Raw genomic sequence first — 72,089 nt, 5'->3', positions numbered from 1 at the left:
TCGGTTGCAAATGCTTTATATTGAAAAATGCAAAAGATCGAGTTGGTAAGTTTGAAGAAAGATCAGATGAAGGCATCTTCCTTGGATATTCTACATCAAGCAAAGCCTTCAGAGTCTATAACAAGAAGAGCCGATGCCCGTGGAGGAGTCGGTGAATGTCAAATTTCAAGACTCTACGCAAGATGAATCCGATCGAGACTCATCATGAAGAGTCCGAACCTCGCTCCTGCACCTCTAAAGCTTACAACTCAAGAAACATCTCGACTCACGGAAGACCAGCATCAAGCTGTTCGTGAAGATTCAAATAAAGAAAGAGATCATCAACAGACAAATCAACAAGTAACTGGAAGCATAAGTCCGGTCATCCTAAAGATCTCATTATCGGCGAAATTAATGAAGGAATTCGCACAGATTCAAAAGGCGAGAAGAGTCTAGTCTTTGTGGCTCTCGTTTCGAAATTGAACCAAAGAGCATAGAAGAAGCTTTATCTGTTGAAAGTTGGATTGAAGCTATGCAAGAAGAGCTCGGACAGTTCAACATTAATGATGTCGGGAATTGACATCCAAACCAAAAGGTAAAACATTATTGGAGCTAAATGGGTGTTCGAAACAAGATGAATGAGAAAGGAAGAGTCGTACGAAACAAAGCAAGACTCGTGGCCAAGGGATATACGCAAAAGAAGGAATAGACTATGATGAGACTTACGCACCGGTAGCAAGGTTAGAAGCTATTCGACTATTACTTGCGTTTGCTTGTTATAAAAATTTCAGGTTATTCCAAATGGACGTCAAAAGCGCCTTCCTAAATGGATTTATCCATGAGGAAGTTTATGTGGAACAACCACCAGGGTTTGAAGACCCAAAGAAGCCGGACTCAATCTTGACCGAAAAAGGCTTTGTATGGTTTAAAGCAAGCATCTCGAGCTTGGTACGACAGACTAAGAAGTTCTTAATACATAATGGTTTTGTCAAAGGTAAAGTAGATACGACTTTATTTATCAAAAAGGAAAACAAAAGTTTCTTACTTGTTCAAATATATGTGGATGATATTATTTTTGGATCCTCTAATGAAAGTCTCGTAAGAAATTTTCTAAGTCTATGCAGGATGAGTTTGAAATGAGTATGATGGGAGAGTTAACATTCTTTCTTGGTCTTCAAGTAAAACAATTGAAGGAAGGAACTTTTTATTTATCAAGAAAAATATGCTAATGATCTTGTCAAAAGGTTTGGACTGGAAAAGTGCAAAAAGACCGACATACCAATGTCAAGTTCTTTGAAGATAGACAAAGATGAAGAAGGGAAGAAAGTTGATCAAAAGCTGTACAGAGCATCATTGGTTCACTTCTTTATCTTACGCCTCTAGACCTAACATTTTGTTGAGTGTTTGCATCTGTGCTAGGTTTCAATCAGATCCTAGAGAATCCCATCTCAGTGCTGCAAAACGTATTATTAAATATGTTGCTTCATCTTCAAGCATCGGTCTTTGGTATCCTAAGAAGGGAGACTTTAATCTTCAAGGATATTCAGATGCGAGATCTGGCCGGTTCTTTGAGTTGATAGAAAAAGCACTTCGGGAACTTGCCGTTGCTTGGAAGCATGAGTGTCTTGGTTTTCAAGGAAACAAAGCACGTGGCTCTTTCAACAACGAAGCAGAGTATGTAGCCCTTGGAAGTTGCTGTTCGCAAATTCTGTGGATAAAACAACAGCTACAAGACTTTGGAATTGAAGACTCATGCACAGAGATTAGATGTGACAACACCAGCGCAATCAATCTCACTAAAAATCCAATTCTTCACTCAAGAGCAAAGCATATAGAGATTCGCCATCACTTCATTAGAGATCATGTTCAAAATGGAGAAATCTCAATTCAATTTGTTGATTCAAAAAATCAACTAGCGGATATATTCATAAAGCCTTTGGAGAAAAATCAATTCAATTTCATCCGTTCCAGACTCAACATTTTGAAGCTTGAGGAAGTTAAAGTCTAGAGACTCTCCAACCCTCAGACTCAGACATTCATGGCTATAGACTGTAAGTTGTTATTATATTCAATCTCGAAAAGGTACGATCATTAGTTCAGTTAATTTATAATTTCCGTGAAAACTGAATCTTGTCTTTTCAAAAGATTAACTTCTATTTGGCAGTTATTGACTTTAAAAGAGGCGTCGTTCGTTTTCCTTTGTGCCGATTGGTTTTTCCTTTTAAACTGAGTTATATATATACAGATTTTCCTCGCTCAATCTTCAAAACCCTAAAAAGCATTCTCTTCCCAATCCTGTTTCGTGTTTATCTTCGAGAAAGTTGTCATCTTTTCTTGGGAAAGCGAGTAAAGGAATCTTTCATCGACAAGAAAGGATGTCTTCCTCGAGAAAGTCTTCAAGAATCGCGAACAGGGGACCATAGAGAATGAAGGAGGGACCTACCCATTTCGATCTCACCGAAGAGGAAGATTTACCGAGTCGGCAAATGAGCCCGATTCACTCTCCACCACGTCACTCTTCATCATCTACCCCACAAGATGTGAGTCATCAACCGGAGGAAGATATAATTGAGGACGCTTGAGACTCGTAAGAGTACAAAAACCCTCTTTTATTTACAAGCTCTATCGTGCGTTGAAGAGCATTGGGACTCCGCTGAACTATATAGATGATTTCCTTAAAGATAAGAATTATGGGAATGAGTATATATTTTTGCGACGAATGGAGGATTTAGGAATTGCTCCCAAAGGAAAGGCTGAGGAAGCACTTGCGAATATTCCAAGTGACCCTCGTGTATCGGGACTGAATCCGACTGACGGGAACGATGATGATAAAATGTTCAGTGAATTTCAACCTAGAATGGGTGTTGCTGCGAAGGTGAAGGGAAAAAGGATGGATTTATTTAAATCGAAGGAATAGGAGAATCTGTTCTTCAGACTGTTGAAACGAGGGGTGATAAACCCTAGGAGTGTTGATTTCGATTTCTTGGATGCCATTAATGTGAACTTAAGGGAGAAGTTAAATCTGCTTCAACTTGAGCAATTCTGCTCCAATACCACAGACGGTTATGCGCAATTAACAGCATACTTCTATTCGAATCTTAGCTTTTTGGATGCGAATAGAATATCATTCAATGTTCGAGACCAAGTCTATGAGGTGGATGTGGACGTGTTGGCAGACATAATTGGAGTCGAAAGAGGACGATATAAACCGATCAAGGTTTCAATCGCTCGTACCACTTTGGAACTTGTCAAAGACAGGAGTACAGAAGGAAGAGTTACATATTCAAGAATGCATGCCATCAATATCTTGCTTCACAAAATTGTGATCAACTGCATTAGGCCAAAGTCTACATCAAAGACTGACGTGTCTAATTCCGAGGCAAAATTAATGTATGCGATCAATTCAAGGAAAAAATTCTCTCTCCCTCACACCATTCTCTTTCACATGTACAGAGCAATGGTGAAGGACAAGGGCCAATTGCCATATTCTGGTCTTGTGACCAAGATCTTTAGACACTTGAACATTGAACCTCCACATACTCTTTGTGTTCGACCATGCGACAAAATGGTGGTGGGTTTGAAAATGCTGACTAAAATGCGTCTGAAAGAGCTTAGTAAGGCAATGGAGAAGTTCAAAGTGAACACTCCAGTATCTTCTACATCAAAGAGAAAAGGGAAGGAGCCCATGGGTGCTCCATCCAAAAAGAGAAGAACTCTTATCTTGGAGGATGAAGATGAGGAGGAAGATTTCACTATCTCTGCATTGAAAAGAACCAGACGTTATGTACCTGAATCAACAGAACATCAGAAGAAAGGAAAAGAAGCAGAAGAAAAAGAACACAGAGAAGCAGAGGAGCAACAAGAGAAAGAAAAAGAAGATGAAGAAAAAGAAGCTGAAGCAGAAGAAGAAGCAGAAAAAGAAAAGTCTGCAGATGAAGCTGCAGAGGAAGGGAATCAAGGTGCAGATGAGCATGACCATCACTCTTCCCCAATTGAGGTCTTAGAGACAGAGGGAGATGGCGAGCAAGGAAGAACCGGTATCGGTGAAGGTGTGAGTCGCTCACCAGCAAATCCGAGAAGATTTTCAAGCTTCTCAAATGCCCGAGGAAGGACATGATACGTCAACACCAAATCTGCTCAATTCCACGAAGTTCCATCGTCCGCCTTCACTCCATTCGAAAGAGCAAATGCGAGCACACGGGACGGACAATACCGCAGATTTTCGTCATATCCTTGATGTTCTTCCGGAAATGCGGGGTCAAATCTATGCTCTGGAATGTGAACTTCAAGTCATGAAGAATGCTGGAAAAGCATCTTCTATTACCCTGGCAGATCAAATGAGAGACCTCGCTCTTCAAATTCAAGCCAATGCCAAAGGAGAAGAGGTGGCTCATCTACGGGAAGACTTGAAGAGGCTGGAAGGCATCGTCCAGTCGATGGGAGATTTCCAGATTGTGCGCGTTCCCAAGCAGACTTGACTCTTCTCTCACCTTTTTAATGATGACAAAAAGGGGGAGAATTGCAATTTGAACTTTTAAACTCTTTAAACTCTTTAAACTTTGACGTGTTTGAATATTTGAGTATGACTTGGGTGTGAACTTGAATTTGACTGACTTGTGTGGATTTTGATGTTTGACTGTTTGCATTTATATCAAGTGTTGTTATATGGTCTTACTCATGAAAAGCTAACCGATTTTCCGTGGATGCGAGTCCGGTTGATTTATTAATCTTTATGAGATAGCCATATTGCTTGAGTAATGTTTTGCAGGTCAAAGTTGTTCAAATCTACAGGAAAGTTTTGTCACCATAAAAAAGGGAGAGATTGTTGGAGAAATCTTTCCAGAATATTTTGAAGCTGACAAAACATTTCTATCATCTAGTACGGATAAGTACAGATCTTCTATTTTGAGTCCGAAGACTTTCGGATCACCGACTCAAGACTCAAGACTCAAGACTATTCTCATTGACAGTTTTTCTAATCCAAAGTGACGAAGGCAATCCAGAGTCGAAGTATTTGGTTGAGGATTTAGTCCTATCCCTGGAGAAGATCTCTTGGCTGGATAAATATAACGGATTCTTTTATTCGTAATCAAGATCGTTTGAAGATCCGATGATCGACGAAATATTCTTGGAAGGTTCTATTCTTGGAAACCAAGATCCTAATTGTATGGGCGAACAGGATTGATGGGCTATCGTCAGGTTCCTTTAATAGCTCGAATGATCTTCTTAATTGATTCCGTCCAACGGGTAGATTGGAGGAATTCCTTTGGTAAGTGCCAACGGGTATGATGGCATAAAGGAGTATAAAAGGAAGACGTTCTAGTTACTTTAGTGCATGATCGATAGAGAAATTCAGTCGAAGCACCTTGATTATCGGTCGATACATTTTGAGCAAAATTGTACTCACAAAGAGTGTTCATACTTAGTGATACCTTGAGCGAGTGTGGTAGATCATCTACACCGTGAAAGCAAGGGAGAACAACACGTAACATCTCTTTGTTCATAGTGGAATCCAGCCAATAGGCTGTCGCGTAAGAGTGGACGTAGGCTTGACATAAGCCGAACCACTATAAACCGCGTGTTCAATTTTCTCTTCTCTCAGTCTTACTTTGATTATCGTTTGTCTCAAATCTATCAACTGTCTAGTATTATGCAATTATCGAGAAAAATCCTTTATATACCTATTCACCCCCCTCTAGGTACTTATACTAGCTATATCAGAGAACAGCCCATTGTTTGAGTTCTTTAAGCCCAATTCAACTGCAACAGCTCGCGAAGGCCAGTCCATCTAAAGTCAAGCCCACCAAGAATCGGTCGCGCCCGTCGGGCCGTAAATTGCCACATGATATAGGTCGCGCCCATGGGGCTGTATATTGCCACCAAATAGAAATCGCGCTCGTTGGGCCGTAAATTTGCCACCTGATATAGGTCACGCCTAATAAGGCTGTAATCTGCCACCTATTAAAGGCTGCGCCCATTGGGCCGTAATTTGCCACCTAAAGACAGGTCATGTCCTTTGGACCGTAATTTGTAGCCAAGAAGTTTGATAGACTATGCTCGTTGAGCTGTGAGAAGATTTGAGACTGAATAAGTGAGACGACCGGAGAATGGTTAGATTGGCATGTAATCGACTAGGTCGATTGATTATTGCTTGATCTAATGTTGGGAATTGATTGATTGAATGGAAATGATCGGTGAATGGTTTGATGGAGATCTAATCGACTAGGTTGATTTGATCGATGCTTCGATCTGTGATGTGATTGCTTGGGTGCCTATTTGATCTTTGCTAATATGCAGGTGGAATTTGAGGCCAAGGTAAGTCCTCTGACTCGTGTTGTGCATAGGTAGCCCTAAGGTGTATTGGTTTACTAATCGGGTCTTAAGGGGTAAAACTTGTTGAGACGTAGTCTCATTGGTTATTGAATAACCATTTGAGGTCCCTAGATGTAGCAGACTTGGATTTTGAAGATCTCGCAAGTCCAGTGCAGTTTGCTGAAGGCTCCAGTTTGAGTGTGGAGGATGATGAAGAAGAGGACGAGGAGCTGTAGTTTGTGGAACCCCACCCCTACTTGTAGACCTTGTTTTTAAACCGGCTTGAGTTGAATTTGAATTAATAGTTCACCTTGTATATACGTGCACTGGTTTGCAATGTATATAAGTGTGGATGTTTTTAAAGGTTTGAAATTTAGTACTACTGTCCTATCCCAATGTTTTATTGTATGGGGATTTAATATATGCTTCCGCTTGCGCATTAAAAAGAAAGGGCCGGCGATACGTAGTCCTGGGATATCGCATTTAAAATCGACCAGGTGAGGGATGGGCGCGTGCCCAAGGATCGGGGCGTGACATAACCACCTAATCCATCTTAGCCTAAATTAATCAACCCTTAAGCATAATTAACCTACTAAGCGAGGATTAGTGAGTTAAACTCACTTGTTTTGCGATCCGATCCATTCAAATCGACGGGGATGCAATGGGGGACAATCTTCTCCAAAGCAAGCCTCGCTTTTGAGGTTGGGAAGCGGACCAAAATGGGCCTAAACAGTGCTGAAATACCCACTCTTCCTGCTCTCTGTCCGTTGCTAGTCTTGGGCTAGCAAGGTGGATTGGTAGTTGCCACTTGCTCAAAATTGGTGAGGGAAGGCCGGGGGGGACAACAACGGTCTTGGACGGGGGAGACGGCGGCTCACAATGGTAGCAGGAGCTCCGGCGGTGGTCCAGGGGCTTCGAAGGACGGTAAGCAGGGCTGAACAAAACGTATGGGGCGACAGAGGAGGGTGCAGCTCGCGCGGGCTTACGTGTGACTCTGGCGGGCTGCGACGGCATCGCTGGGCTTTTGGTTGGCCAGACGGGGCTGCAGCTCGATGGTTCTCTAGTTCAGTTGGACTACAAGCGTGAAAAAGAAGAATGAGGAGGGCTTGCTCGACGGAAACAGGGGAGAGGGAGAAGGAAGGGCCGGTTTTCTCCCTTGGGGGACCACCTATGACCTCATCTCTATCTTCTTGTCCCCCTTGGAGGTCCCCACCAATCCCAGCTGGATTCCACTTCAATTCTAGTCATAAAACCCTTCTAGGAGCTAATTGAAATAGTCCATAAGTGTGGGCAAAGGGGGCACACGAATTTCACTTAAATTCCCTTCAATTGGACACCAATTGGCTCTTGGATCAATTCAATTTGGCTTCTATAAATTCCAATATCGAGTCAATAATCAAATTGGTATTTTTCCTCACCAATTGATCCTTCTTGCATCCCAATTGTGCAATCAATAACGGTCCCCGACTTTTTTCTGGACAAAAACAACCCTACGACGACTCTTTCCCAAAAAGTCTCGATTTGCGAGAAAAATCTTCAAGGCCGAGTTGATGTTCCTAAACGGTCCTTGACTTTTTCTGGACAAAAACAGCCCTATGACGACTCTTTCCCAAAAAGTCTCGGTTTGTAGAAAAATCTTCAAAGGCTGAGTCGATGTTCCTAAAATGACTTGTGACATGATAGAACTTCCAATTTCTGAAATTGGATTCAAATTCATGGTTAATTTCAATCCGGCGCAATGTTAGCATGACCTAGGCTACCCAGTAGCTTTCAGACTTTTTTAGTGCAAATGAACCGTGGTCGATTTTCTTCGAGCCATAATGAACCCCTTCGACACATTGGCGACTCTCGATTGTTGTGAAAATCTCAAGGATTCAATTACGGACACAGGGTACCAAAATGATAGAAAAATCAAACTAGTGTCTATCGATGAGAGTTTTGCAATTTTGTGGGATCACCCATGTTTAACCACGCATTTCAGTCGAACCGACCTATCTCTAATCTTTAATCGATTTATATCGGTGCCGTAATGATCTTTGCAGATGAGCACTGTCAAGCAATCGATTCATGGTCAAATCCTCAAGTCTATTTGCCTTAAAATCTCTTAATAACTTCCTCAGATGGTTTAGTTATCTCACAAGTGATCAGCTCTAAGAATAGCATTATAGGCGCATTGATGAAAGGCCCGATTTAATTTAATAGAAAAAAGCATAAAAAAATTCGGGATGTCATACCAGCTCCATGGGGTCCCAATCAGCGTCCTTAGGGCCCCTACTGGGCAGCCTGTCAAAACCTCGCAGAGGATTGATAAGCATATCTTCCTCCCGGATGAACCACGCTAGGAACCGATGAGGTATCCATTGCCCCGGTCCCTCATCCACCCAGATGGTGGAGAGATACTTCTCATAAAGATGCGCCCGACCTAGGAAGTGGTGGCACGTCACGACGGTCTCCCAATCCTTGGGGATCCCGAATCTCACTAGCGGAGAGATTAAAATCTCCGCGAGTCCTCTCTCTAATCCCCCGGTTAGGACACCAACTCAACTCGAGGTATCTCTCCAGAACCACCCCACAAACAAAACCACGACTAACAACCAACAACTAACAAATAAGACAACCAGGGCCAACTAACAATCAATTAGTCGGTTCGCATACAACCTTACCTAGTATGCCATACCTTGCACGTTATAACTCAGCACGATACACGCAATGCACATGGCAATAAATGATGCAATTCATCAATCACATACGAGTCACGTCACAAAAGATCTCACCTGGCCATTGCCACATCCTGCACGTTATTGATTCATGTGTGCCTACCATAAACAATGTGATCAACTCATGCATAACCGGAATCGATGATGCCATAATTCTCATACGCTCTTGCACATTAGTGCGCCACATATCCCATATCAATCAATCACACGGGTCCCGATTATAAGGTAAAATCGTTATGACACATCCCATACCGTGTCATACAATTTTACCCCATAATAAAGCGCAACGATCTCAACACTCATGTGTGTTCCAGTTATTAATGACCCACCGGCCATGGCCAACTTCCCAATCGGCGTTCATCCGAACTCCCGCCGGGCATCCAATAAAAACCGGGCATCGTCCATAAACTCCTACTGAGCACGGCAACGTCTAGAACTCCCGCCTAGACGATATCCCAAAGAGGGACATCGGTCTGGCCTCTACTGCGACCGGCTTCCGAACTCCTGCCGAGCATCGCCCCCAAACTCCCGTTGGGTGATGGTTCAACTTAGTAATCATGCAAACATACCACCTAAAATCATTTTCTCATAAAAGCGGTCAATTTCCAATGTCCCTCGGACAAATCATTTTCCCCTTTTTGTAGAAACCATACAATTCATGTGGATGTCCATACATTATACATCCAAATCACCCTCATAAGATCATAACACATGAAATTAGACGATTTTTCGCTTATGGATGAACAGTGCACGTGAACAGTACTCTGTAAACAGTACTGCGTGAACAGTGCATGTGAATAGTATTTTGTGAACAGTGAATTTTCATAATTAAATAAGTAATAAATTAAATTCAGAATTCAATAAAACAATAATTAAATTAAAGAAACAATCAATTAAGACTAAACAATCTTAAATAAACACATAAGCCACATTAAACTACATTAAGCAAGATAAAAGCAAGATTAAGCTAAAATAACCTTAACCATCCATCTAACCACCTATCTTAGGGCTTATACAACTTAATTAAATCTCCTAAACTAGAATTGACCCTAAGTAAACCAACCCTAAGCAAGTTTAGGCAGTAATTGACAAATTATGAGCTAAACTCACCCGTTAAGCGGCCTGGAGACACGAACGCGGTGGCGACGATGGTGGCTACACACGGGGACCTTGACCATAGTGATCCAAGGCGGTCCCAAGGATGAAACAGTAGCCACAAACTCTACCTCTCATTACAAGTCCTGGAGACCAAACTGCAGAGGCGCAAAAGGAGTTGGCCAGGCTGATCGAAGCACCGGCAAGGGGCTGGCCGGCAATCGGCAGCACCTAGGGGTCAAGGGGGACCTACTGGTGGCTGGGCTAGGCAGAGGCTAGGTCGGAATTGGAGGAAAATGGATGAAATGGCAAAACTGTGCAGGCGGGCAAACGGATAGGCGGACATGCGAGTGGCGGCTTCTGGCTGGCTGGTGGGTTAGCCGGCAGTTCCGATCGGCGAATGGCCGCCTCAGACCATACGGATTGGACCTTCTAAGACACGATGGTGGGTGGCACAGGCGCTGATTCTCATGGGAAGGCAACAATTAAATCAAGTTTTTAGAGGAAGGTCTGTTAGAGAAGAAGAAGGAAGAAGAGGGAACAAGGGGAGAGAGAGGTCCGGTCGAAATGGGGCTGAAGGAGGGGAGAAAGAGTGATGGGAGAGCTGGTGTTGTCACGCCCCGATCCTCGGGTACGCACACATCCTTCTACTTGGTCGATTTTATGCGATATCCCAGGACTAAGTATCGCCGACCCTTTCGTTTATTAAGCACATGCGGAAGCAGTTATAAATCCAAAGACAATAACACAATGGGATAGAAAAGCAAGACCATATTTTTCATATTGAAATCCACAACCAAACCTTTATACATGGCATAACTCAAAGTCTATTCACAAGACTATTCATAACATTCTAGTTTCACACTATTTACATTTAGACAAGATTCACAAAAGAGGATGGGATCTCAATCCTCATCCGGGTTGTACTCAGGATCATCTTGATCCTCTTCTGACTCTTCTTCACTAAGCTCACATCCTTCAAGCTCTTCATCTTTTACCCGCTCATCGTCCTCTTCTGGTTCCTTCTTCACAGGCTCATCTATGGGCCTGAAATGTTGTCCCACAACCGGGATGAGACTACGTCTCAACAAGTTCTGCCCCACTAAGACTCGATTAGGAAACCAATACGCTAACCGGGCTGCCTATACACGCACGGGTCAGAGGACTTACCTTGGCCTCAGATTCCACCTGCATATTAGTACAGTTCAATAGGTACCTTAGCAATCACATCACAGATCGATATCTCGATCAATCGACCTAGTCGATTACATGTCAATCGGATCATTCAAAGTCACTTCCACTCAATCAGTCAATTCATGACAACGGATCAAATCATTGATCAATCGACCTAGTCGATTACATGTCAGTCGGACCATTTCTAAGTCAAATCACTTCTCAATATAAAACCTCCCATTTTCACTCTCAGTCACAGAGCTACAGTAATGCTCTTGGGCGTCGTTTTCGCCAAGGTGACATATGTACTGGACAGCACTCATGCGTTCTTTAAGGCGCTGTTTTCACCAGTGATATTCTTAATCACCGAACCACGTATGTCCGTAATGAGGCATGCAGTAGACAGCAATTGTGCGTTCTTTAAGGCGCCGTTTTCACCAGTGATTTCCTTATCACCGAACCACGTATGTCTATATTGATGCAGGTAATAGATAGCACTCGTGCATTCTTTAAGGTGCCGTTTTCACCAGTGATTTCCTTATCACCGAACCGCGTATGTCTATACCTTGTACCTGATCGGTCTCAACCAAGAGTATTCCTAGTTCAATCTCCCGATTCCTTCCGATTTACAACTCATCAAAGCATTATAAATGCTAAATAACCATACTCGGCTATCTACCGATCAATCATTCAATTTCACTCAATTTCAATCAATTTAGGAATAATTCCTCAAATTGCACAATTAATTCAATTCAGCACAACATAAAGCTCAAATAAATAAAGGATTGCGCCACGACAATCGCACGAAATTTCAGTCGTCGGCTATCCTTGTCTTATTTCCGAAAAATAAATAATTAAATAAATAATTTCGAAAATTAATAAATAAATACTAAAAATCCAATTTAGGCCCGTAATGCCTAGTTGAAGCCCGATAAGGGTGGGAAAAACCGAGATGCATTCAATAAATAGTATAGGCAATTCTCTAGCTAAGTACACTAACCACTTAACTAATATGCAATGCAATTAACTAATGATCACTAATCCATGCTAATCTAACCACCTAATTGCACTTAATTAAATCTAATCAACCCTTAAGAATCATTAGTCTACTAAGCAAGGATTAGTGAGATTACTCACTTGATTAAAAGCGAGGACCGGGACACCGCGACGACGACGCGACGGCGCGACGGCGGCCGAAATCCGAATTTTCGTCAACGTCAACGATCACTCGGGCCGGGCCCAAAGGACTTGCAAGCCCACAGCAAATTACCGGGCTTGGGCCGAACTTGGGCCGAACTTGGGCCGACTTGCTTCATGGGCCCAAGATGGGCTGAACTTCAAGACTGAAAATTGGCTACAACTTAAATGGACCAAGCTAAAGCGGGCCTCAAATACTGGGCTGCTGGACTGAACTTCACTGAAATGGGCTTGCTGAAGTTGCTGGAGATGGGCCCAACTACTGGGCTAAAAATTCACGTGAGCTGGAGGATGAAGACTCGCTAGATTGCAGGCCATGTGGGGATGGACGAACGACAGCAGCCTCGGCGGATCGTTGGACGAAGACGTTGGATTGCTCGACTGCTTCAGTTGAGGAAAATTGAAGAAATCGAGGCAGCTTCGGTTTTCGTGGACAGCTAGAGGAGACGTGGGCTTCGTTGGCTTCTTGATGAACAAACGGGCAGCTGCAGGGTCAACCAAAGAGCTGGGAGACGCGCGGCTTCACTGAATTTGAGGCGTGCAGTCAATGATGGGGGCTGCTTCGGTGGGTTGTTGACCCATGCGTGAGACGAGCTGCACAAACGGTGGAGCTGCGGACTAGGAAGCAGCAACTACTTCGGTTGCTGGGCTGAAGTCTGAAGAGGTGCGGGCTTCGCTGGCCGAACAACAAAGCACCCAGGAGCTGCTGGCGTTGGGGCTTCGTGGGTGGAGGCTGGCACGCAGCAGCTTGGGGAATTGCTTCGGTGCTGCTGGATGAAGAAGGCGGTGCAAGGTCAACAAAGCGGTGGAGCCGTGGACTGAAGAAGCTGAAGACGGCCACGTAAACTGGAGCGGCTTCAGGTAACCTGCTGGCGTGAGATGAGGGTCTTCGGTGGAGCTTCGGAGGTCAACAAATTGGCTTCACTTGGAGAATTCTGCTGGAGTTGACCGAGGGGAAACCAAAAAATGGTGGAGCAGCTGGCGTGAGATGAGTGCTGGAGTTCGAATGGTGGAGAAGAAGGGCAGCAAGAGAGAGAGAGGAGCTGTGGCGTCCAGAGAGAAAGGAAAATGAAAACAAAAGCTGCAGACGGTCTTCGAAGGAAAGAAAAGAGAGAGAGAGAGAGAACGAACGGATAAGGGAGAGGGACGCGTGAGGCTTGCTCGAGAAGCCGTGGGTGAGGGGGAAGAAGGATCAAGATATTTATCCAAAATCATCATAGCTTGGCCCACAAGTCCACATAATTATCTCCCACCTGTAATTAAATCTTGTAAATTAATCCACAAAAATTCCAATTTGATGACAAATGTTGCACCCCCATGCCTAGCTCCGAATTTCACTTTCTTGGCCTCAATTTATTCACAAATTCTCCAAATCGAAGTCCAATTTCGATGAAGTAAAATCTCATTCCATTTTCTGCAAGTCCCTGACACTCAAAGCTCGGCTTAGAAGTCCAAATTTCACTTCCAATCGGCCCGTCCGAATTTCTGTTATTTTTCCACAACATCCGAATCGGTTTTCCGTAAAATCTCAAACTCAACAAAATTACTCCGAAAGACAAGACGACATCCTATAAATGAATTGTGACATACTCAAACATCCGATTCCCCAAACCGAACTCAATTTCGTGGTTAAAATCGATCGAACGCGATTATAGTCCGATCCGACCTATCGGGTAGCTTTTAGGAATTTTACTACGGTTATATCCTTTAACGGCTTCACCCAACAGATTGGTTAACTCGTGAGTGATCAGCTCAAAGAAAAATGACCATAGGTACGTCGGCGAAATGCACATTTCATATATTCGAACGAGGTTGAAATTCGGGATGTCATAGGTGTCACACCTCTATTAAGGCCAATAAAGCTTGCCCCAAGTCCCCAAGCAAAGTGACCTCATCTACTCTCTCTTCCTTTGACTTATCCACATAGCAACTAGGGGCAAAATGGTCATTTTCATTTTGCACATTTCCCAATTTGCCCTTAGGCTGAAAATGAAGGGCGGGCCTAAGAAATGGGCTAGGAAATGAATAGGAATGGGCTCGAAATGACTCAAGGCTAGACAATGGGCTCGGAAGGGAAAATGGTTGGTTGGGCCCAATGGGCTCACTTGCTTGCCTTGGGCCTAAGGCCCACACTGGCCTTGCCCGACCCACGTCCTCCTAGGCTCATTTCCTCGGTTCGTAAATCCATTTTCCCCATACTCGGCTTAATTGGCGTTGTCGACTATTAAAGTAGCATCATCCAAAGTCCGTCCCGGACGTTCTTGATAATTCGAAGTCCAATCTTGGATTCTCATGCCATGTCAATTTCACCTGTATGCCATTTTGGTACAACTCAGACTGACAGATAACTTTGAGGATTCATGCGTAACCAACTCGTGCCAAACCACATTCAAGACATCTCGACACATGGACGTCATTGACTACATGAAATTACGAATGATAGATTCTTATTTCAAAGTACACAATTACCGAGGATCGACCTAGGGTTGTTCGCGGGCTCGATAACAGTAAATGAAATCAGCCATTGTTTCATTATGTTCTATCCGCAAATCGACTTCTAATTGTCCCTGAAATCGGCCTGCCTATTGACAGGATCATCCTCACGCAAGTCTCACAGTCAAGTCGTTTTCCCAGGTCAAGTTCTTTAGTCGCACAAGTTCAGTCCTCATTAGCTTTTCCCCACAAGGTTAGTATCTCAAGAGTGATCAATTCCAAGTGAGATCCACCAACAATGCATTGATGAAATTCATATTCATTCATCCCTCAGAGGGCTCGAATTTCAGGATGTCACTTCTAGTGGATTGATTCCCCATTGGTGAAAATCACTTCCAGCAAATCATTTTAGGCCTCTTGTGAAAAACGATTGAAGTTGACCTCCAACGAAGAGAAAAGAGAGGATTCTATTGGATGTTTGTTAATTTCATGGATAATAATGTAGCAAGATGTGACAGGACTTTGATTGGTTGTTGTAGGTTGCACGTGATCAGTGGGAGCTCTAACTATATGGTAAACTCATCCATTATCTTCTCTTTCTTATAGTGTTGTGCGTGCTTTGAGCACATATTAAAGTTGTAACTGTTGTTGTCTCTTTTTGTAATGAGAATATTAAAATTCAATGAATTCAAGTGTTTAATGATGAGTTGATCATGAACGTCTACATCTGCTATGAACATACACAGAGTTCTTAACTATTAAAGCTAAAACTAGTTACCATTTTGGCCGAAACACTCTGTGAAACAACATTCTCGTATTATTGTCTAAGGGAAATAAATACAAGAGAAAGCTACATTTGCACATCATTGAAACATCATCGTATTGAAATTGACGAACATTAATCTGTATCCGCATTTGACATCATCAGTTCACATCACTCTTGCAAGAGGCAACACCAAAATAGAGAGCGACATTTGCACATCAATGAAAAATGTGTTGCTGGTTTTCTTGATAGCGTTTGTCCTCTTGCTCTCGCATTTGTGAAAAAAATTGCTCTTTTCCCACAACTTTCATGTTTAGATCCTTACATCCTCCTTTTTACTTATAGAAGGATAAAAAATAAATCAATTAGTTAAAATAAAGTGAAGTGCAAATAAGGACAGTTTTAAGACAAAGTCAAGGGCACATGGACAAAGTAGAGATCTTCACGGGCATTTATGGTGACATACCTGCTCCATGACGTATCCAGGGCTCGAATTGTTGGACAGTGTCAAGATTCTAGCAAATCTGTCTGAAAAGTTTGCAGCAGCAATATCACATTGTCTCCAAAATCCGATGCCTTCTCTCACTATAGGCAATTACCGATGTGTTTCCACCACTTGCATACAACACAATGGGATCATTAGAGCCAGTCACCATCCTGTCCATTTCAATATGCGCTACACAATGATTAACAACAAAGAATTGGTTTCTTCCATGGCTATGAAAGAATCCTCATCACAATAGAAGAAACTTGTAGAGGGGCTCCCATGCCTGGATACTTTGTTTTGTAATGACAGTATTATCAGGAGTCACTAGAGCAGCTTTCTTTAGAGCTTCTTTGATCGAAGGATACTTTAGGTGGAAGCCAATCGAACAACTAAGGGTGTACCACTTTTGTTTATGCAAACCCAAAGGCACCATTAATAGCAGCCACACACACAAACAAGAACCAAAGAAAGAATGAAGTACTTGGTTTCAGTAGCCTAGCTTATTGGTCCGCATGACGCAACAAAATTAACATTTACTAAAATTATAGGTACAAGTAGTGCATGCCCACCATGAAGACCAAATTATTGAAAGACAAAACATAACATCTAGAGAATGGTTGAATTACAAATGAAACAAAAACCAAAAAGCAAGGACCATGAAGACCACATGACTCCCTATGAAGTTCAAATTTGACATCAACTAGACGGTGACAATGAACTCAAGAAGTTTCTTCCTCATTTCTTGGAGTTTAGTCAATGCATTGCAGATGTCCATTCGCTCCTTCGATGACTCAAAAGAGCAAGTGATTCCTACTTCGATGATCAAAACCAAACAATCCTTGATACTACACCAGCTCTTGTTCTTGCCCTCTGGAGCAATTGTTCGTCTCTTCTCCAACTCCTCGATTTCCTGAAGCAAAATGGGATCAATTGCCTTCTCCACTCGGTCTGCCAAAGCTGCCTTTGTGAAGCGATGAAGGTCCAACCCATTTTCAAACATGTCATCAATCGGCCTCTTGCCTGTGAACATCTCCAAAACGAGGACTCCGAAGCTATACACATCTCCTTCTGTAGATACCGCACTTCCCGCGCCATACTCTACAACAATCAACAATGTAACGATGCAAGGTGAATGATTAAGTTTGAAATATATTCTCGGTGACGTTTTATGTTTATGCCTTTTTATTTAAGGATCTATCTACGATTATGTGTTCAAAGAAACAAACTGAATGACCCAAGGCGTGCTTCATTACCTGGAGCTACATAGCCAAAAGATCCTTTTACTCCGACAGAGCTCGATTGATCTACTAGCAACTTATGTGTTGCTTCTGGAAGGAACTTGGCAAGCCCAAAATCGCCTACATGTCCATTCATTTCATCGTCAAGAAGGACATTACTTGGCTTTAGATCACAATGAACTATTGGCATTTCACAGTGATGATGGAGATAATCTAGTGCACAAGCAACATCGATTGCAATATTCACTCTCTCAAGTAGACTCAACATGTTTCTCTCCATATATTGTGATGCAGTTGGGTGCAGCCACTCATCCAAGCTTCCGTTTGACATGAATTCGTAGACCAATGCCTTGAAATCATTTCCATTAAAATCAAACCCAGAACATGCCGTGAGTACCTTCACGAGATTACGATGTCGGATTCTTCTCAAGACCTCGCACTCGGCTATGAAGCTCTTGGAAGCTCCATCACATGTAAGGTTGAGAATCTTGATGGCCACAACCGATTGAGTTTGATCAAGCAGCCCTCTGTACACGGACCCAAAACTGCCCACACCAAGCAAATTGGTGGAGGAGAATCCACCTGTCGCTTTTAGTAGGTTGTGATAAGAAACACGCAAAAACCCATCTTCAGAAGAGCTTGAAGCTGATGCGTTCTTATTGTGTCTAAACCAAAAGAAGTATAACAAAGATAGTATGCAGGCTACTCCAACAAGAGCAGAGACTGTAGATATAAGAATTTTTGCAATTCCGCTTATTCTCGTCCTTTTTGACTCTTTGCAGTAGCATTTGGGTAGTTGAAAATCTGGGAGACCCCCGCAAAGCTTCTTGTTTCCAATGACCGAAGTTGAAAGGGCACTTTTGAAAACTCCTCCAGTAGGCAATGCACCCTCGAAATCGTTGTAAGATAGGCTCAAATTCGTCGATTTAGTGACTCTAGAAATTTCGGGATTTGGTAGGACAATTGGTTGTTGGAAACATTCAAAACCTGAAGGCCTCTCATGGAACTCATAATTGATGGTAGGGGCCCTTCAAAGAAGTTATCCTGTACATATAGGCGTTCCATGCTTATACAATTGCCTATACTGCTTGGAATCTGTTGAGAAAATCTGTTCCTGTCAAGATGTAGTTCGCCGAGATTTTGCAATTTTCCAACTTCTTCTGGAAGGGAGCCGGTAAGACTATTTCGAGACAAGTCGAGGTAAATCGACAAAGATGAGAGGCCCATAATCTCCGGGGGTACATAACCACTGAGGCTGTTGGTCGAAAGGTTCAAGAGAAGTAGATTTTGGCAATATTTCAGAGCCGAAGGTATCGAGCCCCGTAAATTATTGTTGTCCAAGCACAATTCGATTAACATCCTGAAATTCCCAAAAGATTTTGGTATTTGCCCCGATAATTTATTTTGGCTAAGATCCAAAAGCTTCAGTTTGTTTAGATTTCCAATCTCGGAAGGAATGTTTCCTGAGATGTTATTGCCCTGCATTTCCAGGATCTCCAAATTAATGAGACTTCCGATCCCATAAGGTAAGGTTCCATAAATATAGCTGTATGCTAACCCAAAGATGGAAAGAGTGATTGAGAGGTTACTGATACAGTCGGGTATTGGTCCTCGAAAAGCATTTACCCCTATGCGCAAAACATTCAATTTTGTGGAATTAGTTAAAGAGCAGAGGAAGTCCAAATCAGTAGATTGCTCACCTCCTAAGTTGTTGTCATCAATATTAAACCAATAGAGTCCTCTTATCCTCGAAAAAGAAGGAACTTTCCCAGTTAAATTGTTCTCGGTGATTTGGATTTCCTTGAGGTTAGAGGCATTGGATATTGACTCAGGAATGGGTCCAGTGAGGTGGTTTTGCGACGTACTGATAATCTCGATATTCGGAAGAGTGAAGCCTAAGTCGCTAGGTAAACCCCCTTCTAATTGGTTATTACCTACATGAAGCCATGCCAGAGTGGATATATTGAAGATTGAGATAGGAATTGTACCGACAAATTTATTTGCGCCGAGAGTGAGGAAATTTAGATTTCTTAGCTGGCCAAGAGTCTCTGGGATCGTACCACTGAAGTTATTCATCGACGTTGCGAATGCTTGAAGAGATGATAAGTTTCCAATAGATGGCGGGATGTTTCCCATCAAGCTGTTGACTTGAAGAATAAGTCGTTGGAGCTTGGACAATGAGCCGAGTTCTGTCGGCAAATTTCCTTCGAGCATGTTGATGCCTAAGTTAAGAATGAGCAAATTGGAGCAATATGAGAGATTTGAGGGGATTTGACCGCTGAACGAGTTGTTATTAAGGAACAACTTTTGCAACCGAAACAAGAGGCCAAAATGCGGGGGAATTTTGGCATGAAAACTGTTGTTCTCTAGATGGACGCCCCTCAGAAAGCTCAGATTACCAATATGGGGCGGCACGACCCCGTATAAGTTTTTGGAGCCAAGGTCTAGTATGGTGACTCTTCGGTGTTTGCGACCACAAGTGACACCATCCCAATCACAAAAGTGACTAGAATCATTCCACGAGCGTAAAACCCCACTAGGATCAGCTATTCGAGCCTTGAATTCTAATAAAGCCAATCGATCAATCTCGTCCCAGCCATCTTTTACTAAAGCTAGGACACTCCCTAATAGAAGAAGGATTGTAGTTAGGCATGAGAATGACATGGGCAAAGGCTGATATCTATAGGCAAGGTCCATGAGGATTTGTAGCAAAACGCTCTCAGCTCGAGTCTTTTTGGTTCTCTCTTGACATTGTTTTAAAACAATTCGTGAATATATACTAGCAGGCAATATGTTTGACCATACTAAGACATGATGATATCATCAAATGCAAGAATAGTCATGAAAGAAATTTTTATCCTCCTCTCAGAATGAGAAAATTACAAGGCCGTGACATGCAAGTTAACAATTGGTGATAAGATCGGTCAATGAAAGTTGAAAACACCACGAGGGCCTACTTTTTTTCCATTGTCAATTGTGTCTTTTACAATCCCTGAATTTCCGGACCGGCTAGTAGGGATTTCTGTACATATAAAATCTTGACTTTTCAGTATTCAAAAGCGGAATAATATTAACCGCACATGTAAGTAGGTCTATTTCACAGTTTAAAATTAACTTTACCTTCATTTGTCAATTATAATACATATCTTTTTTTTTCATATATAAATTATACATTTTGGAGTATTGTTTGTTAATATTTAAATTGAAAATAGCACTTATACATAGAAGAGAGCGAAATTTCTACTATGATAGAAAAAAAAAATATTTCAAAATATTACCTCTTAGATTAATGTTGCACCCCCGTTTAGCTTGTTATATTGATATGCAAATTGAACTTTGCTTCTAGAGTACTTATAGATGAATTATAAGTTGATAGTAACAAAGCCCACGCTATTATATTGTAATCTTTAACATTTTAATATAGTCGTATTGTTATTTAAAATTTATCGGAATTATGAAAAACTAGGTATGTATTTAATCCCAAGGATAAATAGCTAGTCTAAAAGTAAACAAGTTGTAATTGGCATATGATATTTAATTGAAAAAGCGTGATGGTTCAAGTCAAGCAAACCATCTTTCTTGTCCCCCTCCTCCTCCTCCTTTTGACAACGCCTAATTGAGACAGTTCCCACGGAAAAGGTCGTGGGAACATCAATATGTTTTTCATCCCTCCAACCTTTTGTTAATTATTAGACACACATCACGTCCTTGCTTGATTTTAGTTAATTAAGGAATTATAAACAAAGACCCAATTCGATAAAGTCATAATACCGAATTTTAATTAATTATTAGACACCACGTGTCCTTACTTGATTTGACTAGTTACGTGCCTGAATGGGTGAAGAGATTCTAATTCAGTATCATACTTTTCAAAAGCAGAAGTACAGAAAAATACCATAGAAAGAAGGTGGGAATTCGACGATGTTCCCATGTAAGAAAGCGACTTATGCGCATCGCATGAAAGTGCACGACAAGCCAACTTTGCCTCCCACACTAACCAAATTCTCTCCACGTATAGGACCATTCAATTGTAATTGAATTTACTTCCTTTAATTAACTTCAAATTATCCTCTAATTAGTCATGACAACCGCACAGAAAAAATGAAAAAATAATTCTAGGGTTGTCAAATCTTTTTGGTGCGATGGAACTAAAAAGAATTTATTTTTTTAAAGCAATCACCTAAGACCAATTAGAACTAGACAAACCAAAAATGAACATTAAACATCTTGGGAATAAGAGAAATAATTAACATTCGCGTCGCACGACATGATCCTTATCGAAGGGGAATCGAACAAGAGTGGCATGAGAAGGCAATTTGATTGGGTGATGTGGGACAAAGAGAGACACGTGGAATTGCTCTATGGCCTCCCTTAAGGACGGTTGCATCAACAAATTTGAAATTTAAAATAGGTTAGATTCCTGTGAGTCGTTATAAAAGTTTGTAGACATCAGCCTCAAACCATAGAAATTGGAAGAGGAGATACTAATTAAGGATAATATGCTAAAATTTTATTGGTGTGTTCAAAGTAATTAAATGCTATGTCAGAAAATTTGAGGATAGAAAGAATATGTAAGTGATGACAATAAAGTAGCAAAAAATGCAAAAGTTATTGAATAAGGTGTGTCGGTTCCAATCAGTTAGATTTGGAGCTGAAGGAATTTCAATTAGAAAAAGCTATACAAACTCAATGATTTGATGGGACAAAACTCAAAGTTTAGAGGATTTGGTTGGAAAAAAATGCCCGAGCTTAGGGATCCAAAGTATAGTTTTAATGAAGCATACGGGGAATATGAGACAAGTTAACTTACCCTTCAAATAAGAACACATCGTGGAACAAGTTTGAATTACAGGGACAACCGAGACCATGCAACTTTGCCAAAAACATGGACTAGCATGAACTCAAAGTAGAGCGAGAGAGAGAGACAGAGAGATTAGCATGATTCCCATGACCACTTCATGCATGTAGGAAGCTGTATTCATGAACTGCATTAGTCTCTCTTCTTTCTCTTGTTATATATTAGGTAATGTTATAGGTTACCTTATTCAATGTACTTCCCCTTAATGTGCAAAAGAAGAAAAATGATTAATATTGCTTGAGAAAGTTGTTATATGGAGTTAATACGTTACATTATGCCAATCACATATTAAAAGATAATGTGATTCATGTTGGATCAAATCTAAAAACGAAAGTTTTCACACGGTTTATGCATATTATGATTGACTCCGTCTATTGAGCCATCCAAAGGATATTCATTTTTTTTTTTTGGAATTCCAAAATGATTTTGAAATTATGAAAAATTTATTTGAGAAGACCTTTGACATTAGAAATCAAGTTATGAATGTGACTAGCACTGAGATTAAAGAAATAACTATATAAATAAAGTCCCATATATTAACAAAAAATTGATAGAATGTACTGTCAAGCTCTACTTGAATTTTTTTTAATACTTTGGTAAAATTCATTTGATAGATTATGCCAATCACCTATTAGGAGTTAATATGATTCACATTGGATTCAACCGAAAAATGCAAGTTTTACGTAATTTTGGTATGTTATAATTGACTCTGTCCCACATGTCGTTAAGAGGACATTCGATATTTTTTTCATTGGTTTCCAAAACCTCCAATATTTCCTACATATATGAGCAATTCCTTGTGGAGTTTATAATACAACCTCCCTCCGCCACTTCTCTTACAGATAAGCACACAGAACTTAAAACATAGATGGAACCACAGAAGCATTTCAGCCATCTACACAAGTTGAGAAAATTACAAGGCCGTTACAAGCAAGGTAACTACTGATGATCAAGTCAGTCAATGAAAGGTGAAACATAGGTTTTACGTAATTATTAATGATCAAGTTAGTCAATGGGGCCTCAGTTTTCTTCATTATTTATCAATTGTGTCCTTTATCCTATAATCTATCTTTCAATCCCTGAATTGATGGGCTGTTTAGTTGGCGCAATGACTTTAGTCTTTTCCATGCACATAAAATCGTGATCAGGTCTCATAAACAACTATTAACCGTACATGTAAGTAGGTCTATTTCACAATTTATAATCACCTTTGCTTCCATTTGTCAATTATAATACGTATCTTTCCTATAAATTATACATTTGTAATGTCCCATTTTATGTGGTTGAAATATCGTTTCTTCTTATTAAAATTGAAAATAATGTGCGTGAATGAAGGAGAGCAAAATCTCTACTTTGATGAAGAAGAATTTGTTTCAAAATACTACCTTTTAGATCTATGCTGTATAGGCATTGAACTTGTTATATGGATATGCAAATTGTATTTTACATCTTGAATACTAATGGGTGAATTACTAATTAATAATGACAAAGTCTACGCTATTATATTATGATCTTTAACATTTTAATATAGTCACTTTGTTATTTAAAAAATTATTGGAATTATAAAAAAACTAGGTATATATTTAATCCTAAAGGTATATAGCCAGTCAAAAAGTAAACAGGTCTCCGGTGGCAGATGATATTAAACTAAAAAAGTGAGATAGTTCAAGTCAAGTCAAGTAAATGATCCTTCTTGTCCTTCTTCTTTTGATAGGGTGCAATCGAGATAGTTCACATGGGAAAAGTCGTGGGAATGTCAATCTATTTCATTTGTCCAACCTTTTGTTTGCTCTTTTTTCCCTAGAAACAAAGAATTATAAACAAAGACCCATCTAGGTAAAGTCATAATATTGGATTTTAGCTAATTATTAGACACACAGAATGTGTGCTTACTTGATTTGATTGGCTAGGTGCCCATACCTAATGGGTGAAGATGATCTTAATCCGAGGGAGGGTGTTCAATATCATACTTTCCAAAAGCAAAAGTAGAAAAAAAAGACCATAAAAAGAAGTGGGAATTCAAAGCTGCTCAAATGTAAGAAAGAGACTTAGGCACATCGCATCAAAGTGCACGGCAAGCCAACTTTGCCTCCCATGATGACCAAATTCTCTCCGTGGATAGGCCCATTCGATCGTAATTGGATTTACTCCCCTTAATTAACTTCAAATTATCCTTTAATTAGTCATGACAATCACGCAAAAAAAAAAAAGGAAAAAATAGTTCTAGGGTCTTCAAATCTTTTTGGTGCGATGTAACTAAAAAGAATTGGAAATAATTAAGATTTGTGTCACACAACATGATCTTTGTCAAAGGGCAAACAAACTAGAATGTCATAAGAAGGCAATGTGATTGGGTGACGTGGGATGAGGAGACACATGGAATTACTTTATGTCCTTTGTACTATGCATTCTTTAAGTAGAGTCTTTGTCAACAAATTTGAAATTAATGTCATGTTTATTTTGTTAAAAATAAATGATTTGGAAAATATTTTTCAAAAATTGATGGCTTGTATCGCTTACAAACATGAATAAATGAAAAATATTTTCATCACCCATGAAAAGTTTAGATAAAAATTATTGTCGATAATAAAAATATTTTTCATAGACAATTTGTTTTGGCGATACAAGTGATTATTCATAAAAGGATATTTTCCAATTCATTTGTTTTTCGGGTTCAAATCCCGTGGTCGCTTGTGCAACTCACTGGCCGGGTCGGTGGGTAGGCTCGGTTTGCCCCGGGTTTACGCCGCCGGCTGCCGGCTGTACGGCGGTTCCCGGGTCATAAAAAAAAAAAACTATGTATACATCTAATCCTAAAAGTATATAGCTAGTCAAAAAGTAAACAAGTTGATGGCAGATTATATATACTGAAAAAGTGCAATAGGTTCAAGTCCAGTACATGATCTTTCTTCTCCTTTTTTTGACAGGGTGTAATCCAGACAATTCACATGGGAAAAGTCATGGAAATGTCAATTTGTTTCATCTTTCCAACCTTTTGTTTGCTTTATTTCCCTGAAATCAAGGAATTATAAACAAAGACCCAATTAGGTAAAGTCATAATACCGGATTTTAGCTAATTATTAGAGACGCATCACGTGTCCTTACTTGATTTGATTGGTTACGTGCCTGTGCCTATGCCTGATGGGTGAAGATCATCCTAATCTGAGGGAGGGTCTTCGGTATTATACTTTCCAAAAGCAAAAGTATAGAAAAAGATCATAGAAAGAAGGCGGGAATTTGAAGTTGTTCAAACGTAAGAAAATGACTTAGGCACATCGCATCAAAGTGCACGGCAAGCCAACTTTGCCTCCCGCACCGACCAAATTCCCTCCATATATAGGCCCATTCGATCATAATTGGATTTACTTTTTTTAATTAACTCCATATTATCCTTTAATTAGTCGTGATGTCCATGCTAAAAAAGAATGAAGAAATAATTCTAGGATAGTCAAATCTTTTTGATGCAATGTAACTAAAAGGAATTTATTTTTTTCTAGCAAACACCTAAGACCAAATAGAACTAGACAACCAAACAAAAAAAATGAACATTAACGTGAAAGTAATTAGGAAATTAGGAAATAATTAATATTCGTGCTGCACAACATGATCGTTATCAAGAGGGGAATCAAACAAGAGTGGCGTGATAAGGCAATGTTATTGGGTGACGTGAGATAAAGAGAGACACGTGAAAGTACTTTATGTTCTTTCTACTAGGGATTCTTTAAGCAAAGTCTTCCTCGACAAATTTAAAATTTAAAACGGATTAGATTACTAGGAGTCGTTATATAGAGTTATAGGTGTCACCCCTAGACCGTAGAATTTGTAAGAAGAGAAATACTAATTGGGTGTAAATTTTATTGATGTATTCGTGGTAACTAAATGGCACGCCAAAAAAAATTGAGGATAGAAAGAATAAGCTGAAGGTATTTTAATTAAGAAAAGCTATACAAATTCAATGATTTGATGGGACAAACTAGAAATTTAGAGGATTTGTTGGGGAGAAAATGCTCAAGCGGAGGGATCAAAAGTATAGTTTTGTTATTTTAATGAAGCATATGGGGAATTTGAGACAAGTTGACTTACCCTTCAAATTAGGACACATCGTGAAACAAGTTTGAATTACTGGGACAAACCGAGTTAATCAAAGGGAGGATCACACTACTTTGCCAATGACATGCGTGAGCATGAACTTGAAGGAGAGAGACAGAGAGATTAGCATGATTTTTACGACCACTTCATGCATGTAGGAAGCTGTATTCAGTTGTTATGGATTGCCATGTTCGATGCACTTCCCCTTAAAGCGTAAAAGAAGGAAAATGATTAACATTGCTTGAGAAAGTTGTTATATAGAGTTAATACAATATATTATGCCAATCACATATTAAGAGATAATGTGCTTCTTATTGGATCCAATTGAAAAATAAAAGTTTTCACATGGTTTCTGCATATTATGATTGATTCTATCGATCTAGTCATCCAAAGGATATTCAATTTTTTATTTTTATTTTTTGGATTTTAAAATGATTTAGAAATTATGGAAAGTCTATTTAAGAGGATCCTTGATGTTAGAAATCAAGTTATGTATGTGACTAGCTTTGAGATTAAAGAAATAACTATATAAATAAAGTCGCATAGATTAACGGAAAATTGACAAAATATACTATCAAGTCCTACTTGAAAATTATCCAGTACTTTGGTAAAATTCCTGTGATAGATTATGCCAATCACCTATCAAGAGAAAATGTGATTCACATTGGATCCAACTGAAAAACACAAATTTTATGTAAATTTTGTACATTATAATTGACTTTGTCCCACGCGTCATTAAAAAGACATTCGATATTTTTTTCGCTGATTTCCAAACCTCCAATATTTCCTGCATATATGAGCAATTCCTTGTGGAGTTTATAAGCCAACCTCCCTTTGCCACTTCTCTTACATACAAGCAGACAGAACCTAAAACATAGATGGAAACACCCAAGCATTTCAGCCATTTACACAAGTTGAGAAAATTACAAGACCATTACAAGCAAGGTAATTATTGATGATCAAGTCAGTCAATGAAAGGTGAAACACAAGTTTTACGTAATTATTGATGATTCAGTCGATGGGGCCTTAGTTTTCTTTATTATTTATCAATTTTGTTCTTTATCCTATAATCCATCTTTCAATCCCTGAATTGCTGGGCTGTTTAGTAGGCGCAATGACTTTAGTCTTTTCTGCACACATAAAATCTTGATTTTTGGGTCTTCATAAATAGAATACTATTAACCGTACATGTGAGTAGGTCTATTTTACAATTTATAATCACATTTACTTCCATTTGTCAATTATAATACATATCTCTCCTATAAATTATACATTTGTAATGTCCCGTTTTATGCAGTTGAAATATCGTTTTTTATTATTAAAACTGAAAATAATGTGTGTAAATAAAAGAGAGCAAAATCTCTACTTTGGTGAAGAAGAATTTATTTCAACATACTACCTTTTAGATCTATGCTGTATTGGCATTGAACTTGTTATATGGATATGCGAATTGTATTTTACATCTTGAATACTAATAGGTGAATTAATAATGACAAAGTCTGTGCTACTATTATGATCTTTAACATGTTAATATAGTCACATTGTTATTTTAAAAATTATTGGAATTATAAAAAAAAAAAAAGGGTTATATTTAATCCAAAAGGTATATAGCTAGTCAAAAAGTAAACAAATCTCCGCTAGCAGATGATATTAAACTAAAAAAGTGAGACAGTTCAAGTCAAGTCAAGTAAACGATCCTTCTTGTCCTTCTTCTTTTGATAGGGTGTAATCAAGATAGTTCACATGGGAAAAGTTGTGGGAATGTCAATCTGTTTCATTCGTCCAACCTGTTGTTTGCTCTTTTTCCCCTAGAAACAAGGAATTATAAACAAAGACCCAATTAGGTAAAGTCATAATATTGGATTTTAGCTAATTATTGGACAGACACCAAGTGTCCTTACTTGATTTGATTGGTTATGTGCCCGTACCTGCTGGGTGAAGATGATCCTAATCCGAGGGAGGGTGTTCAATATCATACTTTCCAAAAGCAAAAGTAGAGAAAAATACCATAGAGAGAAGTGGGAATTCAAAGTTGTTCAAATGTAAGAAAGCGACTTAGGCACATCGGCATCAAAGTGCACGGCAAGCCAACTTTGCCTCCCCCGGATGACCAAATTCTCTCCACATATAGGCCCCTTCGATCGTAATTGGATTTTCTTCCTTTAATTAACGTCAAATTATCCTTTAATTAGTCGTGATGACCACACAAAAATAAAAAAAGGAAAACATAGTTCTTGGGTCTGCAAATATTTTTGGTGCAATGTAACTAAAGAATTACGAAATAATTAAGATTCGTGTCGCACGACATGACCTTTATCAAAGGGGAAACAAACAAGAATGGCATGAGAAGGCAATATGATTGGGTGACGTGGGACAAAGAGAAACATGCGGAATTACTTTTTGTCCTTTGTACTATGCATTCTTTAAGCAAAGTCTTTGTCAACAAATTTGAAATTAATGTCATGTTTATTTCATGAAAAATGAATTATTTAAAAAATATTTTCTAAAAACTGATGGCTTGTATCGCTTAGAAAAATGAATGAACAAAAAAATTTTCATTGCCCATGAAAAAAATTTAGATAAAAATTGTTATCAATAATGAAAACATTTTCCATAGATGATTTGTTTTAGCGATACAAGTGAACATTTATAAAAAAGATATTTTCCAATTCATTTGTTTTCCATGAAACAAACGAAGCATTAAAATAAATTAGATTCTTCAGAGTCATTATGTAAAGTTGTAGATATCACCCCTAGACTGTAGAATTTGTAAGAAGATAAATACTAATTAAGTGTAATACGCTAAAATTTTATTGTGTGGTTGTGGTAATTAAATAGTATGTCGAAAAAATTAAGGAATGAAAGAATACATAGGCAATGAGAATATGAAAAATGCAGAAGTTATTCAATAAGGTGTCAGCTCCAAATCTAATGTTCCAAGCGCCAAATCTAATGTTCCAATCAATTAGATTTGGAGCTAAAGGAATTTGAAATAAATTCAATGATTTGATGAGACAAACTCACAAGTTTAGAGGATTTGATAGGAAAAAAAATGCTCAAACTTGGGGATCAAAAGTATAGTTTAGTCATTTTAATGAAGCATACGGGGAATATGAGACAAGTTAACTTATCCTTCGAATAAGGACACATTGTAAAATAACTTAATCAAAGGAAGGATCACACTACTTTGCCAATAACATGGAGGAGCTTGAACTCGAAGAAGACAGAGAGATTAGCATGATTTCATGCATGTAGGATGCTGTATTCGGTGAACTGCATTAGTCTCTCTTCTTTCGCATGTCATATACTAGGTAATGTTATAGGTCACCATGCTCAATGTACTAGCCCTTATAGTGTAAAAGAAGAAATCAGTATATTAAGAGATAATGTGATCCATATTGGATCCAACTTAAAAACAAAAGTTTTCACACAGTTTCCGCATAATATGACTGACTATGTCCATCGGGTCATTCAAAGGATATTCAATATATTTACTTTTGATTCTTGAACCATCACTGTCTCCTACATATATGTGGAGTTCCTAGTTAAAACAAAAGCCAACCTTCCTATTTCAGCTTCATTTTTTTCGGGATTCCAAAATGATTTTGAAATTATGAAAAAACTATTTAAGAAGATCCTTGAAATTAGGGATCAAGTTATGTATGCGACTAGCTCTGAGATTAAAGATTAACTATATAAAGAAAGTCTGCATAGATTAACAGAAAATTGATAGAATGTACTGTCAAGCTCTACTTGAAAATTAACCAAATTCCAACAAGAATAGATAAGTCTTCCCTGCTGAGTACGTATTGCCAATTTGATCTCCAGATTTTCTGACAAGCATAACGAGAAAATAAAAAATTCATGTACAGAACCATAGTTAAAATGCACAATAACCTTAACCAAGTAACTGCAGAGAAAAAACTGAAAAGGAAATGATCATATCGGCTTTTTGGCTTATGCCAAGAATATACCACATCTAGGTGTCACAAACCCAGTATCAATTTCAAATGGACCTAGCACAACTTCTAAAAGAACTAGGGGAAGATAAATGATCACAAATGACTGGCTGAAAGTGCATGGCCAAGATTATTAATGCAGAAGTGAAAACAACCATGTGCTTATTAGCAACATAGCCGATTCATAGGAAGAGCCGTCATTACACCTGAAAGGGAAATTTATCCAGCAAACCTAACACAAAAGTAGCAGTATGCACACGGATGAGACAGACGAGCACTCTTCCACTGAAGATGGCAATAAGAGACAGGAGATAGCTAGGAAGAAGATCATGAAAATCAAATTGCCATTCTCACCAAAGCTTCCAAAAGATCTCCACATTTTACTGAGAAAGGAACTCCACCATAGCACAATGTGTGGAAGGTGAGACGGAATTTTACCAAGTTAATTGCATATAAGAATAACTTCTTGAGGCCAAAAGGACTTTTTAGAGTTTTTAAGACAAAAACCACGTCCTATGACATGAAAGTAATGGGACTGCGTATTAAAACACCACAAACAGCCAAGAATCCTGCCAAAAGATTAGCAAAGTTGATATAGTGCAAATTATTGACAGGAAGCTCACATAATAAAATGTGTATAACAAAACATAGAGTTTACCTGCTTACCTCCTTTCAAAAAGTTAAAAATATTCGTAGCCAATACAGGCATTCATTTCTAAGGCAGCTTCTCTTTTAAAAAGAGAAACGCATTACTTCCATAGGTGAATCTCTCGCCCTATCCTTAAAAGAGCCATCTAGACACCAAAAAGCTGTCTGCACTCTGTAGTCGGAGATGGCAATGAAGAAGTCAACCAAGATCAATCTCAGATGCATTTGCAATTGCTAAAGCATGTAAGTGAAAGAGAATCCAGTACCCATCATAGCATTGAAATGGTAAGGCCAAATTTGATTGTTTAAGTCAAGCAAGCAATGTCACTGGACCAAAACATCAAAACAAGCATTCACAGACATTATACAGTCAGATTCTTTAGCCAAAGTTCACACATCAACAGTCTGATCAAGCAGATTTATCCACCCAGAGAACCATGAAGAAGAGATGCAACAGAAGAGACTTTGACAACTCCAGCAAGAAAAAGCAGTATCTCCAATTGCACTGCTACAAGCACAAAATATTTTTCAATCAGCACAGAATCAACTACTTCACTATAACTGGAAAAAATTGTGTGCATACCTATCAAGAGTGTTCTTTCTACCCCGAACAGAAGTTTCCTGTAACACAACGTCCATAGGGACCAGAACAGTCATGATTATAGCAGTCATTTCCTGATCCTCCTCAAGTACCATCTCTATTGCGCCTGCCAGATTGATCACCATTTCGATCAGGACCACAATGTCCACCACCACCACCACCTCCTCCACCTCCATACCTATCATTCCTCCCCGAATACCTACGTCCTCTGCCCTCTTCAGTAAGAGACTCCCTTGTAGAATGCCCAGGCTTGTGACAAGCACTCTCCATCTCCACCTCCACCTCCACCACCAGAGTCCCGATTAGGGCCACAATCACGACCATGGTCACGACTGCAATCACCATCTTGGTCACTACCTGAACCTTGATGTTGAGATTTTTCCACAATGATATTTCCCTCTTCCAAGTCTGTCCCATTTATAGCCTCAATAGCCTCATCCATTGCTTAGTTCTCATTAAAAGTTACAAAACCAAATCAACGAGAGCATCCAGAGAACTTGTCAACCACCACCTGCTAGTTTGTATTATATGACAAGGAAAATTACAGCTATTTTCCTAGACTTTGCTCCTCATATCAAATGCCCCATTCTCAAATTCCAGAACATACAATAATCACTCTCACTTTTTTTCTTTTGGTTGTTGTTGTGGGTTTCGGGTTGCATCTCGTACCCATACATATTTCTCGAATTACCCCATCCTCAATGTTGCATTCCACTTTCTGGGTTTAGATCTCAAGCATGCATAGGAGCAAATTGGTCAATTTAGGTTGGGAGATGCATGATGTAGATTTTGAAATGTGAGGAGGGTATTTGATGTATAAAACAAATTGAGGATGGTTCTTGAAATTACACTTATGTGATATTAATATGCTTATTTCATCACCACATAATCATATCAAGGATAGTAAATATACCAAATGAAATTTCAGCACATATGCATCTCATGTTCCAAAAAATGAGAACCTTAGGTTTCTAGAGTTAATTGATCCGAAGCATACAAACTAAATACAATGCTAGAGCAGTTATTGCCCACACTCACTAAACTAGACCTGACTGATCAAGTTACAAAATTCTGGGGACCCAAACTAGCTCATAATGGCAAATACAACTTCCCCTACATTTTCCATAATAGATTTGTTCTGTCAACTGTTCTATTAAAAGGGTCTACGATTTTTTAACAGATGACACAAAACCATTTTGTACATAAGAGCACCAATCCAAAACTTGGTTAGTTCAGCCAATGAAAATGGAGTATCAAATCTGATCCATTGTAAAAGAAATATGACTAGCCTTTAAAACTACAATGAGAGATTTTTATCCAACCAGTGACCTGAACAGGCATTCGGAAAGAATAAGAAATGAGGATTCTTAGAGTCTAAAACTAATCAAATTAAATTGTTCAGTCAAATCAGGGACCACAATTGAGTCTCCATTGCCACGAATATGGTTTTTCCACAAGAAAAGCTAGCAAAAGCAACATGTTTTATCCTTCATAGTTTGCCCCTTTTTCCCTAGCTAGGTTCTCAGGGTTTCAAACTGCAAGTCAATATGCCGCATAAGTTTAGTCAGAACTATGAAGTTTTATTTGGTTGTCCTCTCCTGTAATGCATTGTGACTGCCAAAGTTCAACACTAAAATAAGTACGGTATTTGCACACTGTGTGGCTTGTTAAACCCCAAAATCTCAATGAGCAACAGAGATTTCAACTCCACGTTGAGCTCGGTTGAAGTAAGGATTTCTGGACTAATCTCAATGAGCAACAAAGATTCATTAAGCCAAGGCTGACCAACAATGATGACATTAAAATAGGTATAGTTATTGCAAGCACCATGTTGGACTAATGTAGCAACTCAAGGGCTGGCAACATTTGGCCTTTGTTTTCTTCTAATGACAAGGAAGTGCATCTTAAGCGAGTAAAACCCAACTCTTGATGTGTACCTGTGACAAGCCAAAGAGATATAGAAGGTCATACTTTAAACTAGTAGATGGAGTAATGGACATAGAAAATCTGTGATAAAGGGCACGTTTTATGCAGCACCGATATTCCCAAATGACAGCCAAACCTCATTCTACTGCAACAAGCAGATGATCCCTCGAGGGTTAGACTTAAATCCACAATTTGTCTAGTGTTTCGCAACTGTTTCTCCCAACTCTTTTTGCCAGTTATGTACAGCTTCGGCTTCAAATAGAGGCCATATAACTGCTGTCTCGGTTGTAAGATTGACACTGGCAGCAGGTATTTGTGGCTGTTCAATGTTAGAGCAGAAAAAAGAAAATAACACAGAGAGTTCAAATCTTACCAAAAAATAAATAAATGAGGAAAGCCATTTCTCCTACCATTCTTTGACCCCACATAAGAGATAATTTAAAACCTTATTTCTCTTCACATTTACGAGAAGACAAAAAGCGTAACCCAGGGGATGACTGTTCTGTCACGCTAAATTTAATTTAAGTTGATGACCAACTTTTTATTATGAAAAATGGACGATCCCAGTTACCTTAGAGAGTATAATAGCAAAACAAAAGCAATGGCAAACTCACTTGATTTTCCCAAATTCTCTTCATGCTCGCTGCACATCCCCCACGAGTCAGTCCCTGCAGAGACGAAACAGAGACACTCAAGTGGCCGCACCGCAAGCGGAACCTCGTGGGAACCGGGGGAGACAAAGACGGGGCCGGAGCGAGGCTCGGGGTACGGATGCGATCGGCGTAGATGCAGCGGAGCCCGTCGGCGATGAGCCGAGACGGGAGGCATCGGCGATGCAGTGACCACGCGACGTAGAGATGGAGGCGGAAGACGAGGGGGTCGAGGGATGACGGAGATGACGATAGAGAGAGTGAGAGAGAGAGAGTCTTGGACATGGCCACAAATTGCTGGGGTCAATAGATTGACCGGTTTTAAAACATTTCTTTCAATAAATAGCTAGAAGTGATTTTTTTTTCCTTCAAATAAGTGATTAAGATAATCTCAATTAAGGGGCTGAGTTTGCCGGCCAATCAAATTTTTATTAGCCAACTTCTTCAGACAGACTGAAATTCTTGTCCAAAATTTGCAATTGATTAAAAAAATGCATGAATTAGATTTCTACCGTTTGCTTCCTCCTTTGCTTTTTCTACCGTTTGCTTCTTCCTTTGCCTACTGCTGAAGCAAAATTGTTGTTGTCCCTTCCTTGCCACCGTAATTCGTTTTTAGTTGATTTTAAACCCGCTGAAGGAGCGTTATGCAATCTTTTGAGGCCATTTTGCCTAAGTCTTTGAAGAGTGAGCTGAAAACTTTCGGAGACACCGGGGCAACGCCACCATGTCGTTCCTCCTCTTTTCACCACACCACTTCTCCTCCTTCCTCTTCCTGTAGGATTTCTTAGCAACTTCTAGGGAGAATTTGAGGTCATGGAATTTGACGTTTGTCGATTCACTTTCGATTGATGCTAGATTCATTCCATTTCTTTTAGTTGCCTATTGTAAGCAGAATTTGATTGAACATCTCGGTTCGTGGCTTTTGGAGTGTAGGCTGGAAATAGATTGTCTGAGTGCTTCAGTAATATATTATCCTTCAATTTGATAGCTTGTCTTTTCTGGTTCAAATGGAATAGTATGGCAGTTTCACTTTTCTTGGATTCACTTCTCTTGAACGGTGTCCACAGTTTTGACGTTTGGTGGGAGTGCGGTTACCAATTTCACGAATGCCATGCTAGGCATTACAAATAGGAACAAACTGAAAACATGGAGGGTATATTCTGGTTCTACACGAATCATTGCAACCAAGAGGTTGTATCATATAATGTTGTTTGCATATACGTTGATGCGTGTTCGACTGCTGGATTAGAATCATGACAAACAGGTAGGTTCACCGGTCCACCAAATGTTTCCAATGCATCGGGCATATAGCTTGTCACGTCCCGATTCTTGGGCACACACTGTCACGACCCAAACCGCACATGCACATCCGTCAATGGTCGATTTTAAATTTGCAACATCCTAGGAATTGTTGCCGACCCATTCATTTATTTTGCACATGCGGAAACGTAAACAATCTCCATACAACAAAACAGTGGGATAGAAACGTAGGATATTATTTTTCACAAACCACAACTACAACATTATCGTATCTATGTAAATAGACTAGTTTAACACCCCCAAGGTTTGATACAAAAGTGAAGCTATTCGATTAACCACTAACTAAGCTTCTATTTATAAAACTGGGGTTTACTATTACAATACCATACTTCTCAATATCTCGGGGGTGAGCTGTCACCCTACATCCAGTCTTGACGGAAAACCCGTCATCACTTGGAAGGAGATAGCGAGAATCCTATTCCTCCTTTACTGCGACCAACTGTACACGATCCAGCCTTCCTCCATTTATGGACCTGAAAAATGTTAGCCCACTAAGGGGTGAGATCACATCTCAGCGAGTAAATCTCCTAATTCCAGATTAGGTGAAGCGTACATCCAGCATGCAATCTAATCACATTTCTTACCACTCTTTTAACACCAGCAAGTTCCTGCATATTAGCATCAAATAAAATATTCCTAACAGTATCAAGTTCACACATCACAGGAATACTTTAACATAAGCATATGCAAGGTGTGAATATCCATGTAAGCATACAGGCCATAGTCAATGTAACAGACAACAGTCTTCCGGCAAAAAAGGGCATCTCATATGTCACAAATGATGTCAATGCTCAGATAACAGTCTTCCGGAATAACCGAGCATCGCCTCACACCGTTGAGCACGGCAACGTCTACATCTAGACGGCATTCCAATTAAGGAGCATCGGTCCAGCCTCCACTGCGACCGGCATCCGTTGACGTGGGGCATTCCCAAAGGAGCATCGCCCGGCCTCAAAGGCTCGTGGCGGAATCTCATGTTGTGAATGCATATGATCAATTCCACATTTCAATAATCAATTATATACAGCATCCACAGAATCAATTGAGCACTTTCATAGCAAGAATTCTTCAAAACAAGTATATATTCTTATTCATCCAAATTGACAGAGAATTGCCCAATAACGCTCTCCCAATTTCGAAGTCAGAAAGTCATCCATACGATCTCGAAAAATTCTCAAATTCGGATACGTGCTAGAGAACATATAAACAAACATTTTTCATGAAGACACCGAGATCCAGATCCCTCTGGATTCGGCCCAGAAATTGTTTCTATCCAGCACAAAAATCTGGTCCAGTTCCAGAGAGCCAAACCTATTGAAATCAGTTCGTTTTTGGGTCGAACCATGCTTCGTTTGACTTGAAATTTAAGTATGTTAAACTAAAAGTTATAAAAAACAACTTTCGTGAAGGAACCAATTGGAAATTCGACCTCTAAAGGTCATTAACATCCCTCAGAATCATAATAGGTCACGGATTACAAAACTGTCCGATTACTGTTCCGAGGATGACGTCATTAAAATCGTCATCTTTTTAATTTCTAAAAATTAAGATAAAAATATATGTTATTATTTAAGATGTTCAAAACGTTTCTTCAGAACAAAATCATTTCAAAATCGCAACACAAAGTTGTCTACAAAATTAGCAAAACATACACGTTCTAGAAACTGTTTCAGTAATCAACTACTGTTCTAGTCCGAATCTTCCATCACGACTTTTGTTTTGCTCTCTAAGCCTTATCTAAGCTTTTCGATGTCTATCATAACGTCCCTAACCAACATCTATCCATATATAACGCCATCTACATATTTTTAACTTGTACAAATTCCTAATAAAGGTACTCAACCCCTAGTCCAGATTTAGAAGACAACTCACCTAATCACAGCTAACGGCGGCTCTCGTTGGTGCTTGAACAGCAACACAGAGACTAGCCTTGATCCTCTTGGTGATGGTGTTGAGCCGAAGCCGCAGAAGATTGTGATGTGGTATGATGGCAACAACAACACACAAACTTATAAATTTTTCGGTAGAGGAAACTAAGTATGGAGTTTGGTCGTTCAAGAGGGAGCAGAAATGGAAGTATCACGTTTAAGGGAAGAGAAAGCAACGGTTTGTACGTTGAAAGAGACAAAGGAAAAGAATAAAATAGAGGAAGAAAGGGAAAGATGGAAACTGCCGTGTAAAATACAGCAGGTAGACTTACAGCAAACAGACTTCTATGCGTAAGAAAAAGGATGGGGAAGGAGAGTGGAAGTTGCTGGGAAGTTTCATTGAAGTTTCCTTCAGCCTTTGGCCTAATTTTCCATGGAAACTTTGGCCACCCATCACCCTCATAGGCCCCACAAAGTTTTTCCAACGTTGTTTCTTCCAATTGATATGAAAGAAAAGGTTGGAATCCATGTGAACTGCTGAATCCGAATTTTGAAGTGGATTCTCGTAGCTTTTTCCCATGGAGATTGAGTCATTTCCCTATCAAGTGATCCCCCTATCTTTTCCAAGTCAATCTCCATTAAATACCAAGGAAATTGAGGTGAAGTTGTAGGAGAGAGGAATTCCTACGAATTTCCCTTTTTGAGGAGACTTCTCTTCTTTATTTAATTACCAATCTAACATCTAATTCAATAGGGTCAAGTCCCTTAGTAACCAATTATAGTACCTCTTAAATTGCTTCACATTAGAGGTCTTAAAATCCTACTTAAAATGTGGCAATTCCCTTGCTCTTCTAATTTGCTGATCTTGCATATTTCGTGAACAATTCCCATCATCCATAAATTTTGAGAAGACGCAACAATGTCCTTGGGATGAATTGTGACACGTGACAATTCTTAATTTTTGTAATCGACATCATTTCCTCGGTTAATTTCAGTCAAAATGTGATTTTAGCACAACTTAAACTATCGGTTAGTTTTGGGAACTTTTGGTGCACTGACCCGTGGTCGATTATTCCCGAGCCACGATATATATTTTCGACGCATTAGCAACTCTCGATTGTCATGAAAAATCTCGAGGTTTCAATTACGAGCACGTGGTACCAAAACAACAGAAAAATCGGTTTAGTGCCGATCGACGAAGTTTGTAAATTAGTTGGAATCACCCAAGCCTAATTTTATTTCTATCGAATCGACCTATTTCCGATTTCGATAGATTTTCGACTGTGCCGAACTGATCCTTGTAGACTAACACGGTCGAGCAGTCGATTCCTGGTCGAATTTTCAAGTCTGTTGCATCAAAATTCTTTAATAACTTTCCCGATTAGTCAAGTTATCTCATGAGTGATCAGCTCAGAGAATAGCGCCATAGGCACTTCGACGAAAAGCCCGAATTATTTAATTGAAAACATAAGCGAAAAATCATACTGTCACACACACCATTCCCTCACCTGGTTGATTAATAGCAACGTCCTAGGACGCATCACCGATCCCTTCATTTTAATATGCATGCGGAAACAGATATAAAATCCTCAGACAATAAAATAATGGGATAGAAAAGTAGGACTAAAAACTCTAACCTGAAAACCAACACACTTATATACATATATAACAACTCAGTCATATATATACATATACAAGCCACACTGGAAAGTCGGTTTCTACTCAAGCAGGTTCAGCAGAAACAAGTCGTCCAACAGGAGTGGGGTCTCAATCCTCATTAGGATCATACTCCGGATCCTCTTCTAAATCATTCTCTGACTCATCTTCAGGTTCTTCATCAAGTTTTTCTTCAGGGTCCTCTTCTTCGAGTTCCTCCTCTAGGTTCTCCTCTGGGTACTCCTCATCTGGGTACTCCTCCTCCTCTACTATCTCCCCTTCTTCCTCTTCACTCCAGTTAACGCCCTCAGCTGAGTGTACTGGAGAGTCAGGGTCATCCTTGAGATTAAGGTCTTTGGCATCAGTCACCGCTCCGTCCTTGGGATCTGCAGTCTCCTTCCCAAATGCTACCTCTAAGACGAACAAAGGCACATCTCCTTCCGGTACTAGACCCTCTCTTCGTCCATCATGGTAATGGCAATACCACGATCGATACTCATGGGGTCTCAAGTTGTCTCTACCCACATCAATCCAGACGGTTGACTTTACCAAAACATACTCCAGACCTTCCAGGTAGGGGTGTATTGGAAAGTGGTATCCTATTTCTGTGATCTCTTCGGGTATATCAAAATGCATGGGAGGACGAGGAGGTGGAGGTACTGCCATTTTAGGACCTGAAATGTTGTCCCACAACGGGATGAGACTATGTCTCAGCAAGTTCTACCCCACTAAGACCTAATTAGGAAGCCAATACACTCTAGAGGCCGCCTAAGCACAACACGAGTTAGAGGACTTACCTTGGTCTCAGTTCCATCCTGCAATTCCGTATATATATCAAATATACACAAACACATTACATCACCCAATCAGATTAAATTATCGATCAATCGACTTAGTCGATTACATGTCACCACGACATTTTCCTAATCGGTACATTCAATACTATTTATAAGGTTCTAATAATTCAGGATTGCTCACCCAAAGTTGATAATAGGTAGTATAGCTCAACCAAAGCTGATAATATAGTACACTGTATATATGCTCGCCCAAAGCTGATGAATTAGGGCCCCCAGGCCATCCTAGTATACTATTTATGCTCGCCGAAAGCTGATAATTATTACTCGCCCAAAGCTGATATAATATGTGCTTACCCAAAGCTGATAATATGGTATACTATATATATATGCTCACCCAAAGCTGATATAATAGGGCCCCCTAGCCAATATAGTATACCATCCACCATACAATCAATTCATCATTTTTATCATACCCGATAAAAATAGCCATGTATGAGTACACGGTCGGTCTTAGCCAAAATACAGTATTTTCACCCTTGAAAATTTCACCATTTATATGGTCCACCAAAATATTTTTAGCGTGGTAAACCGACACTTGGTTATTTTCCAATCAATTACTGAAATCGATTAATTTAGGAATAAAATCCTAAAATCATAATTTATTCCATTTTAGCACAAATCAATGCTCAAATAAATAAACGGACTGCACCATAATCATCGGCATAGAATTCCGATCATAGGTTATCCCAGCCTAATTTCTGAAAAATAAATAAATAAATAAATAATTATGGAAATTATTAAATAAATGCAATAAATCGAATTTAGGTCTCACATTTGTGCCTAATTGGAAGCCGGAACGGACCCGGAAAATTTCCGAGATTCGTTTAATAAATAATAACACGAGTCTACTTGCTAACTACCTTAACCATTTGCCTAACATGCATTGATAAGGCACTAATTTAATTACTCTACTCTAATCTATCCACCTAATCATACTTAATTAAATATAAACAACCTCTAAGCATCATTAACCGACTAATAAGGGATTAGTAAGCTAAACTCACTTGTTTAACGAATGGGTCGAATCAAATCGACGGGAACATCGCGGGGGTCGATTCTTCTCAAAGCGGGCCTAGGTTTCGAGGCTTGGGACCACCTCAAAACGAGCTGAGCAAGATGCGGAAACCCACCAACAAAGCTTTTGTTTGCTGCTGGTTGGTGACTGGTTCGAGGTCGGTTGAGCAAGACAAGGCCAGTGACGGTTGAGCGGAGCTCCGGTGGGGCTGAACGGCGGTCAGAGGTGGCTCACGGCGGCGGCAAGGGCTCTAACGGCGGCCCATGATGCTCTGGTAGGTTGCTACATGCACGAGCAGAGGCGGTGAGGCTGGAGGCGTGAGCAGTGACGACTGGCACAGGCGGCGTTTGGTGGTCCTAGCTTCAACGTGCAGCTGCAATAACGGCTGAGCTGCTGTCTCCGGCGATCTCCTAGCTTGCTGGTGTTCACACGATAGCTTGGATGGAGGGGAAAGATGGCTTGGACGGAAATGAGGGAGAGAAGGGAAGGGATAAGGGGACAAGGGCCCTACTTGGCCATTTCTTCTAACCCTTTGTCTCCTTGACTCATCCACCACCACTAGCTGTTCCTTGGCTCTCCTTCAGCCACCAAGGCTCACCTTTGGACTCTTGAAATGGTCTATTCTGGTTAGGCAAGGGGGGAGCTACGAATTTGCAAGGGAATGGCCTTAATTGGACTTGATTTCCTACACAATTCAATCCCATTTAGCCTCAACAAATCCCGTTGTTGAGTCCTTGATCCAATCGATATCTTTCCTTGCTAATAGATCCATTTTGCATCCCAATGTCGCAATAAAAAATGGTCCCGCCCTTTTCGAACAAAACGGCCCTAGGACGACTTTTTCTCAAAAAGTACGTTCCTAGAATTTATTGTGATATGACAGAATCTTCAATTATAGAAATCGGACTCAAATTTGCTGTTAATTTCACTCAGGTGCGTTTTTAGCGTGACCTAGGCTACCGGGTAGTTTCGGAGATTTTTAGTGCAAATAACCCGTGGTCGATTTTCTTCAAGCCACAATGAACCCACTCGACACATTGGCGACTCTCGATTGTCGTGAAAATCTCGAGGATTCAAATACAAACATAGAGTACCAAAATGATAGAAAAATCAGTCTAGTGCCGGTCAACGAGAATTTTCCAATTTAGTGGTGTCACTCACGATTAGCCACACATCTCAGTCGAGTCAACCTATCTCTGATCTCAATTCGATTTTTAACTGTGCCGTAATGGCCTCTAAAGATGCACGGTCGAGAAGTCGATTCCTGGTCGAATTCTCAAGTCTATTTGCCTTAAAGTCCTTAATAGATTCCCCATATATTCTAGTTATCTTGAGAGTGATTAGCTCTGAGAATAGCTCTATAGGCGTGTCGATGAAATGTCTGATTTATTCAATAGAAAACAGAAGTGAAAATCTGGGATATCACATAGCTCGTGTGCATGCATGAGTTCTTTACCTTCCTAACATTGCACTGTGGAAATTATAAATGTGTTTTGACTAGTTCGAACATAATCAAATTACAGAAGCATGTTCTGCTTAGCTAAGCTAATCATTCAGCTTTGAAATTTTCTATGTGTTTCCAATCCTTGGAGCAAGTCTCTCATTTCCGATTCACAACCTTTCAGATGTTCTAGGTTTGCAGTCTGGTTGAGCTTCTTTACTATGTTGGTTTTAGCTCATTGAATATTGCCGCATTTTCTAGATATAACTTTTATAGTTCTCCTTTATATGCAGTTTTTTAGTGCCTGATGTGGAAATACTGAGTGCACTGACAATGCTCTTTTCTCTTAATAGTGTAGCAAGGAAATTGCAATTTCTTCAAATTCTTTCCGGCATCATCCCATTTCGAGAACTCACAGAAACCCCTTAGATGGTTCCAATGGATTGATTCCCCATTGGTGATAATCACTTCCAGGAAATCATTTTGGGCCTCTTGTGAAAAACGATTGAAGTTGACCTCCAACGAAGAGAAAAGAGAGGATTCTATTTGATGTTTGTTAATTTCATGGATAATAATGTAGCAAGATATGACAGGACTTTGAATGGTTGTTGTAGGTTGCACGTGATCAGTGGGAGGTCTAACTATATTGTAAACTCATCTGTTATCTTCTCTTTAATGATGAGTTGATGATGAACGTCTGCATTTGCTATGAACATACATAGAGTTCTTAACTATCAAAGCTAAAACTAGTTACCATTTGGCCAAAACACTCTGTAAAACAACATTCTCGTATTATTCTCTAAGGGAAATAAATACAAGAAAAAGCTACATTTGCACATCGTTGAAACATCATAGTACTGAAATTGACGAACATCAATCCGTCTCCGCATTTGACATCATCAGTTCACATCACTCTTGCAAGAGGCAACAACAAAATAGAGAGCGACATTTGCACATCAATAAAAAATGTGTTGCTGGTTTTCTTGATAGCGTTAGTCCTCTTGCTCTCGCATTTGTGAAAAAAATTGCTCGTTTCCCACAACTTTCATGTTGAGATCCTTACATCGTCCTTTTTACTTATAGAAGGAAAAAAAAAAGTCAATTAGTTAAAATAAAGTGAAGTGTAAATAAGAATAGTTTTAAGACAAAGTCAAGGGCACATGAACAAACTAGAGATCTTCACGGGCACTTCTTCCCCTTCCTCTTCCTGTAGGGTTTCTTAGCAACTTCTAAGGCGAATCTGAGGTCTTGGAATTTGACGTTTGTCGATTCACTTTCGATTGATGCTAGATCCATTCCATTTCTTTTAGTTGCTTATCGTAAGTGGATTTTGATTGAACATCTCGGTTCGTGGCTTTTGGAGTGTAGGCTGGAAATAGATTGTTGGAGTGCTTCAGTAATATATTACCCTTTAAATTTTAAAGACAAAACGTAACATCTAGAGAATGGTCGAATTACAAAGGAAGAAAAACCAAAAAGCACGGACCATGAAGACCACATGACTTTATATGAAGTTCAAATTTGACATCAACTAGACAGTGACAATGAACTCAAGAAGTTTCTTCCTCATTCCTTGGAGTTTAATCAATGCATCATAGATGTCCATTCGCTCCTTCAAAGACTCAAAAGAGCAAGTGATTCCTACTTCGATGATCAAAACCAAACAATCCTTGATACTACACCAGCTCTTGTTCTTGCCCTCCGAAGCAATTGTTCGTCTCTTCTCCAACTCCTCGATTTCTTGAAGCAAAATGGGATCAAATGCCTTCTCCACTCGGTCTGCCAAAGCTGCCTTTGTGAAGCGATGAAGGTCCAACCCATCTTCAAACATGTCATCAATCGGCCTCTTGCTTGTGAACATCTCCAAAATGAGGACTCCGAAGCTATACACATCTGCTTCTGTAGATACCGCACTTCCCACGTCATACTCTACAACAATCAACAATGTATTGATGCAAGGTGAATGGTTAAGTTTGAAATATATTCTCGGTGACGTTTTATGTCTATGCCTTTTTTCTTTAAGGATCTATCTACAATTATGTGTTCAAAGAAACAAGCTGAATGACCCAAGGTATGCTTCATTACCTAGAGCTATGTAGCCAAAAGATCCCTTTACTTCGACAAAGCTCGATTGATTTGCTAGCAACTTATGTGTTGCTTCTGGAAGGAACCTGGCAAGCCCAAAATCGCCTACATGTCCATTCATTTCATCGTCAAGAAGGACATTACTTGGCTTTAGATCACAATGAACTATTGGCATTTCATAGTGATGATGGAGATAATCTAGTGCACAAGCAACATCGATTGCAATATTCACTCTCTCAAGTAGACTCAACTTGTTTCTCTCCGTATATTGTGATGCAGTTGAGTGCAGCCACTCATCCAAGCTTCCGTTTGACATGAATTTGTAGACAAGTGCCTTGAAATCATTTCCATTAAAATCAAACCCAGAACATGCCGTGAGTACCTTCACGAGATTACGGTGTCGGATTCTTCTCAAGACCTCGCACTCGGCTATGAAGCTCTTGGAAGCTCCATCACATGTAAGGTTGAGAATCTTGATGGCCACAACCAACTGAGTTTGATTAAGCAGCCCTTTGTACACGGACCCAAAACTGCCCACACCAAGCAAATTGGTGGAGGAGAATCCACCTGTCGCTTTTAATAGATCGTGATAAGAAACATGCAAAATCCCATCTTCAGAAGAACTTGAAGCTGATGCATTCTTATTGTGTCTAAACCAGAAGAAGTATAACAAAGACAGTATGCAGGCTACTCCAACAAGAGCAGAGACTATAGATATAAGAATTTTTGCAATTCCGCTTATTCTCGTCCGTTTTGACTCTTTGTAGTAGCATTTGGGTAGTTGAAAATCTGGGAGACCCCCGCAAAGCTTCTTGTTTCCAACGACCGAAGTTGAAATGGCACTTCTGAAAACTCCTCCTGTAGGCAATGCACCCTCTAAATTTTTGTAAGATAGGCTCAAATTCGTCAAATTTAGCGACTCCAGAAATTTCGGGATTTGGCCAGACAATTGGTTGTTGGAAACATTCAAAACCTGAAGGCCTCTCATGGAACTCATAATGGATGGTATGGGCCCTCCAAAGAAGTTATCCTGTACATATAGGCGTTCCATGCTTATACAACTACCTATACTGCTTGGAATCTGTTGAGATAATCTGTTCCTGTCAAGATGTAGTTCACCAAGATTTTGCAATTTTCCAACTTCTTCTGGAATGGCGCCAGTAAGATTATTTCGAGACAAGTCAAGGCAAATCGACAAAGATGAGATGCCCATAATTTCCGGGGGTACATGACCGCTGAGGTTGTTGGTCGAAAGGTCCAAGAGAAGTAGATTTTGGCAATTTTTTAGAGACGATGGTATCGAGCCCCGAAAATTATTGCTGTACAAATACAATTCGATTAAGAACCTTAAATTCCCAAATGATTCCAGTATTTGCCCCGATAATTTATTTTGGCTGAGATCCAAAATCTTCAGTTTGTTTAGATTTCCGATCTCAGAAGGAATGTTTCCCGAGATGTTATTGCCCTGTATATCCAAGCCCTCCAAATTGATGAGATTTCCGATTCCGGAAGGTAAGGTTCCAGAAATATGGTTGCATTTTAATGAAAATATGGAAAGGGTGGTCGAGAGGTTACCGATACAGTCGGGTATTAGTCCTCGAAAAGCATTTTCCCCTATACTCAAATATATCAATTTTGTGGAATTGGTTAAAGAATAGAGGAAGTCCAAATCAGTAGATTGCTCACCTCCTAAGTTGTTGAGGCGAATATTAAACCAATAGTCCTCTTATCTTTGAAAAAGAAGGAACTTTCCCAGTAAAATTGTTTTGGTCGATTTGGATTTTCTTGAGGTTAGAGACGTTGGATATTGACTCGGGAATGGGTCCAGTGAAGTGGTTTTGAAACATATCTATCAACTCAATATTCGGAAGAGTGAAGCCTAAGTCGTTAGGTAAACCCCCTTCTAATTGGTTTTCATCTACACCAAGAAGTGCCAGAGTGGATATATTGAAGATTGAGATAGGAATTGTACCGACAAATTTATTTGCGATGAGACTGAGCCACTTTAGATTTCTCAGCTGGCCAAGAGTCTCTGGGATCGTACCACCGAAGTTATTCAGCGCTATTCCGAACTTTTGAAGAGCACCAATCCCCTGCTACCAACTTCCCTACACCAATCTTCAGGGCACCGTTGTCCCAGCAACCACATAACATGGGGCTATCAAAGCACCAAGAGCATTACCAAACAGTGGAGGACAGCGACAACCGATGAGAAATATTAATCATGAGTTGCACCCCGAGCACCCGCTTCGCTTCCTCCCCTCGCCACCTTACGAGGGGAAAGAGTTCACATGTAACGCATGTGGGGACGACGGGGACACATCCTCCTACATCTGCTCGATCCACCAGTACGATCTCTATGTGGAATGCACCGACTTGGTGACAAGGACAAAGCGCAAGGACCACGAGCACCCTCACATTGTGCTATTCCCAGACGCAAGAATAGAGCCTGATCTGACATGTGCCAGGAGAGCATCGCCAAGGGATGCTGGTGCTACTATTGCACAGACTGCGATTATGGCACGCACTTGGACTGTGTAGAGGATGAAGCAATGGAAGCATCGGTGGATAATGGAGGAGATGAGAACGAAGACATAGGGCTTATGATGATGATGTTTCAGCACTAGATGAAAATGCAGTCCATGCATGCTAGTATGGTCTCCTCGTCCATCATCAGAACTAGACTTGGCTAACATTGCGCACAAAAGCTTTTTCCTCCAAGTATGACCTCAACATAATTAAATTCCTGGGCTCGAATTTCCATAAATGTGATTTCGTGGACCGCTATGGTTTTCATTTCCTATTGTGGAGTTATTATAACTCATATGGTGATTTGGTCACTGCGCTCCAATGACATTTTTTTACTTTGTAATTTGATGATGAAGATCATTGGGGTTTCCTATTTCAGCTTCCTTTTTCTTTTTTTTTTTTTTGGGGGGGAGGACTCTGGAATGATTTTGAAATTATGAAAAATCTACTAAGAAAGTCCTTGACATTACGGATCAAGTTATGCATGTGACTAATTCTGAGATTGAAGAAATAACTATATAAATAAAATGGAATAGATTAACAGAAAATTGATAGAATCTACTGTCAAACTCTACTTGAAAATTAACCAATACTTTGATGAAATTCCTCTCTGATTCTAACAAGGAAGAATAGTTTACTCTTCCCTGCCGGAAACATATTGCCAATTTGATCTACAAAATTCTTTGATAAGCAACTGGAAAAGAAAATATTCATTTACAGAGCCATATTTAAGAATGCACAATAACCTTAACCAAGTAAGTACAGAGAAAAACTGAAAAGGAGATGGTCATATCCGGTTTTTTCTTATTCCAAGAGTATCAAACCCAGTACCAATTTTAGATGGAGCAAGCACAACTTCTAAGGGGGAAGATACATGATCAATCACAAATGATTGGCTGAAAGTGTGTAGCAAAGATCATTAGTGCAGAAACAAGTCAATGCACGCACAGCTGCCTAAGCGAAAAGAACCATGTGTTTATTAGGAACATTGCCAGTTCAAAGGAAGAGTCGTCATTACACCTGAAAGGGTAACTTATCCAGGAAACCTAACAAGATAGAAGCACCATGCAAACGGAGGAGACAGAGACTAGATATCTTCCACTGAAGATGATGACAACAGACAGGAGATCACTAGGAAGAAGACAATGCAAATCAAATTGACATGCTCACCAAAGCTTCCAAAAGATCACATTTTACTGAGAAAGAACTCATCCATCAGTACAATGTGTGGAAGGTGAGATGGAATTTGACAGAGTTAATTGCGGAAAGTAATAGCTTCCTGAGGACAAAAGGACTACTCAGAATTTTAAAGACTAAAACCCTGTCCCATGACATGAAAGTAACAGGAACATGTATCAAAACACCACAAACAGCCAAGAATACTGCCGAAAGCTTAGCAGAGTTAATATAGTGCAGACTATGGACAGGAAGCTCACATGTTAAATGTGTATAGGAAAAGATAGCGTTTACCTGCTTAACTCTTCAAAAAGTTCAAGACTTTTGAAAAATCGTAGCCAAAAGAGGCATTCATTTCTAAGGCAGCTTCTCTTTTGCAAAAAGAGAACGCATTACTTCCATGGGTGAATCTCTTGTCCTATCCTCAAAAGAGCCTTCTAGACACCAGAAAGCTGTACGCACTCCACAGTCACAAATGCCAATGAAGAAGTCAACCAAGATCAATCTCAGATGCATCTGTAATTGCTAAAGCGTGTAAGTTAAAGAGAATTCACTACCCATCGTAGCCTTGACAGATTAAGGCTAAATTTGATTGTTTAAGTCAAGCAAGCAATGTCGTCAGACCAAAGTATCAAAACGAGCATTCACGGACATTGAACAGTTGAATCTTTTAGCCAAAGTTTGCACATTAAAAGACTGATCAAGCAGATTTGTCCACCCAGAGAACAATAAAAAAGAGATGCAACAGAAGGGACTTTAGCTCCAGCAAGTAACAGCAGTACCTCCAATTGCACTGCTACAAGCACAAAATATTTTTCAATCAGCACAGCATCAACTGCTTTAATATATCTGGAAAAAAACCTGTGTGCATACCTATCAGGAATATTCTTTCTAGCCCGTACGGAAGTTTCCTGTACCACAATGTTCATAGGGACCAGAATGGTCCTGATTCAGCAGTCATTTCCTGATCCTCCTTGAGTGCCACTATCCCTATTAGGGCCACGATCAGAACTGCGATCACCGTCTTGGTCTCAACGTGAACCTTGAGGCTGAGCTTTTTCCTCAATGATTTCTCCCATCCAAGTCCATCCCATTGATAGCCTCAATAGCCTCACCCATTGCTTGCTTCTCATCAGAAATCACAAAACCAAATCCATGAGAGCGTTCAGAGAACTTGTAAACCACCCCCAGCATTAAAAATATTCTTCTCGGAGTCAGTTTGTATTATATGACAGGGGAAATTACAAATATAAAAGCTTGTACTTCCAACTAGTACATGGAGTCTTCAACACAGAAAATCTGTGATAAAAGGTACGTTATATGCCTTAATGTTATTCACGAATGTCAGCCACACCTCATTCTACTGCAACAAGCAGATGGTGAATAAAACTGCTTACCTCGAGGGTTAGACATTAAGCCACAACTTGTCAAGTGTTCTGCAAGTGTTTCTCCCAACTCTTTTTGCCAATTAGGTACAGCCTTGGCTTCAGATACAGGCCATGCAATAGATGTCCCAGTTGTAAGATTGACTCTGGCGGCAGATACTTGAGGCTATCCAATGCTAGAGCAGAAAAAATGAGAAAACATGCTGGGTTCAAATCACACCCAGAAAATGACAGGTCTCACACTTAGTTTAATTCAAGTTGATGACCATTCTTTTCATACGAAAAATGGCTTCATGAATTGCAAGAAAGACAAAATCAGTGGCAAACTCACTTGATTTTCCAAAATTCTCTTCATACTCGCTGCACATCCCCCACACGTCAATCCCTGCAAAGACAAAACAGAGACACTCAAGTGACCGCACAATTGAAAAAAATAAAAAAATAAAAAACATGATACGCACCGCGGAAAAACATCTTCAGCAATATAATGCAGGGAAAGTTGGACAAGCATTGACAAAATCGAAGCTTTGGCTAGTACATTCACATAAACTGCGAGATAATTATAGTGGCTTACTCCGACGTCGAGAATTATACCATCCGAGGAGACGGCCGACGCTTCCTCTGCTCCATCCACGACTGATTTCGCCTTCACACCGGCGCCGCCGCCGCCGCCGCGTCCGCCGAACGCACCGAGAGGAGCAGCGAAGCTCGGAACGCACCGCAAGCGGAACCTCGTGGCAGCCGGAGGAGACGGAGACGGCGCCGAAGCGAGGCTCGGGGTGCGGATGCGGTCGGCGTAGATGCAGCGGAGCCTGTGGGCGATGAGCCGAGATGGTAGGCATCGGCGATGCAGCGACCGGGAGACGTAGCGGTGGATGCGGAAGACGAAGGCGTTGAGGGAGGACGGAGATGAGGATAAAAATTCAATACGCGATAATTATCAATCTACTTATCAATTTAAGTTTTTAGATTATATTTTCTAACATAAATGAAAAAATTACCATTCACCCAAAAAAAAAAATTGAAAAAATGAGCTCATTATGCTTGTTTAGTTATGGATGGATTAACAAGTTTTATTTGAAATTCAATATTCCATAATGAGTGCAAGACTTAAGGTTTAGAGGGATAACCATTGATTGTCAATTTCTCCCTTTTTACTTATGAAAGAAATTATTATCTCACATTAAAATTTCCTAGAGGTTGCATAAATGATCTAATATTTGAATTTTAATGTCAAGGTGATAAGTTACCAATTTGCATTTAGATTTTATGTGTAGTTACCAAAATTTACATATTTGCTACAATACATTACAATGGCATTTCCCATGGGTAAATCTTAGGAGAGTAGTTCCTAAAAGAGTGCAGTTTAGTTAACTGTCCTCCATCCAGCAACGGAGTGACGGTCAACTAGTAATCGCTCATTTTGTGATGAAACCGGTTGACTTTTTCAACCGATTTCATCTCATACAATTTTTATTTTTATTTTTATGTTTTTTATTGCAAGCTTGAATAATTGAGAGATAAAATCTTAAGATGACACACACAATCAATTTTCATGAATCTGATAAAAAATAAATTAGATACTAAAATATAAATAATTACAAGTAAAAAATATTATCATCTATTAAAAAGAAATCATTAATGTCATTATATAGATATATTAAATTTAGAAGATGAAAAAACATTTGAGACGTTGGCTTTACAATTAATAACAAAATCATTGTTGGCTTCTCAGTCCTTTCACCAAAATCAAATTGCTTTAGAAGGACTGTGACCTAAATGTAAGACCTATGATATTGATAATACATAAATTTAATGAAATAAAGAAAGAACAAAATGAGAATAATGAATTAGTAAAGAAGAAAATTTACCCCATTGATCCAAATCTCATAGATGAAGATGTGTTAGGGTTGAAACGAGACGTGAACACTGGAGTGCCAAAAACTTGGCATGAAAGATTTAAGTGTCAAAAGTGAAAAAGATACGCTTAAGTCAAATATCGAGGAAAATTGATCTATTAAGTGCCAATGGCGAGAAAATCCGATCAAAATGTTGATGTGACATTTTTCCAATGAGACAAGTGCAAAACGATATCGTTTTATACACAAACATGGCTATATAAGTCAAAAGTGATGTTCTTTTGCATGTTGATGTGGCTAAATAAGCCAAAAATAACTTTGTTTTGTCTTGTATTTACTTTAATATAATAATTAATTAAATTAAATTTACAACTAAATTATTTAAAAATAAAAGGAAGAAGAAGAACTTACAGAAAGCATTAACCAAGAGTTGTGCAAGCCCTCATCGCCACTTCTCCACCTTCACTAGGAAAGGCCGGTGGGTTTGGGGGTGGTTGGTCGCCGGGGTTGCCAGCCCTTGGTCGGGACCGATGACCCCAATCAGCGGCAGCAAGGGCTTGCAAGCCCTTGCCTTTCCCAAAATTAAAAATCTTGATGCTACGCCCCTCCGGCCATGGGGGGGTGGTTGGTCAGCCGGGGTTGCCAGCCCTTGGTCGGGACCGATGACCCCAATCAATTGGCGGCAAGGGCTTGCAAGCCCTTGCCTTTCCCAAAATTAAAAATCTTGACGCTACGCCCCTCCGGCCATCGGTGCCAGTCCTTCGTCACCACAGAAGCACAAGCACCTACTGGTTGTCCATTTCGACCAACGCTGACCATCACGGCTGCCTACTCTGGTGGCCACAAAATCTCACAAAAATCCATATTGAAACGAAAATCTAAAACAAGCAGTCCAACGAACAAACAAGCATGAATACATGAAAATGGAGAAGAATAGCCTAACTAGTGCGGCCTCGAACTGCTAGCTTCGCTGGCGATGGGAGGTCACCGACGAAGGGAATGGACTTCCGGCGACAATGTAGACTTGGTGACGACCGATTATTTCCAAGAGAATCGCATGAAAATCCAGCAAAAACACTAGAGTCAGTAGGATTCAAAGAATGTAATTGCAAATATGAATTGGCTTCAAGCTTAGACATGAAAATTTCTCAGTGTTCTTTCGGGCATTTTAGTGAACACATGATACATGTTTTGGACAACAAGCTTTAGATTCATGTTCATGGGGAAATGAGTTTCCAACTCAGGTTTAATGCAATTCTTCATCTAAACATAGTATATAAAACTCTTAATTCATTATGAATGGCTGCAAATCGTGCTTGGTTCCGCAAGCTTTTATTCATTATTTCATTGATTAAGCCCAACACTCTCGAACTCCGTAAAGCATAGCAGAACAGAACACTTGAGCCCGGAGTTGACCTGGTTTTTGAAGCGAGATGTAATCGACTATCTCCGTGAAGGCTTGGGCTGTACTCGTCCTTTCTCAGCAACTTGAGCCTGGCTTCCGCGACGTCTTATGGAGCTGAGGAGGGCGGATCGCAGAAACATTTTGATAAAAAAAAAAAGGGGGTCTTGAAAATGTTTGCCGCCGGCCGCAAGTAGAGGTCTACGACGATGATGAGCGAGCGTATGAACGGACAACAGGGGGACGAGATTTGCTGGAGATGGTCGTAGAGGAGCCCGAGTGCTCTCCTCCAAAAACCCCTTGACGCATCATTGTCTCAGCGTGAACGCCATTATGTCCACCGTCAAGGGCAGCGAGATCAGCTTAAGAATATCTATTTTTCTTTCCCTTGAACCAACGTCCTCTTTTTTCTGCAGAGCCCGAGCCCCTCCTCCTATGGCGGACAACCTCCTTGCTCAACCTCTGCCCTCTTGGACCTAGGGATGTGCAAAATACCCAGGAACTGCCCGGACCGCCCGAAATCAGACCGGAACCGCCCGGAACCAGCGGTTCTTGAGAGAACCGGTCCGGTTCCCGGTTCCATGGGCTGATCTGCCCACCCAGACTGGACCGGAACATTTTTAATATTAAAAAAAAATACTAAAATGTCACGCCCCGATCCTCCGAGCGCGCGCACATCCCACTCTGGTCGATATAAATGTGACTTCCCAGGACACGTCGCCGATCCATTCATTTTTATTGCACATGCGGAAGCGAAACAAATCCCCTAACAACATTTAACTTGGGATAGAAAAGCAGGCAATCAATCACAACCAAACAAGCTTTCTATAAACACATAGGTTTATATACAACACTGGATGGTCTACAAAATAGACAGGCTCAACAACTAGGGAACTGTCCTATGACCAACTTGTCAGACACGTTCGCCGATTCTTCAGCCTCCACCTTCCGAACTCCAGGACTTCCAGTCCTCCACGACCGTCATCTAGGGACCTGAAATATTATCCCACAACCGGGATGAGACTACGTCTCAGCGAGTCCTACCCTCTAAAACTCAATTAGGGAGAAAATACGCCTCAGGGTGCTCTAGCCACACAAATAGAAAAGAGGACTTACCTCGCCTCAGTCCCTTTCCTGCACGTCAGTACAATTCATATTCAAACAATGCTCGCACAAGCTGAAACTACCGACATACCCATCAGTCTATCAATTCAGTCAATCCAATTGATATCATACGATCCACACATCTATCAATTCATATCATCTATTAAACCATACCATCTATTCATCCATCAATACAATTACGGCTCGCACAAGCTGAAATGGATGCAATGCTCTCAAGCTGATATAGATGGTAGCTCGCACAAGCTGATATATACAAAGATGATAGCTCGCACAAGCTGAAATATGGATCGTTGCTCTCACAAGCTGATAAATGATCATTGCTCTTATAAGCTGATAAATGATCATTGCTCTCACAAGCTGACATACAGTGCTCACACAAGCTGACAATGATGCTCACACAAGCTTATACATATATAAACCAATTGCTCGCCAAAGTTGATAATTCAATAATAAACCAACTCATACCTCAATTCAATCAATCAATCAATCCAATCGATTCAAACTAGTCAGACAAAGCAATTACGGTGCTAAAAGCCAACACCGGGTATTTTCAAGTTAAATACCACAACTTCATCAATTTCACACAATTCCACACTTTTGGAATTATTAACCATAATCATCAATCACTCAATTTCTCAATTTAAACATACAATTAACACAAACCGATCGCACTTTGCGATCGGTACAAATTCTAACGACCAGGCCATCCCGCATAATTTTCGAAATTATTAAATAATTAAATTTAATTCCGAAAATTAAATAATTAAATATTATATTATAATAATATAATTTAATAAAATAATATTTAAAAATTCGAAATAATTAATTAATTAAAAATAATTAATTAGGGCTTAAACAAGATTACACTAATTTAATCATACAATTAGCCCTAATTAAACATCCATTAAACTAATCATACAACTAATCTAATTTACATTAAAATAATCTAATTTAATCACATAAACCTAATTAGACTAATCTAAACACCCCTTAAGCATCATTAACTCACTAAGCAAGAATTAGAGGATAAACTCACCGGATTAACATTCCGGCGAGTCCACGGCGAAGGCGACGCCAAGGCGGGCGATAAACCTCAAGGCGGCGACACCAACCAAGGCCGGGAAGACACCTAAAACGGGCCTCGAAGACCTCTGACTTTACGGTTTTTCGCTTCCGATCCGGGCTGAACTACGAGAGAAGAAACCAGCAACTTCAACGGCGAAAACGGGCCGATCGGAGCTCCGGCAAGCGGGTGGTTGGCAACCAATGGCTCCCAGGGGTCTTGGGGATCTTATAGGAGGTTGGGATGGGCAAAGGAAGGGTCGGAAAGGGGCGAAACAGCAAGAAAACGCGGAACAGGCGGAGCAGGGCGGAACCAGACGGTCCGGCGAGCGGCGGATTCGGGCGGCGTTACGGGACGGCCGGAGAATCGTTCCGGCGAGTGGCGAGGTGCTCTGGAACGTTCTGGATGTCTTCTTCGCGGAGATGGGTGGCTCGTTCGCTGATTCAACCGGGAAGTTAACTTTTTACTCGGATCTTTGGCGAAAGGTCAGCTGGAGCAGAAACTGGAACGAGGGGAAAACAAGGGAGGAAAACGGCCAACGATGGCCTTCCGGGCGTGCGACGATGGAGGGACTGGTGCTGCTCGGTTCCTCTGGTTTTGCTGAGCTTCTCTCCTTCAACAACAATGGAGAAAGCCTTAGAAAAGAAGCTGCTTAAGAGTGGGGTTTCCTTGGGCTCTCTAGAGCTCAACACTTGCCATCTTCTCATTGGCTTTGCCCCCACCATGACACCACATGACCTCAGCCCTCTCTCTCCTCCAATCTTCCTCTACAAGCTTGGCAATAGGTGCAAAATGTGGTGTGCCATGGGAGCTACGAATTTTGGACATTCCCCATTCAATCCATTCAATTCTCTCTTAATTCCAATCAATTGAAGCTCAATTGAAGTTCAAATAAATTGGTCCATGTGTCCTCAGCCTTCTCATGACATTTCCCGCCAAATGATCCAACTTGCATCCCGAATATTCGATTAAAAACGGCCCTCTGACAATCCCGAACAAAAACGGCCTTACTTTGCTTTTCCACCAAAAATCTCGGTTTGTAGAAAAGTCTTATGGAGATGAGTTGACATTCCTAAAATGAATTGTGACTTGACAGAACTTCCAATTTCTGTAATCGGGTTCAATTTCACGGTTAAATTCAATCGCGCGACTTTAGCACGTCCTAATCTACCGGGTAGCTTTTAGGAATTTTCGTGCAATTGATTTTGTGGTTGATTTTTTCAAGCCACAAAGTGCATCTTCGACACATTGGCGACTCTCGATTGTCGTAGAAATCTCGAGGTTTCGATTACGGACACGGGGTACCCAAAACGACGAAGAATCGGTCTAGTACCGGTCGACGAGGATATTGCGATCGGGTGGAATCACCCACACTCTAATCACATATCTCGGTCGAATCGACCTATTGCGATCTCTGTTTGATTCGACGGTGTCGTAATGATCCTTGCAGATTAATACGGTCGAGTAGCCGATTCATGGTCGAATTCTCAAGTCTATTGCGTTTAGATTCCTTAACGGCTTCACTGATAGACTAGTTATCTCGTGAGTGGCCAACTCGAGAAGAAAGCTATAGACGCGAAGATGAAATGCCCGACTTATTTAATTGAAACCAGAATTGGAAAATCGGGATGTCACAAAAAAGAAACCCTAAATTAGATCTCATCTCCTCACTCTCTTTGTTTTCGGTTCTCTCTCTCTTTGTCTCTTCCTCGATTCCTCCTAATCCTATCGCCATTTCGATTCCTCCCCAAGCGTCGACGCCGCCGCTGTTCACCCCATCGAGTCGGCCGCCAACCACCACAGCCATGGAAAATTGTTTCTCGACCGTTCTATGTCGAAAACCCGACCATAGACCTCCTCCCCTCATTCCCAACTCATAGACCCGACCATTCTATATTGAAAACCAAAATTGTTTCGCATCAAGATCGGTTCCATGGATTCACCCAGGAATCGGACCAGCCCGGCGGTCTGGTTCTCGGGTGGATCCATGCAACAAATGGGTGGATTCCGGTTCCAATTTTTCGGAACCGGTCCTTAGCGGGCGGTTCCCGGTTTTGGGTCGGAAACTGCCCGTCCGGACCATGCACACCCCTACTTGGAATTGCTCACCAAAAGCCAGGAACCTCCCCCATCTCTGACGACAGCTGGATTATTCCTTCCACTTGCGTCATGGCAGTGGCGTCACTCGCACGTCCTCCTTCCCTTTGCTGGGCATGCGCGCGGGTGCAGAGGAGAGGAAATGGGTGATGAGCCGGGCCTTCTTTTGTTTGGTTTTGACGTGGGCTCAGATCTTAGGTCAGAAATTTCAGTCGAAACTTCTTGTAAATGGGGCTGTCTCGATTGACTTTGAAGCGCATTTCCTCAAAACATTTGTAACTGCTCTAAGAAACCATCATTTGGGCAAACAAACTCGCAACTTCGCCGCAGGGATTCAAGTGCATCTTCTTCATTACCATCATCTGCAGGTGCATATGCTGAGCGCCTCGACCATCCTTGGTGATGTGGGGTGGGCCGCAACTTGGGTCGGAGAGCTTCAAGTGGTCCTTTAGGCTTCTGTGCTCCTTGCTTACCCAAAGCACAGTCCGCATGATCCTTGGAAATCAATGGAGGCTTCTTTGGTAATAGGCCCCCATACCTTTTCTTGATTATTTCCTCCTCTTCTTCTGGGGAAGGCACGGCATTCTTATCACCCACACTTGAATCTATCATATTTTAAAAGCACCTTCCCCATCGCCATCATTTTTAATAGTACAATCCGTATGCACTTGATCCCGTGAGTCCTCGCGGTGTGCGACATTTTATTGAACGGGTAATAGCTGATTCGAAAGAGTTCCAACAAGAAACCGGGAGGTAGAGGATTGTAAGAATTTGAACGGAGAAAGTGTTTGAAATGGAAGGATGAATCGAAAATAATGATAAGCCGGCCTGCTCGATTTTCCCTTTTCATTTTTGTTTGGTCCATTTTATTCTTCTTCTTCTTTTCAATTTTTTTGCTTCTTATCTTATATATATTTAAAAATGCCGACAATAATTCAGGTGTCAACATTTAGTATTTTTTTGTTTTTGTTTTTGTTTTTGTTTTTGTTTTTGTTTTTTTTTTCGGGTTTTAAAAACTGAAAAAAGGGACCAAGTTTGCAAGAGAGCAAGAGTCTGGAGGTCCTTATATTAGAAGCTAGAGCAAGACAAAGGACATTTATTTTTTTATTGATCTTCCTTGGATGCTAATTCACTAGTCTCATTACTAGTGATTTCTCTATTGCCAAATTCAAATTGTCTTTGAATGGCAAAATTCCATATCCACTTCCAAACAAAGCAATGATTATGAATACCACATGACTCCACATGAAGATTTTACATAAACTAGGCAGTGACAATGAACTCAAGAAGTTTCTTCCTAATTTTTTGGAGATTAGTCAATAGATCACCGATGTCCATTCTGGATTTGTTCAACAATCTCCTGGGGGTATTGTCAGCTTGGCCAATCTCATATTCTTTCGATTTTATACTTTTCATTGTGATAAAAAGTATGGAAAGCATGTCTCATGATGTATATATTGATTTCTGTCGATGCCTTTGGTCTTGACAAGAAGTCAGCATGCACATTATTTTTCCCAGCAATATATTTGGTTTCAAAAGAGTTTTTTAAAGACCATTTAACCCATCAAAGTAGTTGAGAATGTGGAATATGCTTCTATTTGAATTTGGTCATTTGAGGAAAAGATACCATATCCAATTCTACTAGGAAGTGATGGCTGATGAGATGGAATTCAAATTTTTTTAGTCCATTTTTTACCGCCAAGATTTCTTTGAAAGTAGAGTGATAATGCATTTTAGTTTAAGAAAATTTTCCACTTTTGTAAGCATATAGGTGTCTCTTATTATCAATTTCTTTTAACAAGATGGCTGTCCAATATTCATCACTGGCATCAGTCTGGAGAATTCTCTTTCCTATTGATGGGATTTGTAATGGAGGAAGAGTCTGCATGATCTTTTTAAGCTTAACAATTGCTTTAGTCTAAGGTTTTCCCCAATGTGGGGGAATTTTTTTTTCAGCAGTGATTGCAGTAGAATCAGCAGTTTTGCAATGTTTGGAACAAAATCTCTTATATAATTAATTATCCCAGGAAGTTGCTGAACATGCTTTGTCGTGAAGTTCTCTTTAGGAAACTTTAGCAATTCCTGAGCAAATGTGGCCTTGGATAATATGTTCATTTGTTAAGGTGCATACCAAGAAATTCAATTTTTGTTTAGGCAATATTCAACTCTTTTTTAGAAAGCATAATTCCATGCTCCTTTATAATGTATGCAAACTGCGTAAGAAGTTGGCAATGGGATTCGTTATTAGGGTTGTAAAGCAGGATGTCATCAATGTATACTGCTATGCTTGACAAGATTGATTAAAAATTTCGGCACATGGCTTTTTGGAATAGGGATGGTGCCACCTTTAAGCCAAAAGGAAGAAACTTCCCCTGGAAATGTTGGTTCGGAATACAAAACCCTGTTTTGGGCCTATCTTCAGGATGAATGCCTAATTGCCAAAATTTGGCTTTAAGATCGAATTTGGAATATATATGAGCTTTGGATAATCCAGTAAAGAGGGAATTTCTTAATGGTAGAGGGAATTTTTTTATCTTGAAGGAATAGATTAAAAGGCTGATAGTTTATTACCAGTCGCATATTTTCTCTGTTTTGCTCAACATGCTTATAGACATCAAATGCTTCACAAGCCAATTGAGAATCTAAAATTTCAATAAGGCCTTGTTGCAGTAGTTCTAAGCATTCCTTCTGGGCCGAGACTAAATGTTCTGGCTTCATTCCCATATGACTTGCCTTGGTTGGATTGATGTCTTCATGTTTTTTGAAGGGAAGGCAAACAAAGAATTCCAAATTTTTTCATAAAGGATGATGACATTTCTGGGAAAATTCAGAATGGGATTCGAGGATTCTTACAACTTCTGCTTGATTGGATCTAACAAATTCATTTGAATGGAAAAAAAGTCTTTGAATGTTGATGAATTCAGAAATTTGGTTTTTATACTTAAAACATTTTCCAAGAATGATACAAAGTTGAGAAATCTAAATCATGATGTTTCAGCCAATGATTAAATCTTTGTTAGGGAGACAGGATCCAAAGATTTTTGTAGTTATGGAACATTGGAAGGAAAAATTGGATAGTTACTGGGGGTGGTTCTTACATTTGTAGAAAAAGTATCTTCTGAGGCAAAATTAAAATATCGAGCACAGGAAGTCCAATATTCTTCTTGAAGAACTTCAGTGTCTAGGATTGAAGAACTTGCACCAGTATCTATGAGAGCAATGACAGTGGTAAGTTTAGCAAACATCAAGGTGAAGATTTTCATAGGAAAATGGGGACAATGGATTTGACTTAAAACCATGTCGGGGTTTTGTTCTAAAGAAGTGAGGGATATGTGAAAAAAGGTCTTCAGAATCTGAATCCGAATCAGTTTCACTAGGAGTTTGGTAATAAGGAATGGCACAAAGAGTTTGTTTAGATGGTTCTTCATCTGGAGAAAATAGTGATTCAATATCATCATTTTCAAGTGAAACACCAATTTCAATTTATATGTGATGTATCATATGATTTTGACCTTTTTTACCTGGGAGTAGTTTTTGGGGAAATGATCATTTTGCTTGCAAATGAAAGATCGAGTTGATTTCTTGCGGCTTGAGCGATCTTTCCTTTTGCGTAGGAATCGCCATTTTTTTTTCTTTGGAAGTACTTAGATCCTTATATGGATTTCTTTATCCAAAATTTCTTGAAGTGCTTCTTTTTTTCTAGAAGACTTTCTGCAAAAACCATCGTAATCTCATTTGGAGCATTTGATCTTCAACTTCTGGTGAGAACAGGCTCCATGAAGTTCTCCCTTGTCTATGAGATAAGTTTGCACTATTTGATGCATAAATGGATCTCTTGTTGTATTTCTCCTAAAGGAATCTCCACAATTCTCCTTTGCTTGTTGAGAAAAGATTTATCAACCTGCTAGGGTAATTGTTTGGGGATGGAAGTCAAAAAGATTTGCTTTAGGCGGTACTTGCTGATTGTAACTTGTCTTGAAGATTGCTAGTAGATTCTAGCCTTATTGTGGCTATTAATGTTGGAGTGGACGTAGGTTTGGGAACAAAGCTTAACCATTATTTATTTGCTTGTAAATCTTCTATCTCTTTACTATTTGTATTACCTGATCTTTATTATCATGCTTTGTTAAAAAGGAGCACCCACATCTGATATCTACAATTTGTTTCTACCAATGTTTGAAGTTGAACTTGTTATCTTCCGCAAATGTTTTTCATAGTTCTCAAGCAACCTATTCACCCTCCTCTAAGTTGTATTGTTAGCCCTAACAATATTACGCATCATTAGAGTCGGAAGTTATATTTACAAGCTTGCTTAGTTGGGGCCGTTTCCAATTATACCCAAAAAGGATAGGGGTTAGTCATAGCTCCTTTATGAGGGCTTCTTCTAAAAATGGTTTTCATTGGAAAGCCTGCTCTTTTTGGCTGGAGCTCAGGGTTGTAGTCGGAATCAGAGTTGAGGTCATTTGTGGCACCATCAGGAAGATTCGCCATCATGGGATCCGGTGGGGATCCATTGAGACCACCAAGTGGTCCATGAAATCCACGGACGGGCCCAACAACCTCCTCAATCCGAACAAACCATGCCTCGTATTGATGCAAAATTAAGTATCCTAAGCCCTCACTCACCCATACCATAGTGGTGTGCTTCTAGTATCTGATGTCAATCCTCACGTCCTCTATATCCAAAATAACTACCTCCATCTATATAAGTAAACCAAAATGAATCGAAGCGAGACTCATACCTATGAGCTTGAAAAGGTAAAACAACAATAAATGAGTGAACATTCAATAAGTAAATTGCCCAAACCTCATATAGGCAGATGCCTTGTATTAGAATCGTACAAATACTTGATGCTAATAAGTGAATGGCAAATCAATAGCAAAGCCATTGCTTTGCCTCAATTATGTACATGAACAGGGTTCTCAAGTACCTAAAATACTCACCCGATCAAGGACCCACAAAATGTTTCATAAGTATATAAATTACGCCCATGCTAAATAATAGCTTCTAAAATACGCATGCAACTCTCAAGTCCTAAGTAATAACATATGAAATATGCACGTGCGAGCTTCTAAAATATGTACGTGACTCTCAAGCCCCAAATAATAGCCTATGTGTCATGCCCCGGACCTTGGGTACGCGCACACCCCTTGGTGGTCGATTAAATTGCGACCTTCCTAGGATGCGTCACCGACCCTTTTTATTTTATGCACATGCGGAAGCGAACTAATAATCTCCATACAACAAAGAAACACATGTGATAGTAAAAGCATGACAGTCAATTAACACAAAACATATTTTATAAACAAACCAGCTTGGCCCTACAAAGTTATATACAAAAGGTCTAGACCCAAAAAGAGTGACCAAGCTAACTCTACCCCGGACCCTACCTACTTGGGATCCGGGTCTACCACAAGACCATTAGGGATGTCGATGTCTAATGGGTCAGCTACCTCTGCTGCAGGCTCTTCAACCTCGAGTCCTTGGTTCGCCTTGATATCAGCCAAAATATCGGCATCCACAATAGGGTCGAGTTCCACCACATACTCGTCATCAACGGCAGGTTTGTCGAAACCGTCCAAGGGCCCCTCCCGAACTCCGTTAGGCATGTGATGGAACCATGCTTCGAATTGATGAGGTACCAATTGAGGTAAGCCCTCATCGACCAAAATAGTGGTAACGACGAGCTCAGGGGTCCAGTCGAGGTTCCCGTGGATAGGGAGTACGGTACGCTGGGTCTTTGCTTCTCATGGCCACCCAAAACGAATGGGTCTTACCTCCATCTAAGGATCTGAAAAATTTTAAACCACAACGGGGTGAGACAAAGTCTTAGCGAGTCAACACCCTAAACCCCAATTAGGATGAGAATTCACCTAGGGCAGCCTAAACATGCACCCTAAAGGACTTACCTCACCTCAGCACCTCCCTGCACATTAGTACAGCTTATTTAACATATGCATACAGTAAATGCATTCACTTCAATTCATTTATCAATTAATCATAGGGGTCCTGATTATAAGGCCAAATCGTTATGACATGTCTCATTCTATGCCACAAAATTTCATCCCATAATTAGGCGTGGCTATTTCAATTACTCAAGCGTGTCCCAATTATTTACGACCCAATGGCCACGACCAACTCAACAGTCGGCGGTCATCTGGCATAACATCGTCTCGCTTCTTCGGGCATGGCAACATCTACATCTAGACGGCATTCTCAAAGGAGCATCGGCCCAGCCTCCACTGCAACCGGCATCCGTTGATGTGAGGCATTCCTGAAGGAGCATCGCCTCCCCGACTTTCATCGGGTGATAGGTTCCGTAACGATCACACGCACATCCATGCTCGGCCAAGAACATCGTGCTTTGCACCCAAAAGTCTCAATTTCAAATAATGGACTTGGCATATTTTCTTCGTATTAAAAATACCCAGTAAAATAATTGTGCGTGACCACACATTTAAATTGATCCATAAAACGTGGTACACTCCCATTTAAAAAATTCCACGATTTTATATAGTACATAAAACATTTTTGACATCAAAACTCGATACCTGGTATTTTTCTAATTAAATACCATAAAATCATTTTTGCAGTAATACTAAAAATCATCACCAAACACCCAATTGCATAAATTAGAAATCAATTTCACAAATCAACTACACCACGACGATCAATGTAAAATTCTGCTAATAGGCTATCCCGATATAATTTACGTTAATTAAAATTTAATTAAATAAATTGCAAAATATTAAATTAAACCACTTAATCAAGTTAAATAACTTAATCTAACCAACCTAATTGAACTAATTAAATTAATCTACCAAGCTAACTAATTTAATCTAATTAAACTAATTACATAACCTAACTAATTCCTAACTAAATCAATCTAACCAACCTAGTTGAACTAACTAACTAACCAACTAAATAATTACTCCAACTAAATTAACCTTAATATTAATTAAGACTAATTAATCCACTAATCCTTAATTAAGCCTAACTAATCCCCATTAAGTGCAATTAATCCCTTAATTTGAGCTTAGGATGTTAACTCACCAGTTTAGTGAGATAACGAGTTCACAGCGACGGCGGTGCGACTGCGACCAAAACTCGGGCCTACAGCAACTCTAATGGAGGGCCGGATGGGGCTGAAACAGCCTTGCTAGGCTCATGGCCAAGTTGAGAACTTCGATTCGCTCGAGGGGCTCAAGCAATTGGGCACGGGCTGGTTGTGGCGGAGCTGAAGTGTGAAGTCGAAGCTGGACGATGCAGGCGAGCGGGCGGTGGCAATGGCTACTCGACGGGGACGGGCTAGACGAGGAAGGCTGTGGTTAGAGTTAGAATGGTCACGGGTTGGCGTCGAGCTGGTGGCCGGGTGAAGCAGGTCGCAAGGGACGGCGTCGTGGCTGGATCGGCGGTGTGGAGGGGCACCGTTGTGGCTCAGACGGGCGGCGTGAGGGCTAGGCTGGTTCGGGGCGTGAGGCAACAACAAAGACAGAGAAGAAAATGGAGAATGCATAAGTTGAAATGAAGAAGAAGCAAGATTGCTAGGGGATAGGGCCAGTCGTATGCTTCAAGACGGAGGGGGAACAAGAGGCTTGAAAATTCAACAAGCAACCAATTAGGGCCAAGAAGAAATATCTTCAACTTGAGTGCAGCCAGCAAAGTCTTTAGCCCCCAAAGGTCAAAGCAATAGCCAACGGTTGATTTCCCTCAATTTCTTCACAATTCAAGCCAATTTGAAGGCAAAAATGCCCATAGCAGTAGCCCTACGAATTTCTTGAATTTCTTCTTCAATTCCCCACCAAACAACTTTAATTTGATGGCCAAAATTACATAGGAGGTTGCCCATACCAATTTCCACAATTTCCTTCACAAACTAGTTCACTTTGAAGGCCAAAATGTCATGCCCCGATCCTCGGGCATGCACACATCCTTCTACTTTGTCAATTTTAAAATGCGATATCCCAGGACTATGTATCGCCAACTCTTTCAATTTTTAAGCACATGCGGAAGCAGTTATAAATCCCCAGACAATAAAACAATGGGATAGAAAAGTAGGCCATATCTTTCATATTGAAATCCACAACCAAACCTTTATACATGACATAAACCAGAGTACTTCACAACTCTTCACAACTTTTTACTTTACTCTATTCACATCAAAATGGAGTTCACAAAAGAAGGTGAAATTTCAGTCCATCTGGATCGTACTCAAGATCCCTCTTGGAATTATCTTCTTCTTCCAAAAGTACTTCTCCTCGGGTTTCACCTCGAGTTCTCCTTCTTAGACTCTTCCTCCTCATCTCCTCAGCGGGGTCCTGAAATGTTTTCCCCAAACCGAGATGAGACTACGTTTCAGCGAGTTCTACCCCACTAAGGCCCGATTAGTAAACCATTATACTATAGGTTGTCTATATACGCACAGGGCAGAAGACGTACCTTGGCATCAGTCTCAACCTGCAATTCAAGGTTATATACAGATACTTCATATATCTCAATGTACAATCAGTCAAATCACAGTTCAATCGACTTAATCGATTACATGTCAATCTGACCATTTCTAGGTCGATTCGATTATTCCATCTCAATCCCCAATTACAAATCACGATCCTCAGATCACATCTTAAGCATAGGTGGAAGACACAGTTCCATTCGACAACATTCAATATTTAATGGCTTTACGGTCCCACTCGACCGCTTTCGATATTCAATGGCTTTACAATCCCACTTGACCACTTTCAAAATTCAATGGCTTTACGGTCCCACTCGACCACTTTCGATATTTAATGGCTTTACGGTCCCACTCGGCCACTTTCGATATCGACAATCGCACCAACGATTTCTCAATGAAATAATTAACAACAACCATTTAGGAATATATCCTAAAAATTCATAATTAAATCAATTCCATACAAATTACAGCTCAATTAAATAAACGGACTGCACCACGACGATCGGCCACGAGATTTGGTCGTCGGCCATCTCAATCTTAATTTCTGAAAAATAAATATTAAAAATTCAATTTAGCTCAAACTAAAGCCCGATTAAATAAATGGACTTCACCATGATCATCAACATAATATTCCGGTCACGGCCATCCCAGTTGAATTTTCGAAAAATAAATAAATAATTAATTAATTTCGAAATTTAAATAATTAATATTAAAAATTCAATTTAGCTCAAACTAAAGCCCGATTAAATAAAAGGACTTCACCACGATCATCAGCATAATATTCGGTCACAAAGCCATCCAGTTGAATTTTTGGAAAATAAATAAATAATTAATTTAATTCCGAAAAATAATATTTAAATACCAAGAATTCCAAGTTAGGCCCGAAAAGCCTAATTGAAGCCCACTAAGGGTCGGGAAAAATCCCGAGATGCTTTCAATAAATAGTAGACTACGTCTACTTGCTAATTGCACAATCAATTTGTCTAATTTACATCACAATTAACTAATAATCGCTAATCTATTCTAATCTAACCACCTAAACCTAATTAATTAAAACTAAACAACCCTTAAGCATAATTAGCCAACTAATCGGGGATTAGTGAGATTACTCACCGGAATTGCATGCAAATCGGATCAATCCGACGGGGGCGACGCGAGGAACAAAACTTCCCAAAGCACGGCTCGGGTTCAGGGCTCGGAAATGGCCCAAAAGCGGGCCTAAAGCTTCCAAAAACCCACTCGCGGGTTTGCTGGTCGTGGGCTGGCCGGAGCTGGTCCGGCGGCTAGGCGGCGAGGGGAGGCCGGGGGGTGAGGGGGACGTCGGGGGAGGTCGGGACGGCGCGCGACCGGTGGCCGGAGGCGGCTGGACGGAGCGGAACAAGGCTGGACAGAGGTGGATTCACTTGGGGAGGACGCCTGGGCGCGAGGGAACGGGGCTGGCGGCGTGCGGCGGCGAGTGGCGGACGCGCGGGTGCGGGCGGCGGGACGGGCGGCGACGGTGGCTGGCTTCGGCGAGCTGCAGCCGTGCGGCTTCTTCTTCCGCTTCTGGTTCGGTTCAAACGGCGAAGGAGGGAGAGAGAAGGAGAGAAGAGAGAGAGAAGAAAGAGAGAAAAGGGTTTTGACTAATCAAAGAGGGAAAAGAAAGAGAGAGTAGGCGTGGGAAGGGGGAATCGCACGAGGGGGAGGGGAGAGGAGAGAGAAGAGAGAGAAAAGAGAGAGAAAAGGGAGAGAGAGAAAAGGGAAATTAATAATACCATTATTCCTATTTTCCTTTTCTCTTTCCCTTTCCCTTTCTATTATCTTTTGGTCTTCGATTTTTCCTCCGATAATTTCTTTCTTGGAATTTTGGACTCGTCAATAATTTGACTGATGATGAGACGGTTCTAAAAATGAATTGTGACACGCTCGAATATTCGATTCCCAAAACCGAATCAAATTTCATGGTTAAAATCGACCGGATGTGATTTTAGTCAAATCCAACCAATTAGGTAGCTTTTAGGGATTTTACCACAGATATATCCCCTAACGACTTCACCCAATAGGTTAGTTAACTCGTGAGTGATCAGCTCAGAGAAAAAGGACCATAGGCACGCCGACGATATGCACATTTCATTTTATCGAAACGGGGTCGAATTTTAGAATGTCACAACTCTTCCCCTCTTCTAAAAATTTCGTCCTCGAAATTTAAACCATTACACACTTTGCTCAAAAAGGTGGGGGTACAATTCTCTCATCGACTCTTTAGTCTCTCAAGTCGCTCCTTCAATGCCGTGGTATTGCCAAACCACTTTGACCAACATAATGGTCTTGGTACACAGAACTTGCTCTTTACGATCGACAATCTGAACCAGGCTTGGTCATCCGCGTCCAATTCCTCAAAATTGAGCACGTGGGTCGGGTCAGGCTTGTACTTCCTTAATATCGACACGTGAAAGACGTCATGCACTTGCGCCAATCTTGGCGGCAACGCAAGATGATACGCTAGGTTTCCGATTCTTTCAAGAATCTCAAACAGACCTACGTACCTCGGACTGAGCTTGCATTTCTTACCAAAGTGCGAAGTTCCCCTCATCGGTGACACTTTCAGAAAAATGTGATTACCAACTTGGAATTCCAAAGACCTTCGACGCTTATCTTGCACGGTCTTTAATCTGTCTCTAATTACTATCACGGCATCTACTGATTGTTGAACCAACTCTGGGCCTGTGATTTTCCTTTCCCCGACTTCATCCCAACATACTGGAGTTTTGCATGCTCTGCCATACAATGCTTCAAATGGAGCCATCTTGATGCTCTGCTGATAGCTGTTGTTGTAGGCGAATTCCACCAAATGAAGTTGATCTTCCCAACTTCCTTTGAAGTCTAATACACATGCTCTTAGCATGTCTTCAAGAGTCTGAATTGTCCTTTCAGACTAGCCATCCATTTAAGGATGATACGCCGTATTGTACTGAAGCTTTGTACCTAAAGCACTCTGCAAGCTCTTCCAAAAAGTAGCAGTAAACCTCGGGTCTCTGTCGGATGTTATCGTAACCGGCACTCCATGCATACGAACCACTTGACGCATGTATAGGTCTGCGTGTCTATCCAGATTCAGGTCCTTTCGAACTGCAATGAAGTGAGCCGACTTTGTCAGCCTGTCAACCACTACCCAAATTGAATCATTTCCTCTTTGACTCCTTGGTAGTCCAGTCACGAAATCCATCGTGATATGCTCCCATTTCCATTCTAGGATCACGAGAGGTTGCAGAAGTCCTCCCGGCTTGCAATGCTGGGCTTTTACTTGCTGACAAGTCAAACACTTGGCGACATGCTTGGCAATGTCCGCCTTCATACCAGACCACCAGTAGTGTTGACGCAGGTTCTTATATATCTTCGTACTTCCAGGATGAATGCTGTAGCTGCTACGATGTGCTTCGGATAAAATTTCTTCTCTAAGCTCGACATCGTCAAGTACAACCAAACGTCCTTGAAACCTTAGAGTCCCGTCATCAACAATCTTAAAATCAGCCTTCCTTTTATCTGCGTCTTCCTGAAGAATTCTCTGTACATCTGGGTCTGTCGATTGGAGTTGTTTGATTCGACTGACATCCGGTTCACCCCGAGGGCGGCCATAAGACTCGAGAGGTGGCCTACCTCAAATTTGAATTCCGAATCCCGAGCTCTCTCGATTAAGTTCCACTCCTTAACCAAGATTTGCGCTATTGAAGACTTCCGACTCAATGCATCGGCGACCTTATTCGCCTTTCCTAGGTGATATAGAATATCACAGTCGTAATCCTTCAGCAATTCCATTCATTGGCGCTGTCTCATGTTCAACTCCTTCTGAGAGAACAAATACTTGAGACTCTGATGGTCTGTGAAAATCTGAAACTTTTCTCCGCACAAGTAGTACCTCCAAATCTTCAACACAAATATGATGGCTGTGAGTTCTAAGTCATGCGTTGGATAATTCAATTCATGAGGTCTCAACTGCCGGGAAGCGTATGCAACAACTCTACCATGTTGCATCAGCATGCAACCCAATCCTCTGAAAGACGCATCACTATAGATCTCGAATCCTCTAGGACCTGATGGAATCGTCAGTACAGGCGCGGTAGTAAGCTTTTCCTTCAACTCTTGAAAACTATGCTCGCACTTGTCTGTCCATATGAACTTCTCGTTTTTCTTCGTGAGCTTTGTTAGAGGCGATGCTAACGCTGAGAAACCTTCTACAAATCGTCTGTAATAACCTGCCAATCCCATAAAACTTCTGATCTCTGTCACTATCGATGGTCTCGGCCACTTGATCACGGCTTCTATCTTGCTCGAGTTGACGGAGATTCCTTCTCCGGAAATCACATGACCTAAGAAAGCAACACGGTTTAACCAAAACTCACATTTGCTAAACTTAGCATACAAGTGATGGGTTCTTAAGGTGTGAAGCACTAATTTCAGATGATTCCCATGCTCTACATCACTTCTCGAATAGATCAAGATATCATCTATGAACACGATCACAAACTGATCTAAATATTCCTTGAATATTCGGTTCATCATATCCATAAAGGCAGCTAGAGCATTCGTCAACCCGAACGGCATCAATGTAAACTCATAATGACCATACCGGGTACAAAATGCCGACTTAGGAATATCCTCCTTCTTAATTCTCAGCTGATGATATCCTGTCCTCAAGTCGATTTTCGAGAATGTTGACACTCCTTGCAGTTGATCAAACAAGTCATTAATCCTTGGGAGGGGATATTTGTTCTTAATGGTTACTTGGTTGAGCTGTCGGTAATTAATGCACAGGCGTAACGATCCATCTTTCTTCTTAACAAATAGAACTGGTGCTCCCCAAGGTGATGCACTAGGTCGAATAAATCCTTTATCCAGTAATTCTTGCATCAGTACATTTAGTTCCTTCAACTCAGATAACGACATTCGATAAGGTGCCTTTGAGATCGGTTCTGTCCCTGGTGCTAGCTCAATTACAAATTCAATCTCTCTTTCTAGCGGTAACCCTAGCAATTCTTTTGGAAAAACATATGGAAACTCCTGTACCACTGAAATATCTTCAATTTTCAGCTCCTCAACTGTCGTATCCATGACAATTGCTAAGTACCCATGGCAACCCTCGTCTAACAAACGAGCTGCTACCGGCGATGAGATTAAGGAAATCGTAGGTCCTCCTCGATTCCAAACAAACTCAAAGCTCTTACCCCTTAATGGGTCAAATTGAATTGCCTTGCAATAGCAGTCCATTTTAGCTCGTTGATTGGTGAGCCAGTCCATGCCAATTATCAAATCAAAATCATACATGGCTAGGACTAACAAGTCAATTTTCCCCACTTGCTCACCAATCTCTAACTTGCACCCCGAACATCCCAAAGCAGCGATAACTTTATCTTTCAAGGGTGTAGATATGCAAATTGCCGACTCCAATAATACAAGATTCAACCCTAGCATCCTAACATATTGTTCGGCAATGAAGGAATGGGTTGCTCCCGAATCAAACAAAGCATAAGCAGGTTGGTCATTGAGCGAGACCATACCTGTGATAACGCCAGCGCAGCTTACCTCGACCTTGGGTAATCGCGCACACAAAGTGCCCTGGCGGAGGTCTTTGTACTCCTTGCGGTGCATTCTGAGGGGCATACCCTCATATTTGTCTCATCGATGGCAGCGGCGGCAACTGAGGTTGTCCTCTTTGCTTCCTTGGACAATTTCTTGCGATGTGACCCTGTTGGCCACATTCAAAACACACAACCGTCCTAGCTAGGCACGGTGCTATCCCGTGTCTTCTCCCACAAAAGCGACACGCATCATTTCCAATGGGTCTTGATCTATTAAATCCACCCTTCTTGCTGAGCGAGCCTTAGAATCTATTTCCAAACATCGGCCTCTTTCCTTGGCGAATGTTGTCTCTATGAGAGCTAAACCTCGATCCATATGAGGCGGCTCTATCGTTCTGGTCTCTTTCAATCATCTGAGCCCTCTCATAAAGGTCATTATAATTTCTCAGATTCAGCAAAATTAATGGGCTCCTTAACTCTGGCCTGAGTCCATCTCTGAATCTTCTCCCTTGGTTTGTTGGATTCTCAACTAATTCAGGGGCATATTGCGACAGTTCAGCAAACTTTGCCTCATATTGATCCACAGTCATAGAGCATTGGCGAAGGCGCTGAAACTCAACCATCTTCATCTCTTTAGCAGTCTCTGAAAAGTATTTCCCGTTGAAGGCCTCAACAAAGGCGTTCCATTCTAGGGCTACACCTTCGGGAAATATTGCTCCTTGAGTGGTTCTCCACCAAGTACTCGCAACTCCTTCTAGTTGGTAAACTGCCAGGACCACTTTCTCAGTCTCAGAGCACATAAATAGAGCAAAGGCTTTCTCTAGTCCTTGAATCCATAGAGCAATAGCTTCGGGGTCTCCCGCCCCAGTAAACTTCGGTGGCTTCAATTTCAAAAACTGTTCCACTAAACTAGGCATCGACCTCGCAGGTAGGACTTCAGCAGTGCTTGCGGCGGTGCATTTGTAGCAACGGCATTGGCAAAGAAGCATTAGTGGCAGCTGCAACGGGCGAAAGGCGGCTATTTGTTCCCGTGCTCTTGCCCCATCATCTCACGCATAGCATCCAACGCTTGCGTGAT

At 40.6% G+C, this 72,089-nt stretch overlaps 3 protein-coding genes, 1 long non-coding RNA gene and 1 pseudogene across 4 annotated transcripts; all 5 read right to left on the bottom strand.

Annotated features, from left to right (window-relative positions):
• Positions 1–16,856: 16,856 nt before the first annotated feature.
• LOC104428205 (putative receptor-like protein kinase At3g47110) lies at positions 16,857–20,212 on the bottom strand. Its single transcript, XM_039317451.1, has 4 exons — positions 19,536–20,212; positions 18,474–19,328; positions 17,410–18,381; positions 16,857–17,254 (listed from the first exon to the last, which is right to left on the bottom strand). The coding sequence occupies exons 1-4, from the start codon at positions 20,089–20,091 to the stop codon at positions 16,857–16,859; spliced, it is 2,781 nt and encodes a 926-aa protein (XP_039173385.1). The 5' UTR covers positions 20,092–20,212.
• An 11,337-nt stretch (positions 20,213–31,549) lies between these two features.
• Positions 31,550–34,410, bottom strand: LOC120295851 (annotated as a pseudogene).
• A 9,377-nt stretch (positions 34,411–43,787) lies between these two features.
• On the bottom strand, positions 43,788–45,580 carry LOC120295850 (receptor kinase-like protein Xa21). The gene has a single exon (XM_039317449.1). The coding sequence runs from the start codon at positions 45,578–45,580 to the stop codon at positions 44,327–44,329; it is 1,254 nt and encodes a 417-aa protein (XP_039173383.1). The 3' UTR covers positions 43,788–44,326.
• A 3,060-nt stretch (positions 45,581–48,640) lies between these two features.
• Positions 48,641–49,331, bottom strand: LOC120296277. The gene is made up of 2 exons (XR_005553183.1): positions 48,946–49,331; positions 48,641–48,865 (listed from the first exon to the last, which is right to left on the bottom strand). It is a non-coding gene; the product is annotated as an uncharacterized LOC120296277 (long non-coding RNA).
• Positions 49,332–71,313: 21,982 nt separating this feature from the next.
• On the bottom strand, positions 71,314–71,928 carry LOC120295849. The gene has a single exon (XM_039317448.1). It carries the CDS (start codon positions 71,926–71,928, stop codon positions 71,314–71,316), a length of 615 nt encoding a protein of 204 aa, XP_039173382.1.
• Between the last annotated feature and the right edge of the window lie 161 nt (positions 71,929–72,089).

This window comes from Eucalyptus grandis, chromosome 7, assembly GCF_016545825.1.
Source record: "Eucalyptus grandis isolate ANBG69807.140 chromosome 7, ASM1654582v1, whole genome shotgun sequence".
In the NCBI taxonomy this organism is placed as follows: domain Eukaryota; kingdom Viridiplantae; phylum Streptophyta; class Magnoliopsida; order Myrtales; family Myrtaceae; genus Eucalyptus; species Eucalyptus grandis.
Note: the sequence above shows the minus strand (reverse complement) of the source record. Positions and strands in the feature narration are given on the sequence as shown.

Excerpts from the sequence above, each read along its gene's own strand:
- LOC120295850 (XM_039317449.1), bottom strand. The coding sequence starts at position 45,580 with ATGGGCATCTCATCTTTGTCGATTTGCCTTGACTTGTCTCGAAATAAT.
- LOC104428205 (XM_039317451.1), bottom strand. The coding sequence starts at position 20,091 with ATGGACCTTGCCTATAGATATCAGCCTTTGCCCATGTCATTCTCATGC. Across the intron at positions 19,329-19,535 it reads ACTTATTCTTCAAGTCAACA|GTAATAACCAATTAGAAGGG; the intron begins GCTTGATGGGAA and ends GGCTTCATGTAG. Across the intron at positions 17,255-17,409 it reads TTTTGGCTATGTAGCTCCAG|AGTATGGCGCGGGAAGTGCG; the intron begins GTAATGAAGCAC and ends TGATTGTTGTAG.
- LOC120295849 (XM_039317448.1), bottom strand. The coding sequence starts at position 71,928 with ATGCCTAGTTTAGTGGAACAGTTTTTGAAATTGAAGCCACCGAAGTTT.